The 53444-nt window shown below is 51.0% G+C and overlaps 4 protein-coding genes across 4 annotated transcripts in view; 2 read left to right on the top strand and 2 right to left on the bottom strand.

Moving 5' to 3' along the window:
• Positions 1 to 12885, bottom strand: part of AIFM3 (apoptosis inducing factor mitochondria associated 3) — a 38302-nt gene extending 25417 nt beyond the window's left edge. Inside the window, exons 1-4 of the mRNA XM_063315635.1 lie at positions 12656 to 12885; positions 5972 to 6139; positions 2884 to 3097; positions 1694 to 1803 (exon numbers count right to left, since the gene is read on the bottom strand). Coding sequence (XP_063171705.1) covers positions 1694 to 1803; positions 2884 to 3097; positions 5972 to 6139; positions 12656 to 12686 — 523 coding nt within the window. The 5' untranslated portion in view covers positions 12687 to 12885. The remainder of the gene's footprint in view (positions 1 to 1693; positions 1804 to 2883; positions 3098 to 5971; positions 6140 to 12655) is intronic.
• A 10652-nt stretch (positions 12886 to 23537) lies between these two features.
• SIRT4 (sirtuin 4) lies at positions 23538 to 30093 on the top strand. The gene is made up of 5 exons (XM_063315546.1): positions 23538 to 23572; positions 24594 to 25102; positions 27427 to 27721; positions 28607 to 28795; positions 29542 to 30093. The coding sequence occupies exons 2-4, from the start codon at positions 24594 to 24596 to the stop codon at positions 28754 to 28756; spliced, it is 954 nt and encodes a 317-aa protein (XP_063171616.1). The 5' UTR covers positions 23538 to 23572; the 3' UTR covers positions 28757 to 28795; positions 29542 to 30093.
• A 3312-nt stretch (positions 30094 to 33405) lies between these two features.
• LOC134505753 (hydroxysteroid 11-beta-dehydrogenase 1-like protein A) lies at positions 33406 to 41500 on the top strand. The gene is made up of 6 exons (XM_063315626.1): positions 33406 to 33571; positions 35942 to 36072; positions 37186 to 37297; positions 38227 to 38412; positions 40795 to 40938; positions 41023 to 41500. Exons 1-6 carry the CDS (start codon positions 33490 to 33492, stop codon positions 41235 to 41237), a joined length of 870 nt encoding a protein of 289 aa, XP_063171696.1. The 5' UTR covers positions 33406 to 33489; the 3' UTR covers positions 41238 to 41500.
• Positions 41501 to 44045: 2545 nt separating this feature from the next.
• Positions 44046 to 52145, bottom strand: LOC134505755 (uncharacterized). The gene is made up of 6 exons (XM_063315628.1): positions 51885 to 52145; positions 50787 to 50910; positions 49111 to 49253; positions 46903 to 46967; positions 46036 to 46134; positions 44046 to 44263 (listed from the first exon to the last, which is right to left on the bottom strand). The coding sequence occupies exons 1-6, from the start codon at positions 52104 to 52106 to the stop codon at positions 44101 to 44103; spliced, it is 816 nt and encodes a 271-aa protein (XP_063171698.1). The 5' UTR covers positions 52107 to 52145; the 3' UTR covers positions 44046 to 44100.
• Between the last annotated feature and the right edge of the window lie 1299 nt (positions 52146 to 53444).

Raw genomic sequence — 53444 nt, 5'->3', positions numbered from 1 at the left:
AAATGAATTGCTGCCTCATTGGCACATGGCCACCTGCCAAAGGCCTGCCACAAAGTTTATGAGGGTGGAATGTCTTTCTGGTGGGAGCAACTAGCACTGAGTTCACATAAACACTAAACAACAGGGGAGCTTGAATACAACCCTGTTTCATGCCTCAACAGACTGGGATGTTCTATCGCATTGGACACTGGCATTTTTATTGTGCTATTCTGCTCTAGAAAATAAAAAAATTAATTAACAGCAATCTATACCCTGTGCCAATAATTTAACATAATGTCTGCAGGATTTTGTCAAAAAAGACAAAATGTTAGCCGTGACAGGGTGATTGAAGCTCTTATTTTTTATGTGCATCTTGAAAAACACACAGAGCTGCCATCTGGACTTTTTTGACCACCCTGCAGACACCCCTCATAATATCTAAGTTTGCCTTGCTTTTTTTAGGGCTCTGTCGTGCATATAGTTTATGGAGCATCTCTTTGCAACTCTTTAAAGCAGCTGCTTCCCTTTCCCATTGTTGAGGGGCCCTCTACAGCTGACCTCTCCTGGAAAAAGGCCTGCTTGATTTAAGGAGTTGCCAAGAGGTGCCACGTGATTCCCCCCGCCTTTCTAATTCTTTATGGCCTTTGAATCCAGAAGCACTGCAATGCCTTCCTGTTTACTGGAAAATTACAGTGGGTAATTTCCAGGCTGGTCTCTCTCTATATCCAGATCAGAGCAAACATACACGCCACCCAATTCAGCTTGCAAAAATAGAGTTTGATGGTGGTTTATTAAAAATCAGCAAACATCAAAAAAAGTTAACTGGCAAAAACAAGACAAAAGGAAAACAAAGGGAGACATAAACGACAGGCAAGAATCTACATTACTGTACCCGTATTGATCTATCAAAAGGCACAGAACTTTCCAGAACCACTAGAAGCCATACTGTGGATAATCACCATGGGCAATCCCAAAGGGAGTGTCCTTTAGATATTCCATCTTGAACCTTTCTACTATATAAATGCAGCAGAATAGAAACAGAAAGTAGGACACCAGGTGATCCCTGCTCTATTCTGCACCATGAAAGACACAATTTGGGGAATGGCAATGAGGATGCCATCTATAAATTGCACGCATTCAGTTCACTTTTTACTTGTTCTGAATTATTTTTTAAGTTTGTCCCCATCTCTACCTCACCATGTCTGCACATTGAGCATAATATACCCCTCAATCAATATGCTGGGTTAGTAACATGCTGGCTATAAAATGTACAACCCTCACATGGGGGAGAGAATTTCTCAAGGCCCTTCTAGACATTTCACCAGAAATCCACCAATGACAAAGTCTTGACTGGTCCCATGAACACACCCATCTGGAAGGGGGAGAGAGTGGAATAAAACTTACTACACACCATGGCTCTGAGGTGGATTAATGAGGAAAAACTGGTCATTTTGCATTATACAAAGGAAAGATTTAAAACCTAGGGTGAGTGAGGAGACAAAACTAACATGGGATCAAAGGAACCCTTAGGGTAGCCAAGACATTCTGTCAGTGTAAACAGCCATTAAGAACTGGGCTATTTTCAAGCACAGCTTCATAGCCATGCAGGCTATAAATCTGCTTCTTCTTTGGGCAATTCTCAGATTTCAGGCCGGCCCTGCAGAGAGATCCTCTAAGTGACCCAGACTCATACTTTAGAGGGGACAAAACACACCTTTCACCAGCGGGGCGCCATAGTGAGGACACTTATGACCCATAGCATAAAAATCTCCGTTTTCTTTCACCAGCAGAGCCTTCCCACAGCCCAGATCGACTTCTCGCATCCTAGGGAGAACAAGAATGAGCGTTACCCAGCTTTTAAATGACTTTTCCGCGCTGACCTGAGTTTGCAAGAAGCCTAGCGGAACAAGAACGGAGCATAATGGGGCACACGTGGAAGGGAGTGGGCTGAAGCGAGAGGCCAGAGCTGGCCAGCCAATCTCAGCCAACTTCCCACAGTCCTGCTGTGCAGGATGGGCAACAGGGATGTCCCACAGACCAAGGAAACTGGATCCCCTGCTCTGGGATGGGTATGGCTTGTGGGCAACCCGGAGGACCAGATGCCACAGCTCTTTCGACCAACAAGGTTTCCAAATCGGAGGCAACAGCTCATGCCCAGAATGACATTATGCAAGTTTGCTGGTCAGAAATAGCAAGTGGGCCTTCTGGCAATCTTGCAAGAAACGGAGGAATCATGGCCTGTATGCAGCCCCCTCCTCCTGGAGGGGGGGTGTTTTTTGTTCATGTGCCCCACAGGGTCCCCAAAGGGTCATATTTTGCCAGCACTCCGCCCCCACCCCAAAAAAGGCTCTTGCAATTTTCAACATATTCCAGGAACTTTGTCAAGCCTCTGATTAACTTGGCCTAACTATTAAAAGTACTAAAAAGTTAAATGTGTTAAAAAGGCGCAAATGCGGGACACTGCCCCTTGGGGATGTGACACCACAGCCCCACTGCTGTGTTGTAGTGACAGCGGGGGGGGGGGCAGGAGGAAGAGGGTCTCGGCTTGATTCCTGACATAGCTTTGGAGTTCACCTTCTGGGGTTCACGCTGTCTCAAGCTAAACCTACCTCACAGGGCTGTTGTGGGGATAAAATGAGGGGGGAGTGTCCTGTCTGTGTTCCCAAAAGAAAAATGGAGTTATGACAGTGCGCAGCTATCCCGTCCCTGGGGGGTGGGGCTACGAGGTTTGGACTCCTCTCTCCCCTTTGGACATTGATTGGACATCACTCCTGGAGTTCAAAGCAACCTTTTGGGGGGAGACATGCAGCGTCTCCTGGCCAAAGGGGTCTCTCATCTATTTTATGCCCCCCCCCATTTTGGTTAGGATCTTAAGATCTCAAGAAAAAGCTGTGGGCCACTGACTGTCCGTTGTCCAGGTCCTTCACGTGGCAAACAGAGGCCTCCACCATGTCCTTCATGTGCCGGTAGGGGTTGAGGGGGACCGGGTGCTCCTCCAGCTGGTAGTGCCGCGAGGTGCCATTCGCCTTGTAAACGATGGGGCTGGCCTTCCCGTTGGGCGACGTCTCCTCTTTGACCCGCTCTTTCTCTGGCAGCACCACCTCAATCTTCACTTCCACTGCAGGAGCAAACAGACCCCTGAACGGTAAGGAACAGGTGAGCATCCTCGGGGCCCTCAGTTCGGGGGCCCCCCTGGAACAGGTCCAGCTGCCTTCGGCGGAATATTTGGAAACCATGCAAAATGGGCAAAAAACCAGCAGCGATTCCCACACACACAAACACACACACTATCGCGTTCAGATGGTCCTCGCTTAACGAACACAATTGGGATTGGAATTTCAGTTGCTAAATGAAGTGGTCATAAGTGAATCTGACCCAATTTTATGACTTTTCACAGCAGTCATTAAGTGAAACCATGGGTGTTAAGCAAACCACATGGTTGTTAGGCAAATCACACAGTTCTTCATTGATTTCGCTTGCCCGAAGCCAGCTGGGAAGGTTGAAAATGGCAATCATGTGACCACGTGATGCTGCAATGGTTGTAAATGTGAACTGGTCGCCAAGTGCACAAATTGTGATCACATGACCATGGGGACACAGCATCAGTCGTAAGTGTGAGGACCGGTCATAAGTCAAGTTTTTCAGCACTGTTGTAAGTCCAAGCTGTCACTAAATGAATGGTTGTTAAGCAAGGACTACCTGTACATCTATCGCACTGTTTCTCAACCTCAGCAACTTAAGCTGTGTGGACTTCAGTTCCCAGAATTCCCCAGCCAGCATGTTTTGTCACACTTGCCATAAGATCAGAGATATATTTGGGCTGCTGTCAGGGCAGCATCTCAGGGACATTGCCTAATGTCAAAAGGCTGGTTAGTTAGAAGGTGGGAGACTGCCAGGAATTCCCAGGGTGACAGCTAGGCTGAAAAACTGAAGAATTTAAAAAAAAACCTCAGAAAAAAGCAACACAGCAAAAGTCAGCTCTAGCTTTATGCAGAACACTGAGAATTTTTGAAGTTTTTTTAAGTTACTAGCCTTAAGATTGCATAGGAAAACCTGAGCAGCAGTGAGCTGGTGAGAGGTCTGGCAGTCAGAGGTGAGCTCATCTCTGTGGCATCGCCCTAATTAACTTCCATTTATTCTCTGTAGCCTCTTGGAATTGCTCCCCGTTCCCTTCCAAGCCTACTTGATGGTCTTCCATCCAGATGCTTGTTTCTACGGCCTCCTGTTATGAACCCTTTAGCCTCACGCTGCCATAAATCTCTTGACAGATCCAACAGATACGGCGTTCTCCTTCTTCAGGAAGTCCAAGGAACGCTCTGAGACAAGCCAGCTGGGAACCGAACCTGGGTCAAACCGGGCAACGCTGATGAACCACCTGCTGCTGCAGACCTTCTCGAGCATCTGTACACCTCAGAAAAGATGGAGGTAGCTGGGCTGGGCCTTTTCCAAAGTGGGGGGCAGCAGGGGCTCTTCTTCCTAGCAAGCCATGGGGAAATCACACCCTTTGAGCCAGCTTGCCTGCCTAGAAGGCCACTTCTCACTGGCTAGGTTCACACAACACTGCAGATCAAGCTAGTTGCGGGGGGTGGGGGGGGGATTTCTGGTCCAAAAGCTGTGGGAAACCCAACAATTGCCTTGGCATGTTGTGGGAAAGCTGTATCATGCTTTCTTTCTTTGGGCTCAGCAGCTGAATACAGCGTGTTAACCCACATTTAAGGCAGTGTTTCTCAACCTCAGCAACAAAAAAGATGAGTGGACTCCAACTCCCAGAACTCCCCAGCCAGCACGCTGGCGGCATGGTGGTGTCCAACATCTTGACCTTTTTGACCCCTTTCCTGTGTCCCCCCTGAATGGGGGCATTTATGGTGTAGAAAACACGGGAGGGGAAATCTTGCTGCCTTTGTTTTCCTGCATCTTGTCCTGTTGGTGAAACAGTAATGGGTGCCCCGGTGCATCTGCTGCAGAGCCGCCTTCTCTTCTGAGCTCTGATGCAGTTTGTCTTCTCCACAGCCACTGATGCCTGGTGGCTGCTCCAAATTACAAGGACGGTGTTTATTCATTTGAAGCAATTTGCATCCTGCCTGGGGAGACACCCAAGTTGACTTCCCATCAGCTGCACATCAATAAATCAGTAAGGAAACAACAATAAAGCCTTCAGAAGCTGGCAGCGTGATGCTCCACACCTGCCAGGAGCACCGATCACACCTGTCAAAAGCGGTTGTCAAATGCCAGGAAAGGAATCAGCTTAATTTTGCCCGAAAGAGCCCCAAGCAGGGAACCGGCCCAGCGTTCCTCAGGCAGCCTGGAAGTCTGGGAGAGGCAGAATCGTTTCATCTTTCCTTATTACTCTTGACAGAGCTTTCGGGGGGGGGGAGGGGAGGTGTCAGCAGGGGGTCAAAAAAAGCAGGATGGCATGAGTGTTGGTGATGTACATTTTACGTAATGTGCCTAAAAAAGGGCAGGGTCTTGACTGCATAATTGGTAGCACCATCTTGACTTTTTTGACCCCTCCCTGCAGACACCCCTACAGTTTTCTCAGAGAAATGTGTTTGCAAATCAAGAGGGCTTGCCAAACCCCAAACAGAGAGACTTTCCCCATTAAAGTGTCTTGATTTGTATTATCAGTGTTAATTGGTAAATTAGTCAGTGTACTGATTAAAGAATGAAGCCAGTTTTAATGAATAAGGGAATGATATTGGATGATAAATATGGAATGATGGTCTTTCCTTCAAACAATGACTTATTTTATAAATTTGCATGGTTTGGATGAAGCCCCACTGTTGGAGGCATTTATGCTACTGAGATTATCACAATACACAAAATTTGGACTTTAATCAAGCAATTGATTATTAATTAATGTTATAAATTAATGTAAATTTTTAAAAAATCAACGGGCAGCCCTAATTATCAGCCTCAGATCCTATCATTCTCTAGTGATTGACTCTTCATTCCGTCCATTCGTTGTTTCCAACCGGGATGGACTTATATTTACCGAGCTCATTCCGTCTACTTTTTTTAAACACTGGCAAAGTGGCTTCAGCTGTTTTCCACTCCTCAGGAACATCCTCAGTACTCCAAGAGTTATTAAAAATCAGTCTCAGGGGCGCAGACAGCTCCTCAGCCAAGTCTTTTAAAACGCTTACGGGCAAGTTATTCGGTCCTGCAGATTTAAAAATGATCAACTTTAGTAGATGCTGTTTAACCTCTCTATGCCGGGAATATCACACACATGGATGCGAGTTGCCCAGCCTTTTTCTCCAACTCAGAATATTTTCGTTCTTCAGTGCATCGTGAAGGAAATAAGCAGAGCCCTGCTGCATCAGATCGAAGGGCAGGATCTTCACACTCACTTTAGAGCACACACAGTAGAACACGCACACACACACAGGCACACGGTGTCACGACAATAGGTGTACAAACTAGCTAATGGAATGGATCATGATCAAAGGGCCAGATTTCTCTACCCTCCAGGAATAAAGTCTATTCGTTAATTGCCTTCATCATGAAAATGAGGGCCACGTTGTGTATTATCCATCTATCTGCTCTTCATTTACATGAGAAGACTATGTGCACACCTGCAGACGTGACTTTATGGGCGGGAAGCAACCTCCATGTTCCCCTGTGGGCTTCCTCTCTTATGAAATGACCACCAGGGTGGGTGTGGAGGAAGGAAAGAGACGTGTCCACACCTTGCCCAACCCACCTGCTTCTTTGTTACATAGTTACAAAAACTATTGTAATTAAAATTCTTAATAAAAATTATATCCCCCCCCAAAAAGGCCAAGATGGAAATCCCAACAGTGCGATCAAAGCTTCTACCCTTTTAAGTTTGGCACGTGCATGTGCAACAGACATAAAAATGCACCATCATAGCCACCATCTCGACAGATGCCCCGCGGTGGGTGGAAATGCCACCCTCCCGTTGCGTTAGGGGGTCCACCGATGAGTGCACTGTTGGAAGACTTGAAAAAACAGGCCAGGGATAGACTTTCATGGAGGAAATCTGTCTATGAGGTCGCCAGGAGTCGAAAGCGACTTGATGGCGCATCATCGAATCAATAATCCTTATGTTAGCTGGAATCACTTGGCTCCTGCAAACACAGCTGTGGGAGTCTGCACCGTACTTTGTTTTTCTCACAGAAATTCAAATGTTCCAGAAGTACAGAATAAACATCCTTAATAAAGGTGGTCCAATCTTGTGGAGCGGAGGGAATCGCAAGTGAAGTTCCATTATGAATGGAGGCACTGAGAGCTGTCAGTCTTAGGATTTAGAAGAGAATAAAAGACGTGCAACGAACATATTGCTGGTATCTGCAGCAAGGCAGAAAGGCTACGGCACAAAAAGAACTTGGGCTCGCAAGAGAAGCCAAATGCAGCCAAAAAGGCTTTTGAAATTACGTCAGTCAGTCGTAAGAGGACGGAAAGGGAGGGGTTGGGCCATGCCTAGAAGGAGACGGTAGGATGGGGAGAGGGCAGAGCGCCTCCACTCCTAGTCCACTTGGCTCTTCTCCCCAGAAGGGAAGTGGGCTCAAATGGACCAAAGCAGAACAACGGAAAGAAGGAAGGAGTGTCAGCCCCAGGAAAGTGGAGGTGATCAGGGAGCCCCTGGCTGCCACCAGTTAGTTTAATGGGCGCTGAACGAATGCAGACTGAGTACAGGAGTGAGGGACCGGTGCCAGAGGCATGCACTGAGGTGGCCTGGTCATACAGAGAGAATGCACGACCATCACACTGCAAACTCAGCAAGTGAGCAAAGAGTGGACGGCTCAGCAGGAGGGGGAGAACCAGGAAGCCAAGGCTTGCGGGGAGTTGGTGGGATGCTCAAAACGAAGTGGAGTTTAAAGAACAAAAGGTGGTGTCTGAATTGGTAGGTGGGCGTGGTGGAAGCAAGGTTGCATGGATCAAAAGTTATGGAGAAATATAGGGAATGACGTTTCCCTTTCTCTTTCTTATCTCGTGTCCTTAATTTCTTTGCTTTCCTGTTTCTTACTCCTCCTCTGCAGGTGGCAGAAGCCCAAAGGGGTGTGTGTGGGTATGCGTGGCCAGCATATTCACTGATGCTGGATCGTGCTGTGGAACAAGGACTATCGTCCTTTCAAATAAGTCGCACAGAAAGTATTCCGTAATTTCTGCATCTATCGAAGGTGAACAGGGAAGGCAGAAAAAGATACTGGTTCAAAACTATTCCGAAACTCCAGAGTAATGATTTGTCTTTTTAAGCGTGGCCCTCAGGGTGTGAAACACTTGCACACCTGCTCAGAGCCACACAGGTATTTAGAGGAAAGAACGAGGAGATGGCTATGGACGGCGTGATGGCCATTCTGCACCAATGCCAGCCCCTGACCACGGCCCTCCCCAACCAGAGGGGCCAAGCTAGAACTGCTGACGCAGGAGGCCCAGGACCCGCAGAAGGGCGGGTGGGCGGGCATCGTTCTGCATCACAGCGGAACATCCTAGTACGAAGAAGACCCTGTCTGAAGAAGGCCCAGTTCGATAAGTAAATTGGCCTGGACCGACCTTGAGTTTAATATTAATGAAGGGGCAGAGTAACTCTGCACTGCATAAAATGCAGTCCTGCCATCAGCAGAGGGGAGGCCCCTGTCCAGAGGAGCAGGCGATAATCACCCATTGATCGTTCATTGATTCATTTATCATTACATCCATACTCTTCCATTCTGCTCCTATAAACCCTCAAGGCAGCTTATAATACTGTTGCTGATTTAGACCAGGCATTAAGCTATCATCAGGGGTGTCCACAGGGTGTGGTCAAAAAAGTCAAGTTGGCAGCCATGGCGGTACAATTGAGGCTCTGCCTGTTCCTTATGTGTGTTGTGTGATGCACATAAAAAACAGGAGGAGCTTTGATCACACCATTGTGACTGCCATCTTGACTTTTTTGACCACAGCCTGTGACCTCTCCTGACTATATATTTTTTATTTGGTTTTGGGCTCAAATCACAGCTTGGCATCCTGTGTAGGCTCTGCTGATCATGGTTTAGTTCAAACACAAAACCTTAATTGGCATTAAAAGAACAGGAGATGCAAAACACATTGACGCAGGAAAGCCATACTCATTGAGAGATTTGTTGACATTTTCTTTTAAGTACTTCATCCAGGAATCTAGCAACGATTCTAGTAGTTTCAGGCACATCTCTCAGTACACATCGGCAGAATAATACAAAGTTTGGTGGACGTTTACTCTGCAAAGGTTTTAAAAATAATTCATAGCAAAGGGATTCAAATAAGTGGCAGTCAAAAATTACGTGGTGAATTGTATCAAGACTGCCACAAGAACAAAGCCTCCCATGAGTAGGGATATGTTTTTGGTTCTTCCAAAAAGTACCTCTGAAGGGAAAGAGTTTACTCTAGCCAAAGAGAAGGCCCTACGCTGAGATGGAGCCTCAGGATCATACAAATAATGCACCGTCTTACCCCATAGATTTTCTACACCCAACACAGCAGGCAAACAAACATGGGGATTAGCAGGTCTAAATTTATGATATTCTGAATCCAAAAATCGCTGTTTAATAGTTTAACAAGTTGACTAGCTAGGACTCAGATGATGCGTGGACCCAGATGACAAGACGGTAGTGCATCAGCCTTTGCGCCATCAGCCTGGCAGGGTGTCTGCCAGAACTGAAAGTGCTCAGCTGGTGGAGCTGGAGTTTGCTCTGAAGGGTTAGCATTTTCAGCAGGACAAAAAAAGTGAATGTACTCCCCCTTTGATCAGACTTGGATACCTTCTTGGCAGGTTTTCCTTCTGACCCCCAAAGACCCCTGGCCCCACCCAGGCCGGTTAAGATCAGAAGATTGCAAGAGCTGCGTTGGCAGAATTAAAAGCTGGGAACAGAGAGAGATTTCACACTTTCCTAAAGACTCACTGACTCTGCAGTTTTTAGTCCACGAGGCAATTTGTAAGAGTCATAAACATAAGGGTTTTTACATTGTTTTTAAACAAAACTGCACGGGCGCTTGGAATGAATGATTACTGCATCGCAAGTTTGTAATGATTAGCATTTAAATGACACTTTGAAGTAATAAAAGCTAATGGAACTTTTCCATTAATCCTGTGAAGTAAGCAATTTTATTACGTCTCATGTTACTCCTCTTTTTATTCTCTTCGGAGTTTGGCAACAGCGTAAGTGAGGTTCTCATAAGATAGACGGGCCCGATTGCTCAAGAAAGCAGATTCAGCCAGACTCCAACGAGGACCTGATGGAGGCGAAACTGGGAGGGCATTTGCCTCTGAAAGGCGCGTCTAGCTCAAGCGTCAGTCTGGTGCGCTGGGAACCACTACCAGAAAGTCTGCAGATCAAATTCAGGTTGTCTTCCTGACAACAACAAAGCAGGGATTCGGCAGAATCCTCGGTGTCTCCCCTCCTGGCCCACCCAGTCTCCTCCTCTGGAGATGAGACTTCTGCTCTGTTCAGACTCATCTCCCCCACTGAGTTCCCCCAGTCTTAAGGATTCAGCCATAAACCTGAGAAAATTGAGGAGGGTGGGAATGGCGGAGGAGAGTCAACCAGATTCCCCAGGACATGTGGAGCATTTGCTCAACCCCCTTAACCTGGTCACTGAAGAAACCCATTTTCAGGGTTGGGGTGATACACGGAACCTTAAATCCATACAGTTTACACACTTTCATGATATACATAAACCAGAAGCCATTTGCTTAGCGCTTGTCAAGCAAAGCGTCTCGAGAGAGGATCTGGGGTTCCTGGGGAGTTGGTGGACTCTGGTGAAGACGACAGGGCTCCTCACAGTGTGAAGGCACGTGTGGGGTGGGACCTGCCCCATCTGGCTCCTTCAGGCAGCCAGAGTAAGGGTGAAGGGTTTGGGAGACTGAGGAAGGGGGGGTGCTCCCCCACTTGAAGAGGCTGTCTCTCAATCCAGCCAGACTAAACAACTTCCGCCTGGTCTCCAGCGGTAGTGGGTTCCAGCTGATTTTAAGGAGAATTTAAGCCTTGGCACTCTCCCAAGTCACAGCCCTTTCTAGAACAGGAAGCTTTAGCAACAGCCACTCATGCTCTTCACAGTTGGACTACCGCAACGTACTCTTTGGGGGACTGCCTTTGAAGACTCTTTGGAAACTGAAGTTGGTGCAAAGCACAGCTGTATTGGTTACTGATTTATTTCCAGGTAGAGTTTAAGGTGCTGGTTATTACCTGTAAAACCCTACATGGCTTAGCTCCAAGCTACTGACAAGATCTCCTCCCAAGGTGATCTACCTTTTCTGTTGTCAGCCCTCCCAGGCAGACCAGACAGGAAGCACGACCAGACGAGCTACTTCTACTTTGTTGCAAGGCTGCATTGACAGAATCCTGCAAGTCTGCAAGCCCAGATCTCCTGCCCTCCCTATTTACCGCCTAACCAGTTAGGGCGGGTCCTTCCTAAGCTTCTTTCTCTGGCCATTACCCCGTCTTCCAAGGTCACCCCCACATTCTCTCACACCTGTTCATGAAGGGATTCTCTTGGCTCCCCTCCAAGAGATGAGGGATGGACCCTTTTCCCCTTTGAAATTCATATGCCCCGCCCCCACAATCATTTGGGCATCATGAATATGGCCTTTTTAAAATGCTTATAGATACTCTGCTATTTCTTGTTTGATATTATCATGCACAGGTATTTTTATATCATGATGATTATTTTCACTTAATGTGTTTTTATTTGGATGCTAACCACCAGGAGTTTTTGGAGCTGGGTAAGATATAAGTGTTAGCAAATAAATAGATGGGTAAAAAATAATTAACTAAACAAGCTGGATTTATGCAATAAGCCAAGACATGCAAAAACATCTAATCCAGGTTAAAACTAAATAAGCTTAGCAGAATCTGGAACAGGTTCAGAGAAGGGCAAAAAGGGTGATTGGGGTCTAAAAGTCAGTCCTACAAGGAGCTGCGACTGTGGAGCCCCGAGAAGACTGAAGGGGGGTCAGAGGGCCCTCTTCAAATGCCTGGCAGGAGGCCACCCAGAAGTCCTCTCTCCCACTCCAGAGCACAGGACAAGGAAGGTTGAAGCTACAGGAAGACAGGTTCCAGCTGAATGGCAGAAAAATGTCCTAACCAAGTAGTTGGTCAGCAGGACCAATATTGGGGAGAGTGGGGGGCTCTCCTTCTCTGGATGGGCTTGAGTGGAGGCTGGAGAGCCACCAGTCAGGGACTGGCTTCCGTAGCCTACGTGGACTCCTAAACCGCTCAGATCCCGTGATTCAGTCTACATGCAACAGATTCGCAGAGAAATTCCTTTGCCTAATCTTGCTATAAACGCTTGGAAAATGCCTCCTGCTTTGGTCCACCACCAAGGTTTCCCTGCGCTGACATTCAGTTCCAGTTGAGGCCCCGATGCCAACCTCTAAAACAGGCTTTATTTCCCCCCATCTTTGCCCCCCCTTTCCCAAGAGATCTGATCTCCCGACTGCTTCTCCAGGAAGAGTCCACTGCTTTTAAGGTTACTCCCCAGGGTCTTCCAGGAAGGGTTCTTAATCTTGTACTAAAGAATTATGCTTGCATGAAATGAAGTTTCCAGGGGATTAGCCGTTCGCTTTAGTAATCCTGCCACGTTAAAATTCCCCGCTGACTCTCTTGGTAGAAAAGCCTCCTGCGTGCCTGACCTACTTTAATCACGGCTCTGCACAAAAGAGGCAGCAGAGCCAGAAAGCTTTGGAGGAACAGCCCACCTGGTTTGGGTTTGGAGAAACACCCTCCCATGGCGAGTCCTGCAGCGGGAGCTGTCCAGCGAGGGACGGGGCGAGGGAGGACGCGGCACCTTCAGCCCGGCCTCTCGATGGCAGGGACCTCCAGGCCAGCCCGCGAGTGACGGGAGCTGGGAAAAGTCACCGTGGTGGCTGCTGCAGAACGGCTTTCTGCAAAACCGGGCCCCTCATCGCTGCTTTGCTCATGACACGGCTTCCTTGGTGGCCTGCATGGGATGAAAAACACCACGAGTGATAACACCGGAAGGCTCACCTCTTTTTCTAACAGCCTGGATTTTCTGCCTGCAGAATCGTCACACCGTGAAATGGTTTCCAATGTCCTGCAGAAATTAGTGCCTCTGGTCTCCTAAAGGCGGCCTCCATAACCCGCCAGCTTCCCCAAATGCCTCCCCAGCCACCGGCCAGGCTCCCAGGACAAGGAGCGAGGGCAACGCGGCTGGCCCTGCAGTCGAGGGCAGCACCCAGGCAACTTTCTCCAGCCCCAAGATAGGGGCTGCCCTCCTTAGGACTTGGAAGGGAGACCCCAGGGATGGAGGCCAAACTGGGAAGTCAAACCAACATCCCAGACATGGCCAATGATGGGGCCCTTCCATGGTGCTGCCAAGACATCACAATTTGGAGAAGAGAGGCTTTCCTTGGACTTCGTGGCACACCCAGGGCCGCAACTGGGGTCTGTGTCACCCGGGGCAAACGTGGATTCTGCACCCATTTTGGCGCCCCCCCCCCCAGCGCTCGTTTTGGCTCCCCACCAGTGCGGCGCCTGGGGCACATGCCCCAGTTGCCCCCCCCCTAGTTGCGGCCCTGGGCACACCTAGAAAGAACCAGGTGGAGAAAGTTATTAAGCTGCTTGCTGCTTTCCAAAGGTGTTTGTGGAGGGGGGGACACCGAAGGCAAAAAGCAAACGAGGGCTGGCGCTCCAGCCATGCAGTCATGGATGCCCTCTTGACGTTTAAACCCGCAGGTGTCCCTGGGAGAAATCAGGAAGACATGTTTGAGACGATCCAGAAATGAATGGCCTTCTCCATTTCTTCTGAAGTTGTGGCCTTATTTATTGTTTTCTGTGAAACATTCATGTGAAAATAGCTGTCCTGCAGGAGGGAAGAGTGACAGACTTGTCCAAGTGTGGGGAATCCCCATCTCTTCTCGGGGAAGGAATCCAACTAAGACAGCCACCCAGATTCAGAGCTTGGTCCTCAGAGAGCTTTTCTCCCCACAGAAATAACATCTGTGGGAAAATGCCATCCAGAAAGAGACCCCAGCCAGGGCAAAGGACAAGCTCTTGTCCCCATTACCATCACGGTGACACTTCACCTCCTCTGTTGCTGCCCCGCATCACAGAAAAAAATCAGTCGTCACTTGTCAGCAGCATCATTATTGTTAGACCTAATCTGCTCCCCCTCCAGGGTTGAATGTTACCAGGGTGTCCACAGGGTATGGTCCAAAAACTCAAGGTGGTGGCCACAATGGTGCAATTGGAGCTCCTTCCATTTGAAGTGTGTTGTGATGCACATAAAAATGGTCAGAGCTTCAATTGCATCACCAAGGCTGCCATTTTGACATTTTTTAACATAGCCTGAGGTCACCCCCAAATGTAACAGTGCAAAGCATCTTCCCTGCTAACTTAACGTAATCCAGTGGTGTACAAACCATGTTGGTTTCACTGCATGATAGCTGCTCCTGTCCCTCTGAACTGCCTTTCGTGCTGGCCTGGAAGTCAAGTCCCTGTTTGTTCCTGCCTCTGCCCTTGTAACCAGAATCAAGTATATTTTAAGAGGCAGACATGGAGAGAGGAACCCCCTTCCAAGAATCATCTAGGTATCTAAAGAGCCCAAAGATAATGTAGCAACGCCGAAGCACCACTGGGTCACCCCGTTCCACCCTGTGCCCGTCAGAAGCCTTTGGGTTGGATCACGCATGCCTGGCTAAGCCCTTGTTCCGTTCCACCCTCAGCAATCTTCCGATGGACCTCATTTCGTTCCTTATCTTTACAAGAAACAGATGGAAAGGTAATAAAACCTCGAGCAGGAAAGAGTTTCCCATGTCACTGATCCAGCGTTTGGAGGGTAAAAGCCACCACCGTTTGGACAAGTCAGGTTAGACCCCTCCATTTCCAACTGAGTTGGAAGAAAGGAATGATTCTTGAAAATTCCTCTGAGTTCCCTGAGGAGAAGGTGGGTAGACATGCCTGTCCCTAAAGAAACTTTTTTCAAGCTACTGTTTTTAGTCCTCTACTTTTTCTTCAAGGTGTCCATTTCGCTGCTGATGTCACTAGAGCAGTTTCTCAACCTCAGCAACTTTAAGATGTGTGGACTTCAACTCCCAGAACTCCCCAGCCAGCCATGCTGAGGTTGAGCAACACTGCTCTAGAGTGTGGTAACCCAGCAAAGACTGGGGAACTGAAACTGATTAGGGAACCGAATTCCTTTTGGTGCCCAGTTCTCTGTCTCAAAAGCCTTGGCAGCTCTCTTCCAGTTCTCCCAGAACCCTCCCAGTTCTCTCTCTCGAACCCTTGGAGAGAAGGGGTTCCTTCCCTCCTCCACAGACTTGAGACGAGTTTCCAGAAGGGGCGCAGAACAACAGCTGCCCTCCAGCCCGGTCTCGCCTCCTGCTGCGGCTGTGGCTGCTGCTTCAGCAAATTGGTCTCCAGATTAGATCTGCTGAACAGAAAGGCCAGCAGGGTAACTCCTGAATGCACTCTTTCCGAAGATAAGACTGACAGCCTTCCCAGATTAATCATTAAGCAAGAGGTGCAATGAAGATTTCAAAGGTGCACTGATAAAATGCCGATGAATTTCTCAGGGGCTGAAGAAATTTCTAAGAAATGGAGGAAAGGAAAGGAAAGGAAAGGAAAGGAAAGGAAAGGAAAGGAAAGGAAAGGAAAGGAAAGGAAAGGAAAGGAAGAGGGAGGGAGGGAGGGAGGGAGGGAGGGAGGGAGGGAGGGAGGGAGGGAGGGAGGGAGGGAGGGAATAAAGAAAGAAAAGTATGATGGAGACTTATAAAAAGCAAACAGGGGAATGAGAAGGAGAAGGTTTTTCTCTCAATATACCAACATCCGGACCTCTGTCAAAGGCACTAATTACAGTCAATGCAAACTAAACCCTCCTCTGCCAAGCTGGAACCCTCCAGATATAATGTTGGGCCACAAAATCCCATCACCCCCAGCCAGAGTGACAGCCATATGGGCTGGGAATGAGACAAGGCAGCAGGGAGAGCGAAATGGATCCAAAGGAAGACTTTTTAGAAGGGGTGCCCTTGATGGCCGTGGGTTCAGGTGACATCTTAATATGAAAATGAGGACAGCAATAGGGAGAGAGAGGTGTGACCCGTGCAAGAACATGGGGGAGCGGGGGGGGGCAACCAAGGGCCCCTCTTGCCCAAGTGCCCGGGCCTGCAGCAAACAGCCAGAGGCCCTGTGGATGCTCACAAACTGCCATGGCTGCTGCTCAGCTGGTTTCGGGCAGGGGGATCCTGAAGACCATTTAGCAGCCCTGAGAATATTCTCTCCCCAGAACAGCAGCAAAACAGACTCCCCCGCCTGAGCCAGTCTCCAGCCCAGTCCATCCAGATCTTTCCTCTGCTCAGCTGCCCACCGCCACCACCACCACCACCAGTGACCACTCCTCAAGTTGCCTTCTTGTTGGGGAGTGCCTCCTGTCCAGGATTATCCACAGGGTATGGTCAAAAAAGTCAAGATGGCAGGGGTGAGGGTGCAACTGAAGCTTCCCCCTTGCTCCAATGCCCCAGAGACACCTCCGCTCTGATCTTACAGAAAGCAGAGCCTTTGCAGTTGTGGCCCCCCTGAGTGGGAAACTCTCCTCCTGGGCCGCCTCTCCAGGCTGCCTTGTGGTTTGCGAGACGCTTTCCAAAGGGCCCTGCGCCACCTGTCCCGGTTCACTTTAATCTCTCGTGTTGTTGCGCTTGGTGCTGCATGGACTGTTGGGGGAGTTTTGCCATCCAGCCTCCGTCTGCTTTCCCAGCGAAGCTCCCAGTGTCCAGGGAAGAGCTGCTGTGCCAAAAGCAGTTCAATAATTCAGCACCCTCCTGCGTGCTTCAAAGGGCAGGCCGCCCCAGGGGGGACGGGGGGCAAGCGGGAAGAGGGAGGCCTCCTCCCTGGCAGACTCCCTCCTTCCCATCGCAGGCCCAGGGGATGAGGCCCGCCTGGGGGCCCTGCCTCATCCACAGTCCAGAGCAGGGTTTCTCAGCCTTGGCAACTTTAAGATGCCGGCTGGGGAATTCTGGGAGTTGAAGTCCACCCATCTTAAAGTGGCCAAGGTTGAGGAACGCTGGTCCAGAGACTGTTCTCCTCAGTCACCCAACAGAAGGGGGGGGGGTCCAAACCAGACTTTATGAGGACTTCCAGAGGTGCTTCCCTCTGGATGATGGAAACAGCATCCCAGCGGCATCTCCACCCCTTTGAGATTGCCTGTGCTGTTGCCCACAGAAAAGAAGGGGGAACACCTAATGCTCCTCTTATCAGCCTGATCCCCTTTGCCACCCTGGTGGACATTCTGCTTCTGCTTCAGAGACATGTCCAGGTTGTTTTCTGGACAACAACGCAGAAGGATTTGCCTTGTTTTCTTCGGCATGTCTTTCTGCACTTCCCTAACTGTTCCTGGTGGTCTCCCATTCAATATTAAGCAGGCTCCACCCCGCTTAGTTTCTGAGCCCAGACAAGGCCAGTGAGATCCTGCTACTTGCTGAGATAAGTATTCTCACAAGGTGGGCTGCTTTTAAGAGGATACTCCTCTACTCAAATGTGTCCTCTGGAGAGAGATCAGGAGCCGTAAAAAGGGGGATCAGCCAGCTTGCCCACTGCTTGCCTGCAAATGAACAGCAAGCAGCCGAGATTCCCTGGGCCAGGCACAATCAGCCCTGGCAGGGCACATATCTGCCACATCATTTCAAAGCACTGAAATGTGCATGATTCAGACCTCTTATATATCAGATCACAGCCCCATCAATTTAAATGTACAGCTTCATCTGCTTACTAAGATGTCTGGAAGCTGGTATGCTAATGTCTCTCTACTGAATGAAAATGAATTTAGAAAGCAAATGAATGCTGAGACATTGCAAGATTTCAAACTGAATGCAGGAATAGCTAGTTCCCTACCTTTGGAGGGGAGATTGATTGGGCTACTGTGTGTGACTGTATTCCAGCAACGTGAAACTATGCATGAGGCTTGTTTGAATATAAATTGAGAACTCCTATGAACCCCTGTGGCCAGCCGTCCCACTACCATACAACAGATTAAAAATGTGTTCAACCTTTGCTGAAGTTAAGCAAGGTTGGACTTGTTTAGGACTTGGATGGGGGACCCTCTGGACGTTTTTTGACCATGCCCTGATGACACCTCTGCACAACACACTGAACCTGAACTCCAGAACAGCAAAAGAAAACTTCTAAGTTCACAGCATTTGTGAACTTGCTCCAACAAATAAGCTCTACAGCGTTTGGAAGGGATTGCCCAGTTCACCCCACGTGCCAAGATCCTCACAATGTGCTGAACCACAAATAACCACAAAGTCCCATTTTAGCTTGCCCAGTGAACCATCCCTAGGTTGTCCTGGGAAGAAGGTACGACATAAGCTGTGAAACCAGTTGCAGGCTGTGGTTGGGGTAACAGTTCCCTTGTCTAGCAACTTTCCCAGGGTCCTGTTCTTCTGGCTTCCGTCCCGTTCCCCCCTTTCTGAGGGTTTCTCCTGCTGGTTTGCTCTGACCCTCCCTTTCCACAGTCCTGCTGCCCGCTTCCTTCATCCTGCTTACCTGCTGGCAAGGGGTGTGGATCAAGGAACTTGGGCTACAGATCACAGACCCTCTCTTTGGCTGGCTGGCCAGCCCTGGGGTTTTCAGCCTGCACCCCAGGGGCCCAGGTGATGCTCAGGATGGGCTTTACAGTTAGACGTAAAAAGGAAAAAGAAGAAAAGAAGCCCCCCCCTCCCCAGTGCAAACTTGTGCAATCCCTTAGGGGCTCAGAGTTTCACTCAATGGCAGCCCAAAATGCCTGGGGGTGGGGGGAATCCAGGACCGAAGAAATAGGGAGGGGCTTATTTGCACGAGAAGGAGAGGATATATGCATTTATGACTTTGATTTGATTTACTGTACTACATTTAATTCCAATTAAAATAAGCACAATTAAAAGTATCATCACTGTTTGTCATTTTCCCTTCTGGTGTCTTAAAAATCACATTTCCAAAATGTAGGCATTGTTTTAGTCCATGGTAGCCAAAAATCAGAAGGATTTAATGGATTTAATTTTTAAAAATTTAAATAAAATTTGTAAGTGTGAAAAGGTGCTACCAGACTCCTCCTAATTTTTGACATCCAAAATGGAAACCCTGGGGAAGGATCTGGCAGCTGCCTCTAGGATTTGGGGTTGGGGGGCCGGTGCTGCAGGTGGCTCCCCTTGGACCCGCAAATTAGGAACATCTCAGGGATGCGAATGGTACAGAAGCTAGAAAAAAAAATTGGAAACTCCCATTGCTCTTTTGAAGAGTCCTACCCCCCAGCCCCCAGAACACAGCAAGGCTTCCAAACTTAAAATTGTTTTGGAAAACAGGTTATTTCTCTATCTCTCCAGGAAAGCACTTGGTTCACCAGTCCCTGACAGGTTCCCCAGCGACAAATCTCTAGCCAGGCTGCGAATATACATTTCTATTCTGGTACCTCGGGAGCAGGAGAGCTTCACTGAGCGAGTGGTGGCGGTGGAGGAAGAATCTGGACTCAGGGCGCAAACTGCCTTTTCCCCAGTTCTCCTGCTAGTTCCCAAGGGTTCCCCCCTTTCTCCAACGCGGCAAGAGTCGGGGAAAGAATTGCCCCGACCTCAATTAGCCAGAAATTCCTGCTTTGTCCTGCGACGGCGTGAACCCCTTTGAGGCAAGGATTTCCCAGCTGCCAGTCGCGTCCGCGGAGCTTGGATGCCCAGGAGGAGCACAGCTGGCCCTTCCCAGAACTAGCGCCTGGATCTGGGGCTGCCCGCAGGACCCAGGATGTGGTGGTAATCATCAGGGGGGCAAGGAAGGGAGAGCCTTGGGAAACCACTTTTTCCTCCCCCCGCACGCAACTTTGCCACCTCCTGGAGCCACTTCCTCGTGGGAGCATTCGCCCACCTGGGCCAAGCCGCGCCGAAAGAGCAGCGTCGATGGAAGGGGGCGGGGGGGGAGAACGAAAGGGGCTTCCCTGGTACCGCAGCTCTTCGGCAGAGCAGCTGGCAGGCTTGAGCCCGGGGGGGGGGGGGCACTGCAGCCCTGGGGAGCATCTGCAGCACTCGCCCAACCTCACGCCTTCCCCTCCCTTCAACTGGAGGGTGACGGATCTCTCCGCAGATCCCAGCATCAGCTCTGCCCCAAAGGGCTGCAACTGAACGGCGCGGGGGGGGGGGGGAGCGCGAGAGAGGAAATGTCAAGGACCAGCGGACAGGGGATCCAGCCCCCCCACCCTCCTCTTACCGGGCCAGGCGAAGAGCCGCAGCTGCCGGACGAGCGGCCCGGGCCTCCTTCCGGTGCCCCCACCCGTCCCCGCTCCAGGCTGGCCGGCAGCCCCAAACTCAGGGCTCGACGGCGCCGTGGCTTCTGCCGGCCGGCGACTTCCCGGCGCACCTGCCCGCCGCCTGGCGCCGCCCCCGCCCCCGCCCCCGCGCTCCGTCCTCGGGCAGCCGCGCAGCGGTGGGTCGGGGGTCGGAGACCTTTCTCCCGCTTAAGGCGGCGCACCTGGGCGGGTTTCTGCGGCTCCCCCGGCCTGTTCACACGACACGCGAACTCCAGTGGCGCGCACTGTGTCTTCGCGGGACAGGACGGCTCCCCAGCCGGCTGAAGAGCGGCTGGGTCTCCCCGCACCCCGAACTCTGCGTTGCGCGAAGGCAGCTCCCCTTCCCCGGCCAAGAGACGGGGGGGTCTCATCTAAGCAACCGAGCTGCGCTGGGAACGATCAGACGAGCAGCGCTTCTCGTCCAGGGGAAACTGTTAAATGAGTTCGGATCATTCTCAATTAATTCAGTGTTTGGCTTCTCGACATGAGGCTGCTTTAGGAGTCCTTTAGCTTCGAGTTACAAGCCAAAAGGTAGGGATGCTCTCATGTTCCCACCGCCCAGCATGTTCATAAAGCGTTGCAAGCAGTTGCTTTCAGCCAAGATCCGTTCCTTCCCTTCCAATTTGTTTTTTTTTTAATCCGTTCAATCGCATCCGATTCTCGAAGACTGTCTGGAAGACCCTAACCATAACCCTGCAGTTTTCTTGGCAAGGTTTTTCAGAAGTGGCTTGCCATTGCCTCCTTCCTGGGGCTGAGACAGAGTGACTGACCCAAGGTCACCCAGCAGGCTTTCATGCCTAAGGCAGGACTAGAACTCACAGCCTCCTGGTTTCTAGCCTGGTGCCTTAACCACTAGGCCAAACTGGCTCTCTCCCTTTCAATACCCACCCAAAACGTGTGTCTAACCCCGGAGGCTTTCTTGGGCTGATAGAAAGTAAAACCCAGGAACTGCACTCGCTGCCGATGCAGACAAGGCTGTGGGGGGTATTTGCCTACCAAGCATTGGGAACAGGGATTGAAGAGCTGAGCTCACCCCGGTCACCCCCCCCCCCACACACACACCAGCTTCCAGGCCTCTTCCACTTGGCAGACTTTTTGGAGGGGGGGCACCACCCGCCTTCGTTTTGCAGGCAGGAGCTTCCAGGTTTCTCTCTAGCCAGCTCCTACGTCCTGGATAAGGCTAAGAGAGATGCCACCTGGGCAGTGCACACACAAGGCACACAGATATTGTACAAGTACAACTGATAGTCTCAATTCTTAATTTAGACTATCGGATTTCTCAACTTTTCTATAATACTGAAATGTGAATTTGATAGCTGTATTTGGATTCTTTAAAAATGTCCTGAGTCGCAGCTTGCTTTGCTTGTTTTAACTTTGAGCAAGATATAAAATCAGCTATTTGAATTTTGTTTGTTTATTTATTATTCAAATTTTGTTACCGCCCATCTCCCACAAAAGAGGGACTCTGGGCAGATTTATAAGGGGGGTGGGAGTGTTATGCCAGGGAGGATTAAATTGCAGCCTCCAAGCTCTTGGAGCCCACACAGATCAACGTTGTTAAAAACTGGCAGCAATTTTCCTGCCATTCTCAGATGGGAAACACATGAAACGTGTAAGCTCTAAAACAGATACTTAAAAACAACAAAACAAAATCAACCTCCCAAACTCTCTCTCTCTCTCACACACACACACACACACACACACACTTACATACATACAGCGCTCTGCTCACAGGTACAAAGTGATGTGAAGTACTTTGTGGCCCTCAAACCTCCACCACCCCCCCCCAAATCTGATGCTGGCCTTGACTACCAATATCTTGTCCATTCCTGCATGGGCTGAGTCTTTTGTTCATCGTGGTTTATTTAACAAACCATGATTTAATGTGAGCTGTAATAGTTCTACTACATTCTGCACTGTTCAGACCTCACCGTGAGTCTGGTTTGAGGTGGTGGGCCATGCACTCAGAGAAATTCAGAACAGGGTCTGAGAGGGGCAGCGAAGCTCAGGGAGGGGATACTGAGCCCCATCCAAAGGGAGGCTGAGGGGGCTGCCACTGCGAGAGGATGCAAAAAACCTAAAAGAATGCCTTTTACCTAGACCTGTTCTGTCTTATCCCAGAAAATGGGGAATGGATTTAAATTGCAGAAGAAAAATTTCAGGTCAGTGTCAGGAAAAGTAATCCAATTTGCCAGTAGAACCACTGACCCGGAGAAGTGATGGGCCCCCTTCCCCAGATGCTTTCAGGCACGATGTAGACAGCCATCTGTCAGTGATGCTTGAATTTGGATTCCTGCACTGAGCAGTGGGTTGAGCTAGATGGCCTCATGGGTCCCTTCCAGCTCTATGATTGCTCCATTTCCTAGGCCAGCATGGCCAGTGCTGGCTGAGGATGATGGGACTTACAAGATGACTTATCAGGAGGTCAGATGCTGGTTTCCACGCAAGCAGAGATCTCAGGCTAGGGAAGTGACGCGGGAGGGGGGCGGGGGGCGCTGACATGCCCTGTTCCACATCCCACACTCAACCACTCTGGCTGCAGCAGGTCTGCAAGCTCTGGGCACTGCGGCCATCATTTTACGGGGCTTTCCCACAGCAAGATCCGGCACGAGAATAAATTGTGGTCAGAAACACATCCTCAGAGACGTGACAGTGGGCTAGTAGGCCCTGAAAAGGGGGACAGAAGAATTGTGCTGTTCAGAAATACAGCTGGCGGGAAACCCTGAGCTCTTGGAGTCCTTTCTGAGCAAAATGTGCCGTTGCGCTTGTAGCTGACTAATCCCACCTCGGTACAGGACGGGGCAGACTGGCCGTGTGAAACCCCCGGAACTGTCCTTGGCCAGAGCTGAGGCGGGCTCCCTTCACCCGCTGACCGCCCCGCACCTGGGGCCGAGAGCTCCGCGGCTCCAGCCTTCCTGTCGCGGTCCCGAATCCCCCGGCCAGGCAGAGTTGCAGGTGCCCCCCGGCCAGAGCGGGGAGGCCTCCTTGCCCCGCTCTCTCTGCTGCCCGGCCGGCCCTGGTCCGGCTCTCGAGCTCCCCTCGCCCGCCGCCGCCTGGCGGAGCCAAGACCCGAAGCCCTTTCCACCCTCAGGCCCCGCGTCCGCCCGGCTCTCGCCCTGCTCCCGTTGCCTCCTCTCCGGAGGCCGCCGCCGCCAGCTGGAGGGAGCCAGCGCCGCGGGCCGCCTCGCCCGCTCTGAGCTCACAGAGCCGCCGCAGCGCCCGGCGGTGCCAAAGGCTGGCGCGGCCGGGCCGGGCTGCAGCTGTTCTGCGGGTGGATTGTGGGAGTTGTAGTTTTTCCGGGCGAAAGTTCATCGCCCGGCGGCCTGCCTTTTTCCGTCTCGGCGGGGGAGGAGAGGTGAGCGTGGCCGGGCCGCGGGTGGGTCCTCCGAGGGGCCGAGCCAGCGGCTCGAGAGCTCCCCGCCGCTTTGTTGCGCGCCGGGCTGCGCAGCCCCTTCCGGGAGGCTGCCCGCTGCGCCGTGCTCAGCCTTGCAGGCGCGCGGCGGGCGCACCGCCTCGGGGCCAGCTAACCGGGGCGGGGGGAGGCGGGGGGGGGCGCGCGGGGATTGGCGCTCACGCCCGAGGAGCAAGGGCGACAGCCTTCCCCAAGATGGCGCCCTCCAGGCGGTTGACTTCGCTTTCCGAAATTCCCAGCAGAAACCAGAAGCGGAGCTGCCCATCTCCTGCCGGGCTCGGCTCTCCGGAGGAGGGTGAAGTCCCCGGAGGGAAAGTGCCTCCTCGCCCGCCATGGCCTTTGCCACACACGGCGGAGGTCGGGCGTCCAGCCCCGCTCCTGCGCTTCTGGCTGCCTGCGGAGACCGGCTGCGCTGGAAGGAAACCGGGCGCCAGCCGGGGCTGCGCGAGGCGCGAGTCCGAGGTTACTCTCCGGTCCCCAGGCGGAAGCTGAGGCTGACTTCGGACGGAGCAGCGCCCCCACCCAGCCTCCCCCCAGACTGGTCCTCCAGGTGTATGGAGGCAACTGCTCCCTAAGTTCCCTGGGAATTTGATAAACCCTGGTTAAAATAGCAGTGGTTTAGGTTCAGAACACACAGGTTCTGAACTTTATAAGACAACAACCGGCTTCCCACGTTGATGTGTGTTTGCCTCAGTGCGGCTCTGTACGCGGTTCGAAGATCACCCTTATGCTTCACAAACCCCATGCATATCCTGGAGCTGTCTGGGCAGCCAACCCTAGTTTGGCTAACCACGGCTTAGCGCTGTGTGTGAACCTATTCAAATTCAGCATTCCTTTCACTACTAGACAGCAAGAAAAGTGAAGTTTTCCTGCCCACAGGAACTGTCTGGGGCAGAGTGGGGCAAAAATGTCCCCTTGAATAGTTTGGAAACCATTGCTCTTATGCCATTCTGTCTTTTCCCAGATGAAGTGTCCTTCTGTCCTCAAGGGCTTGGGAGGATGGCCTGTTCTCGGACTCCGCCATCGGGTCTCCCGCGCCTCCAGGCCCCAGACCCCCCCCTCATGGGCTTTTGTTCCAGCCAGCGCCCCCCCGGACACCACAGCAATCGAGAAGCTCCAGGCATTCGTGGTCCACTGCCGTCGGCTCTTGGTCTTGACTGGAGCGGGGATCTCCACGGAGTCCGGCATCCCAGACTACCGTTCTGAGGGCGTGGGCCTTTACGCCCGGTCCGACCGACGGCCCGTCCAGCATGCTGAGTTTCTCCGCAGTGCTGCAGCCCGGCAGAAGTTCTGGGCCAGGAACTTTGTGGGTTGGCCCCAGTTTTCCTCCCACCAGCCCAACGTGGCACACTGGGCTCTGAGCCACTGGGAACAGCTGGGGAAGCTGCACTGGCTGGTGACCCAGAACGTGGATGCCCTCCATACCAAGGCTGGGAGTCGGCGCGTGACGGAGTTGCATGGCTGCACACACAGGTGGGGAGCGGGAAGGGGTCGCCAAACCTGGCTGGAAAGGGGCATGGCTTTGCAGCTACCAGGCGCATCTCACCCACCCTGCTGCCCTCATTTCAGACGCCAGCACTCACCTGGCCCTGTGGCTGCTCCGTCTGAGTGCAGTTGGAAGCTGGTGGGGCACGGCTTCCATTGGGCAGAAAGTCACACCAGCCTCTGAACAACTGCGCTCAAAACAGGGCAGGCATTTAGGATGGGCAATCGGGCTTCTGCTGTGCTTGGTGGACCCTTGGTCAGTCCTGAGTGACCAGTGCATCTCCCCAGTATTTCCGCAGGAGCATAAGACAGAAGTGGCAGTTGTCTCAAGCAGCCCATGCTGGGCAGCAGCTGGCCCCTCCTGGAGCTCCTGCTGTTTCTTCCTGCTGGAGGCCCCCCTGATCTTCCTGCATCCCCGAAACTCTCCTGCTGCCTTGAGCAGTGGAGGACACAATCCTGCTGCACCATTAGCTGCAGCTGCAAGCAATTTATTTTAATATCTGCGGTGTGTGCACGTCTGCGAGGAACAAGCATTGTCTTGCCAGCCTGAGCATGGGCAGATGTTCTTTGCTCACCCCACAGATTCCTGTGCCAAAGAGAAGAGGGGGCAGCTTGACTGTGATGCAGGAGCCATGACGTAACACAAAACTAATCAAATGAAAAAAGAATTTAATTCTGCTTGTAGGTGACAGAGTTTTAAACTGTACTGGGAAGATTCCCACTGTTAGAAAAAGAGAAAGCAGGGAAGAACGTGTTGTGCTGCTTTCTAACGTAGGAAAACATTAGCCTAACGGTTTTGTGACCATAATATGCCAAGACCATATGAGTAGAACCCGTTAATTTCTATCTCGGACATGTCCCTTCTGTCTGGGCATTCTTCCTCTTGAGTTCAGCAAGGTGGATTTTGATGGGGACTCTCGTAATGGAGAAGTCACTAAAATCAAGAAGCAGCGAAAGCCAGGAAGAAAATCGCCTTCTGGGTTTGCTGGAGAGGGTGCTGGGCTGGCAGCGCTCAAGGGGTGACTCTGCAGCCGTGTTGGGGGGCAATGGTGCTTAGGCCCCTGCCTGCCGCCTTCCAGATTTAGCACAGCAGGACTCCCCTTGTGGCCAGCCATGGATGACGTCTGAGGCCTTCCTCAAGGAGGAGTCCTTCACAGCCCGCATCTAAGGATAAGGCTAGATGTATTTTGAGCAGCAAGGACTTAGGACAGTCCAGCTATAAAAAGCAGAGTGATGCCCTTCTCGCTTGAGGGGGCACCTCTGAGATGGCATCTGTTGCGATGCCCGTGCCTCATCCGAGAAAGGGATCTAGTTTACATACTGCACTAAGTATGAAATTGACTTGGCTCAAATTCAGCTTAGCACGTGTGAACTCAACCAACTGTGGCCTGTAAACCAAGATTTACGGGTTAGCAGGAAGGCTGAACCCAACTAACTGTGGTCTGTGAAGCATGGTTAATGGCTTAGGGTGTGCCAACTTCTCTTTGCAGTCTTCAAAGGGGCTTGGGCCAAAGGCTTGCCTGCTTTGTGGTTGCGTATTCAGGGTTTTCCCTACATTTCTGGACCCCTCCCCCTGGCTTTGGAAGCATGGACCTCAGGATCCCACCAAAGGCTTCTTTGAGCTAATGGAAGTTACACACCCCAGGCTTAAGGTATTGTGCGAACCCAGGCAGTTTCATGAACCATGGCTTTATTTTGTGGTTATGTGTGGAATTTCTCTTGTTCTTTCATATTCACGCAAAGTCTCAGCAGATAACAGCATCTGGCTGACCTTCTCTGCGCTTGAAAGCTAAACAGAGCCAGGCCTGATTACTGCTTGGATGGGGGACTACCAGGGAATCTCAGAAAATCCAGCTAGGCTGCGAGGTTGAAAAATATCCTGGAGAAAGGCAGTAGCAAACCCTTTCTCTGCTGTTGCGAAGATGGCACAGCAGCGTCCTGGAAGCCGGCAGCAGCCGTGCTCGACTCAAAGGCGTCTTCCGTGCAGTTGCGAGAAAGTTGGTCGTGTCTGATCATGTCTGTCAGTGGCGGAGCCCCTAACCTTTTGCTGCCTGTGGGGAGTGAGGCGGTGCCCTTCTCCACACCTGTGGCTCCCGGGCATTTCAGTTCCCAGGAGGGACTCTCACAGCCAGAAAAAAGACACTTTTCTCTGCCCCAAATCACTCACCTGAAGCGTCAGCTGCAACTTCCTTTCTATTTAGCAATTGCGGGGAGGGATAATGCTGTTAGAAGCCAGGAGAAGATCTGTTCCTCGTTCCTGGGGCTTTGAAATCCACCTCTCTGGAGAGCGTTAAAATCCTCTTGCTCCGCAGGGTTGTGTGCCTCAGCTGTGGGGCCTGGGTCTCCCGGGCACAGCTCCAGGAACATTTTGAGGCCCTGAACCCCACATGGACAGCTGAGGCCCATGGCGTGGCCCCCGATGGAGACGTCTTCCTGACAGAAGAGCAGGTGCGCCATTTCCAGGTCCCGTCGTGCAGCAAGTGTGGTGGGCTACTGAAGCCAGACGTGATTTTCTTTGGGGACAATGTGTGCAAGGAGAAAGTGGACTTTGTGTACCAGCGCCTTGAGGAATCAGATGCGGTCCTTGTGGCAGGGTCTTCCTTGCAGGTACACATGCATATCTGGCTCCTGGATGCAAGAGGGCATCACCGTGACATGCTGCCTCTGCCTTCTGCTGGGGTTTGGATTATCTGTGGGGCCCCAAGGCCCCTGAAGCTGCCAAGGGCCTGCAAAACAGATTGGGCTCCCCAAAATCTAGGTTGTGTAGCCCTCTAATTAGATGACGGGGCGTGTGCAAACGTTTATTTAGAACTCTGTCTTGGAAACCTGCAGTTTTGAGGGTGCTCAGGCAATGTCACGAATGCAGCCCTGGTTCTGAGCACTATAATGGGTCTTTTCTACTTTCCAAATCATGCCAATCTTAGTCATCCTAACCCTGGCAAGTCGGTGACGGTTTCTGTCAGCCAGCCCTGCTTCTTCCTGCTATAACAGCCTTAAGCCCCCTCCCTGGACCCTGCTCACATGTTTGACGCTTAGTGGTTACCAAGCAAGATGAGTCCTCGTGAAGAGAAGGGAGGCTGAAGCTCGGTGGCCCCCTTTATGCCAGTGCTTCTCACTGGAACAAGGCAGAAGCCCCTGGAGCTGAGAGAAACTGGGTTCAGGCTAATCCATAATTATCTGTTATTCAGCAAAACACAGATCTGCCCATCTCCAGATTACTCTACAAAGAAAATGCCAAGCTAGGTTTTGTACTTGAAACACCCATGTTCTGGGTCTTTAGTCAAGATTTCCCCGCTCCCCCACGCGCACACATCCCAAGTCCTCCTGCTTATTAGTCTTCAGCTCCCTAATCCTTAGCCAGAGTTGGCCCAAGGTTGTGCTGGCTGAGACTTGGTGTTGTATATCAGCACATCCAAAGGGCACCCAGTTAGGGAGAACATCTCAGCCATATGCTTCACTTCAGCTGACAAGCATTTGTTTTGTATCTGGCAGGTCTTCTCAGCTTACAAATTTGCGCTTGCGGCCCGGGACAGGAAGCTGCCGATCGCCATCGTTAACATCGGCCCCACGCGGGCAGATTCCTTAGCCTCTTTAAAGCTGAATTCCCGCTGTGGGGCATTGCTGCCTTCGATTCTCCTTTGAGTGACCTGGTGGGGCATCCAGACAAGTCAAGATTCAAGGGTAGTTGTGGGGATGCTGTTGACTTGGGCTGGTTTGAGGCCCAGGGCACCGAGTCAAATTCCAAAAAGGTAGCCAGAAGGACTGAGGCAGGTGTAAAACAGCTCTGTGGTCTACAAGATGAGAAGCAAGTCATGTGCTCCAAAACTCCAGATATGTCCATCCCTCAATCCCCAAAGGTTGTTACTCCTTGGTTTACAACATACTGGCTCTCTTTGCAGAACACATTTAATCTGGTTATTGAGTTAACTCGTGTTCTGGGTTTGCATAATCCATTGTATTATAAACCATATGGGATGAGTTTGCAGAATACTGTATGTTGTTGAGGGGGAAAACTAGTCAAGGTTAGAACAAAGCTTAGCATGGTGGCTGAACTCATCACAGGGTCTTTCACTGACCTGGGTACAGACATTGTGTAAACACAAGGTGCTCCTGCTGGTAGCCTGCTGTCTAGGGCACCGGGACACAGAACAGGTTGAGGGTCACTCTTGGGAGTCTCCACCCACTTATCCTGGCCCTGCCTGATCTTGGCCAGGGTCTGCTGCATCAACCTTCTGGAGTCATGGGGAAGGGAAGTTTCACTTGCAATTGCCCCGGTACAGTTTTGAGCTCAAGCTGCTTCTCTCTTGCCCCAACCCGGACTGGGTTAGGAGGTTCATACCACATACTGCCCCCACCATTGACCTCATAAGGTGTGTGAATCCAGCTGTTGGCTTTCGACATGTACCTGTCTTTTCTGTTACCACCAGGTTCCCAGTGATGTGTTGTCTGTTCAGGAAGCCATTTCACTGGCCAAAATGCCAAAAGGTATCATCTTCTAGAACAGATTCTCCATGGAAATCTTCCTGCTACCCTCTTACTTCAAAACCCTTTTTCCTTCTTTCTCATATAAACACCTTGGGTTCCAGCTGTTGTCTTGACTCATTCAACTTCACAGGTGGCTTTATCGTGGCTTAAAGACAGTGGAGTTAGAAGAATCTCACTTAGAGGGCTTGTAGCTCTCCCAGCCAACCAGCAACTCTTGAAATCAAGGTTGTGGAAATCCAAGTAGGACTGAGTCATCCAGGAGCCAAGATCAAAGAGGAAAAACCTGGAACAGCGTGGCCTTCATCGAATGAAACAGCTATTAAGCCTGGGATGGATAACCAACAGGCTACATGCACTCTCAGCTCACAGTTCAGTGGCAAATCACAGATTCAATTGGACAGTATTTTGCCTTTTTACTGTAAATACTGTATACTGAAGTGGGCAGTTGATGCTTTTTAACAGGGAGTTGAATAAAGGCATCAATTTCAGAGAAATCTTTGTTGTCATTCCTCAGAAGCACAGAAAGTCACAGGACTCAGCTGCATGTGAATACGATATGATAAAATCTAAGCTTTATTTTTTTTTAATCTGTTCGATCATGTCCAATTCTCAGAAACTGCTTGTTTAAGTCCCTGCAGTTTTCTTGGCAGGGTCTTTCAGAAGTGGTTTGCCATTGCCTCCTTCCCAGGGCTGAGAGAGAGGGGCTGGCCGGGAGTCATGCAGCCCATTTCATGCCTAAGGCGGGACTGGAATTCAGGGCCTCCCAGTTTCTAGGCTGGTGCCTTAACCATGACACCAAACTGGCTCTAAGCTGTATTATTACAATTCAGAAATGTGTTGATCTAATTCCTTTTTTAAAAGCAATTGAACACTCAAGGTGACTTTCCTCTTTTAAGTAATTCCAATATACAGTGGCACAAGATGATGAAATCTCTGCTGGAGGGTTTCGGCACCTTTGGCCTAATCCTTCCTCCCTTCCTCAGACATACACAAGCAGGCTACACAAACAGTAATGACTGCACAGTAAGAAGACTGCACAGTTACAGCAACCTGACATCTCAGAACCAGAGTATGGCAGAATTCGGTTTAGTTTTTCTTGCTTATTTGGAACCAAAAGGCACAAATACAGCTATGCCTTTTAGCCATTTGAAAAAGCTTGGTGGAAGAAGCAGATTGCAAAAGAAGGGAGGGAGCTGAGAGAGCCCTTGAAAGGGCTGCTGGTGTGATGCACCTCGGTGGCCACGCAGGTGTTGTCATGCAAAAGACTTCACCATCAGTGATCGCCAAATCACTACAAAACAATATTCCCTATTTCAATGTTTCATAGTTTTGCGTTATCTGATTTTCCTGTGCCTACCCAGTTTGTGGCTTTTGCGCAGGTGATGAAATGTTTTGCGTCCATGGCAAAACCCTGCTTGCTCTTCCCAGAGTGGCTTGTCCACTGCATCTGGCGGTCTCCCGAGCTTGCTGGGGACCGAAAGGGGAGTAGTGCCTCCCTGATAGTTACAACCGGTGGCATTGCCCTTCCCTGGGGGTTTAATGATTGCTCCCTTTCTCCCCTCGCCTGCCGCCCACTCGGTTTGCCAACCGCCCTCCAGCAGTTCTTGCACCAGACCATTCCCACCAAGGTTCAGCAGTCAGTTGGGATCTGAGCTACACCGGTGGCTTGTTCTTTTATGCCTTGGCAATTTCTCCAGCTTTGCATCCAGTCCGCAAGGAACGTGGATGTGGCCAAGTATCAGCTTTGGGCTGCTTCAGTGTTCCGTTGAAGGAGTCCGCCTAAGGTGCAGCTCTCCCCCCTCCTCTGTGAAATGTCTTTAGCCTCAGAGAGGTGGGAGGCATCCCTTCTGTGGGCGTGTTCACATACAAGTTGCACAGGGATTACCTCAGGTGCTTTAATTGGAATACCTGCCCTGAACGGGGTTGGGCTTGATGGCCTCAAGGGCCTCTTCCACCTTGATAAAAAGCCCCACGTTTGGGCCATTTGCAATCGTGGGGTACGGTCAAAACAGTTAAGATGACAGCCACAGTGCAGTCCAAGCTCGGAGCTTTGGGCCCCCTGGCGGCAATTTTCCAGGCGCTGTGGCATTTCTTCCAGTGAACCTCTTCCAAAATTATACATTTCTGGAGGGGAGGAAGATAAACCTCAAATGGAGCCAGTTACACAGTCATTCAGTCATTTGCCTCTCACGGTTCTCCATGCAACATCCGTTGCCAACCACCCTACCAGGCAGTTATGCAGGAGCCTCGGCAGGGGGGTCAAAAAAGTCAACCTGGCCTCTTTTTTTACACGTGTTGCAATGAAAATGTGGTGGGGCTTTGGTGGGCATGGCAGGCACCTTGACTTTTTTGTACTCTCTCCCCCCACCCCCGCAGACACTCCAAGAGCTCAGGCTGCCCTCATCCAATGCCATCTTAAATGGTATTTGGCCAGGTTGACTTTCTCAACCCCCCCTGCTGAAGCCGCTGCACCCCCGCTGTTCCCAACACGCAAATGGCTTAGCAGATGCTCCTGCAGAAACATGACGGCAGATCTTCTTGCCAATTAGTTAATGAGAAATTGAGCATAGCAGGGACTGGACAGCAGTGCACAGCCGGGTCCCCTGGATCTGTGTTGGAAGTGGCCCTATCTAATTGGTCCATACAATTAGGGGGAAGCCACGAGATGTCACAGGAGAAGGTGGGCTGGAGAGACTCTCCCAGTGATATTTCAAGCAAGAGCCCAATGTCGCCTTTGCCCCAGAGCATCCCAGGGGCAGTGACTCAGCAGCAGGAAGGCGTGAGGTGGCACAGTGACAGTGCCATCCAGGCGGAGCGCTAGCCAGGAAAGGAGCTCCACGTTGGGACATGCTTGGAGCATCTGGCCTGCTCAGACTGACTTCTCCAGCGGTGGGGGTGGTGGGCTTGGACTGGGGAGATCCAGGTTCCAACTTGGCCCCAATCTGATTATCTGACTCTGGGCCAATCATTCCCGCCCAGCCCAACCTACTTCCCAGGAGTGCAAGATAACACAGCAAGAGGTGCTGCCCCAGGATAAAGAGTGCTCTCAGATAAAGGGTGGGATATAAATGCAAGAATAAATGAAAAGGAACAAAGCAATTTAAAAATCATACATCTTCCACCCAAGACAGCAGAAAAAACTGATCCGTGGTCTGCTGCCATCAGAACCTATTTATTTATTTATTTATTTATCACATTTCTTCACCGCCCATCTCAGCAAGTGACTCTGGGTGGTGTTATTCAATTGCTATGAGACAATTGCTATGAGACAGGCTTTTCCACTTCCAGGTTTCAGTTGATCCACCCATCCCAGCATGAAACATGTAGCCTCAGTTCTTGCATTTTCCTTTTCCCTCCCCAGCTATACTTTCTTTTATGTTGGAAGCCTGAGTGCAGGGATTGTATTGCATTTATTGTTGGTTTTATTCTTCTACAAAAGTTTCCGGGAGTCATATCAAGTCAAATCAAACAGATAAACCTGAGCCAAGTCCAGAAGCCATCCTCTTTCTCAAAAGGACCAGTCAGTGGGCATGGGAAGCGCAAGTGCCTGGATTTCTGTGGTTTTCATGCTTTATATCAAAGTGGTGCACACAAACAGGAATTTAAATTCATGGCCAAAAGGTTTTGGGTTAAAGGCCCTTCAGGCAGCTCTGGAAACCACTGTAATATTTATTTTGGACAGTTTGCAATCTGTGCTCGAGACCTAGGGAGAAGCTGAGTCAGCAGAGGAAGCACCACACCTCCCATCCCAGCTGGGGCCATGCCCTGATTGGGTGCCGAAGAGTCCTCCTGTCTTTCATCAGGGCTGGAAAAACTGCGTTTCTGAACCTTGAGATGCATTTGTGAAGATAAAGGTCATGCCGCTTAATGACTGATCTCAGAAGCTGGCCATGGCTGTCACCAAGATCATCCTTCCTCTCCTGGTTGGGCTCAGCGCTTACTATTACTACTCGCAGGAAACTTTCTCTGCAGGTAAGCCAGTCAAGGGTAGATTCGTCATGGGGATCCTGGACCACTGCTCTGCTTCTGCCTTTTTTAAAAAAATCATTCTCTTTCCATTTAATGGAAAAGCCGGTGCTTCTGAAGAGAAGAAAATGCCAGTGAAACTCTTGTGAATAAGATGTGAAGAACGCAAACTGGTTTTAGTGTCACAGGGGCCATGCTCACCCAGGAGGTTGGCCCATTTTCAGCATCCTCACAATGTGCTGGACCCAACACAAATGAAATGTGTTGAGGTTGCGCAACACACTTCGAAGAACCCAGCTCAGGTTTAAGCGAATCCAGCTTTGCACAGGCAAGCGCAGCAGCTCTGCCATCCACCCAGTTCAGTCCACTGTCTGAGCAGCACTGGCGGGCGCGCATGAGCGGCTCCTCTTCCCCTGCGCAATTGTCTTTTCTGGCATCCGGTGGTTTACCCCAAGGGGAGACAGCACATAGGAGGAATTCCTCCTGTGGGGCTGCTTTCAGACTGGAAGGGTCAGAGGGTGCCAAGGGAGGCTTCAGAGAGGTAGAAAGGTGAGAACGGAGGCCAGGAAGGCCAGCAGCAGCTGCGAAAGAATCAGCCTGGAGCAGAGTCTGCTTTGCGTTCCGGCCGTATCACGGCCCCTCTGCAAAAAGTGCGCCAATTCACGGGATTGTCTGGTCACACGGACTGGCTGTGGGAGCAGGATTCCGCTTGGCAGCATTGCTGCTGTCCTCCGCCTGTGGCACCCTCTGCCCAGGGCTGGGGAGCCTTGCCTTCATCCCGCGGCTATTCCAGAAGACACCGAGGAAGAGACGGGAGCCGTGTCTGTTGCTCGAGGCTGAGTGGAAGCTGAGCAGAAGCTGTCTGCCTGCCCCAGGACAACTGCATGAGTCCCCCACGTGTATAGCATTTGCAGCTGCCCAGGGCAATTGCAGGGGACCTGTCCAGCCCTGGAATGCCCCCCTGGAATCCCCATTCCCATTTCTGGAAGCAGAGCTCTCCCGGGGGTAAAGTGCAGCTGGTGGCCCACAATATTCTAGCCGGGTGTTCAGAAGGGTGCAGAAAGACCCAGGTCAGGGTGGGTAATGCACAGCCCAGAGGATGCATGCGATCCCCCACGGAGGGAGTGAAAATGGCAGAAATTGGTGCTGGGGAATTCTGGGAGTTGAAGTCCATACAGCTTAAAGCTACCAGGGTGGGAAACTCAGCCAGCTCAGAATCTGGGGAGGGAAAGGGGATCAGTAGGGGAGCAGGGCTTGAACTCAGGAGCTGAGAAAGGATGTGATTAGCCTTAGAAGGAAAGAAGTGGTAGCCAACTGGGGAGAACCAGACAACCAGCTTCCTCCATGGAGACCTGGAAAGCGATCAGCCCCAGGAGGAACAGTGAGCACAGTCCACGCGGCTCGTCCTCCCCATTCCCACCCACTGCAAAGGCAGACTCATCCATCGTCTTGCTCCGCATTGAAGGGAGTTTCCCCTTCTGCCAACAAGCTTCGTTCAGGGACGAGGTTGGGGCGGGGGCTGCCCTGCTCCTATTGGCACTTGAGGCGACTGTGGATCTCCCCTCCACTGAGCGGAGGGCTGTTTGTTTGCCTTCTGGCCCTGTGGGGTTTTCCCCATGCCAAAATGCCCCCTCTCCCACTTCTCTGGCCATCCCCCAGATGGCAGGGAAATTGGGGAGAGGAGGTGAATGCCCTGCGGGACTGCTGGACGTGTCACTTTGGAGTGGGTTGGCGGCATAGCGGCAGACTGTGGGCAGGTCAAGAACGGCCTCTCTCACCGATGAAGGGGACAAGCGAGATCCAAAATCCGCATGCTCCCGGAAGCAAATGCTTCTGTTGGAACTTGCCTGAAAGGGGGGCAGAGAACCAACGTGGCTCTAGGCAGGAAATGTTGCAGCAAGATATCGGTGGTGGGGGATAATGCTGCCGGCCCTTGATTGCTTATTTGCTCATTTATTTACCTTTTGGCCCAAGGAAAGGTTACCTTTCTAACCCCAGCAACTATTGGTGCCAGAACATCTACTGTGTGTAAAAACACTGTAGACTCCTTGGCACTGTATGCCATACACTAAATAAAAAAATAAAATCTGCCCAAGGAGGGGCTCTAAGAACAGCAGACAATAAAACATGAAATGTAAATTGGTCCCAATATGAGTTTGAAGCAATGAAGGCTGGAGGAATAGAGAAAATTCACAGGCGGGGCATAGGCTCAATGATTCCACGCGTGCGGCCGAACCATCTCTCCTGGCTAAAGATCAGCCCAAGAGTTTCACAAGGACCCCCTTTCCAGTCAGAGATCCTGGCCTCACAACAGCACTGGGCAATGCCTGGCTGGCAAGGGAACTAAATTTGGACCATCTCGTCCTCTGTCTACAGAGATGGTGCGAGGGATGCGTGTGCTGGTGACCGGGTCAAGCTCAGGCATTGGGGAACAAATAGCCTACGAATTTGCACGAATGGGGGCTCATCTCATGCTGACCGCCAGGAGGGAGGACCGACTGCAGAAGGTAAGTGGCAACCACAGATCATCTGAGCAGAGACCACCATGCACGGGCTCTTGGCCTCCTCTTCTTCACCTCTCAGAATGGGCCCCTTGTCTTTGCTTGCTTTCTTCAGCAAAGAATTTGGAGGATTTCTTTCTCCTGGGAAAAAGTGGGGAGGTCCATTTTTGAAACTGGCGAGAGACTTCCGCCTGGAGTGTCAGTTTCAAAGGGTGAATCAATGTCCTCTCTTTTTCATGGCTGGCCAGCTCCCTCGCTCCCTGCTTGATGGGTGGGGCATTCTGGAGGGACACACTGAGCAAAACCCTAACCCTAGGCTAAGAGTTTCAGGCAATGGGCGGGGGGCTTAAAACAAGAGGGAAGACCAATCCCGCTGACAGCAACCAACCTGAACGCAGTTGGTCTTGTGCAGGGGTGCCCAGAGGGTATGGTCAAAAAAGTCAAAATGGTAGCCATGGCAGTGCGATCCATTTTTTTGATGATTGGCAGAGATACTTTTTTTATTTTTATTAGAATTTTTCAATACAATAAAAGTATACAAAATTAAAAGGTAAGAAAATATAGAAAGGAAGAAAAAGAAGAAATGAAATGAAATGAAATAGGAAAGAAAACAGAATTATGACTTCCACCCTTCTTTCTATTGAGTAATTGCCATCTTATTCTGTTGCCTTCCTCTTTGATCCTTTTTAATCCCCAAATCCGTAACAATTCATTCTTTTCTTCTTTCAGTAAACAGTCCTTATAAGGTTTCCAGTCTTTAAAAAAAAACAAAAACTATCGTTTTTCCCCTGACCAAACTGGTCGGCTTCATCATTTCTTCAAACTCTGTCCATTTCACAATCCAATCTCCTAGGGTGGGTGTTTCATTATTCTTCCATCTTTGTGCGTAATCTTGTTGCAGTTACCATACACAATATTAATTTCCCATATTTCTTTTCTAATTCATCATCCATAACACCTAATAAAAATAATTCCGGTTTCATCGCAATATTAAGATTGGCAGAGATGCAATTCCACTGTCATGGCCACCATCTTGACTTTCTTGACCATACCTTGCAGACACCCCTGTTCTTGTGGGTCATTCTTAATCCTCCACCCTCTTTCTCCTGTTCTCTTCAGGTGATGCAGAAGTGCCAAAAGCTGGGAGCCAGTTCTGCCCACTACGTGGTTGCAGACATGAGCAATCTGACTTCTGCCCAGAAGGTTGTTGAAGAAACTAAGACCACGATGGGTAAAGATGACCCTTTGACCTTCACCCAGCATCAACCCTTGAGCCTCGAGGAAGTTGAAGATCTGGATGCTCGGGGGGTGGGGAGGATGGAAGGCTGGATTCAGCTTCCCTTACCTGTCCCAGCCACTGTGAGGTCAGGGACCGCCCCCCCCCCCCGCTTCTCAACATCATCCAGTCCTCTCTGTAGAAGGCCCTGGGACTTTGCTCTCCCCTCCCTTCCCTTCCTGCATGGAGAAGAGGGCTCAGAGAGGTCATATTTCCAGGACTCATCCAGAATGGGAGAATTCATGCAACAAAGCATGGGGAAGCACATCTTTGAAAGGCAACAAGCAATTCAAGTGTTGGTGGTGCACCTGGTGGGAACACTTTCTCTGGGCTCCAGGGCTGTGTGTAGAGACACGTTTGGCCTCTGGTGTTTGTCGGAAGTGCTTCATGCGCCCTGCATCACATTTGTCCCTTAGAATCCAGAGCTGCCTGGCAGTACTGGGCAACATGAGCAGGAAAACCAAGGATGGCCAGCAAGGAAGGTTACAGTTAGCTTTGGGGGGAGGATTAAGCTTTGCAGGGAGAGGACCCTCATTCCTGGCCCAGAGGATCAACGATTTTGGCTCCAGGTCCTACAGAGGCTTTAAGACCCAAGACCCAAGATGTCTTCCTGCCCTGTCCTGTGCTTGCCTGGCTAACTGATCTTCAGCCTGCGTTGGGCTCCTCCTGACCCTGTAAACCTGTGATGTTCCAGGGTCCAGACATGTTTCCAGCCCTCTGCATGCTCAGCTGCCCTGCTTGGGGCTCAGTGCTGGGAGACACCCTCAGAGGGCCATCAGCATTGGCAGCAAGCAAGGCCCACAAAAGGAAGAGGACCCACCTGCCTTTCCGGATCCAGTTGTGTATGGAGCCACTGAATGCCTCTCTGTCCTTCTCTCCTTCAGGAGGTCTCGACCAGCTAGTTCTGAACCACGCTGGAGGAACATCGTTCGGTCCATTCCAAGGAACGATAGAGCCTGTGATCCGATCTATGAATGTGAACTTCTTCAGCTACGTCCAGCTAACCATTTCTGCCATGGACATGTTGCAAGAATCTAAGGGGAACATCGTAGTCATCTCTTCCATGAGTGGTATGCAATAGCGGTCCTCGCAGGCTGACCTACAGCTGTATCCAGCAGTGGGGCATCGACTCCTGCTGACAGAGATAGTCTCCTGCGTGTTACCCTACCAGTTCTCATTCAGATGACAGAGAACCTGCTTTCAGTTTTCACACCAGCACCATCCACTGTATTTCTGCACACCTTTCTATCCTTGCAAACCATCCTCACATCGATCCCCCCTTTCATACGTTGCCTTTTATTCTCCGAAGTTCTCGTCTTTCTTCTTGAAGCCGTCATCACTTTCAGCCAACCATCGCTGCTCAGTCAAGACGTTTCTCTCAGCCCATTCACTCTTCCTCTGCATATTTACTTTGCAATTTGATCCTCGTTCGCCCTCTCCCGAAGACCACGGGTCTTTGATACTGGCCCTTTCCCTTGGTATTCAGCAGCCATTCAACCGGCTTTTGTTTCTCCTGATGGACCCAATGCCAGCCAGGCAAGTGGGCACAAGCCGGCTTTTATACACAGCCATTCCTCACACCTCACCACACCCATTAACTTTCTATCGGCATTGCACATCTTAAATTTTCTGTCATCCATTTTCCCAACGTTAGTAAAAATTGTACCAAGGTACATACATTAATCTACTTACTCTAGTTTTTCACCACTTACACATTTTCTTGTAAAACACAGCTACTTTAGTCTTTGAAGTGGTGAGGGATTAAAATGATGAGCCAGCCTCTCTGCTTGCTGGAGAGACCAGGTTTTGTTGCCTACGTGGCCATTCATATTCCCACAATGCCGTGGAGCAACTTGATGTCAAGGGGCACTATGGGAAAATTAACCAGGCAACACTTGAAGTATGCTAGATTAGTTTGTCAGATGAAAGGGGGGACTTGATGTCCCATTAGTGCCAGTTTTTCATTCCTGGCACCAGCTGCCAGACCTTCCCTGGGCCCAATTCAACGCGCTGGTCTCAACCTTTCAAATTCTGAGCAGGCGCCTCCAGGAATGCTGTATGCAGTGACTGTCCTGAGTTGAAGAAGCCGGCTCCCCTGAGGTCCCCACGCAAGATCTCCCCCCCCCCCCGCTCCTTCCTTGCAGTGGCTCTCGTGCTGCACCCCCACCCCCCTTCTGGAGAGCAGCTCCTGCCAACCAGCCTCCCCGCTTCTGTCTTCCCTTCCCGGGGCTGAGTCACTGGGAGGCTCTCTCTCTGCTGCGTCATCCTGCGCGCTCACTCCGTTGGGCCAAACCGCACCTGGGGTTCCTTTGCCTCCCTTGGGAGGTGCAGGGGGTGAAGCCCAGCCAGGATTTGTTCTTTTACCTCCTGCTTACTCTTAAGATGTCATTCTCATTTTAGAGTTTTGTCTCATTCCCCTTTTCTGCTTAGGTGGCTCCTTGCTATGCTGACCTGTTTCTTTTCTTCTTTTTCCCAGCCTAATTAAACCACCCACTCCTCCTGCCCTCCTTCCCTCTCAGAGCATTTCCTTGCACCTAAATCCACAATAACTTTCCTTACTCCTGAGTTTAATCTTCCACCTCTCTACGGCATGGCGTAGCTCGCCTCCCTGGCCAGAGACCCCGATTCTCTTTTCCTTCACCATCCTCAGTCTGTCTAGCCCAGCGTTTCTCAACCGTGGCCGGTTTAAGATGTGTGGACTTCAGCTCCCAGAATTCCATGCTGGCTGGGAGATTCTAGAAGCTGAAGTCCCCACATCTTAAACCGCGCGGCTGAGAAACGCTGGGCTAGCCTTTTCATCCGCAGCAGCAGCTTATCGACTCTTAATCTCCGACCCCCTTGGATTATTCCGCCCTGCCTCTGCCTCCACTTACAGACCTTTGCAGTCAGATTTTACTCTCTCACGTACCTTCTTAGCAAACTCCCACAGGTTTCCCCCACGTTCACTCCAATGCAACCCTCCCAGTTACACGCATGGTTTGCCCAGATCCATCGGCAGGCAGCCCCTCAAAAGATGCCGTTTCTTGCCCTTAATCCCCAGAGAGGCTCATCTGATGAGGACACGATGGCCCTTTCAGGGCCACAAAGACCTTTGATTTTTCAGTGCATTTTAGGAAGCTGTTTTTGATCTACTGAGTCTTGTTTCACTGTTGATTTTTTCTGCTATTCTCCTTATAATTGTTGCAACTGGATTTTTTCTCCAGGATGCTACAGTAGGTGCGAGCTTTAAGAGATTGCACCCTGGCCTTGGGGCTGGCTTTCTTCTCAATTAACTCAAGAACAAGCTGTAGCTACGCTTCTCCGTCCGCAGATCACTGGCAAGCCAGGATTATTCAACTGGGCGTGGAGGCATCTGCGATTGTGGGAGAGGCTGAGAGAAAGAGGAGATGGAATAGGCCGTGGGAAAGCAGACGGTTGCCCCGTCCACACCAAAGTTTCCCCCTTTCTCCTAGGACGTCTTCCAAGCCCCTTCAGCATCTCCTACTCCACAGCCAAGTTCGCAGTGGAAGGATTCTACACCTCGCTGCGTGCCGAGATGCACCTGCGGAAAATGGACCTGCCTATCACTGTGGCTGTGCTGGGGTACATCAACACAGGCGAGTGACACGGCAGAAGCTCGTGCTCCCACACCCCCGTGCCCACCTCTCAGGCCAACCATAAATTTTTGTTCTTTTCTGCAGATATGGCCCTGAAGTCAGTGGGCGATAAAATCACCCAGAAGGCGAGTCCCAAAGAAGACTGCGCCCGGCAGGTGGTGAAGGGCGGAGTGCTGCGCCACCGCGAGGTCTTCTATCCTTACTGGGCTGTGAAACCCATCCTGCTTTGCCGAGAGCTGATGCCAGACCTCGTGGATCAAGTCATAGGCTACAACTACAAACTGGAGAACATCCTGTAAGAACTTGTGGCTCGAAGTGGCTACTCAGCACCATCTGCGTCTCACAAAGATCAGGACTGCTTGCTAGTTCCACCCACAGCATTTGCCGCAAGGGAAAACTAAAACATTTCACACCCAACCCTGGAGCAAAGATAACAGTGGACAAGGCGTCTCCATTTCTCCCTTTTTTCCTGAGCTCCCTCTTACCCTGGCATAGGATTTCTAGTCCTTGCCTGTTATGCAAATGCAGCTGTTGCAGTGTGTAAAATGCAGCAGCAAATCAAGCACTTCTGGGGTGCCCAATTTTTCCAGCATCTTTAGGGGAACCTGGAACCAAACAGTTACATGGCTGGCTGGGGAATTCTGGGAGGTGAAGTCCAGACATCTTAAAGTTGCCAAGGATGATAAACACAGTTTTAGCCACTACAACAGATCTACCACAGGTATCATTATTTATATAAAGCGACATGCAGTATTTCCTGGGTCCTTATCCAATGCAAATAGATCAATCCAATGCACTGCTCCCGTGTAATGCAAAAGCTGGACTCACACCACACACCAGACTGCAACATAGCCAACCCTTGCTGAACGCAGCCTTGCTGAACGCAGCCACCCAGCTCATGTGTGCTCAGTTATGGGACAAGGTGCCCCACAAGCCCAGAACATTGCACTGTTCATGTAATGTTCCAGAAGTCAAAAGATCCCGATGGGATGTGCTATCCTGAGCTGCGCCAATTTTGTTTGTTTTATTACAAAACCAACAGGAACAACTTACGCTGTTGCCCTCTTATTGCCATAATCATAAGCCACCAGATTTGCAGCCCTAGGGTGGCTGCGTGAGGCTCTGACTCGCTCACCAACGGTCGTGGGAACCTACGAAGCTTCCATACCAACAGCATCTATGCTAGCAGTCAAAGGACCGAAGTCTTTCCCCATTTAACAAATTTTGTAAAATTTTTGTAAAATTGTAAAATTTCAGGAATGCTTTTGGGGAATCTGGCAATTAAAACCTAGCCTGGAAGCCCCTCCCAGAATGGAATCTAATTTCACACAAACCTTTTACTTGACCTGACAGTACCACGGGACACCCAGATAACCTCGTCATCCATTATCATTAGCTCAGGCCACCCTTCCATTTTTTTCCCCTCAGAAAGCAGACGGATAATCAGTTTCAGCAAAAAGCAGAACCCAGAAGCACCAATCCACAAGTGCACACATGTTCCCTGGCCCCTCTCTTCCCTAAGTCTTCAGGAAGGACAGTCAGATTATCAGACGGATCCTCAGTCCCAGTTCCAGGCACATCCATGGGGGTCAAAAAAGTCAAGGTGGCAGCTGCAACTCTGTGATGGAAGAAGTACACACTGGGGTAGAGCTCCACTGCACAGCTGTGGCCGCCCTCTTGACTTCTTTGACACCCCCACGGATGCTCCTGCCCCCTCCAGCTCCCCTCCCCAAACTCTGGAATGTTGTTCCAGACCAGAATCCATAGGATGGAGGTTCCCCCCAACCCAGCAAACGGGGAGGGACAAGACTACCATTGGTTTGCCAGAGGACCTCCCCCCTGCCCCGATAGGCCGCTCAGCTCCACAGCTGTTCCCCACAATCCCTTCCGTCACCCCTCATCAAGGGCCACCCCGGCTGCGATTGCTGGTACTGGTGTTCGCAGGATCATATATCACACCACTTCATTTCTTCTCCATTATATCATTCCATTTGTTATGGCATTGATCTTTTCACCAAAGAAGGCAGAACAGGGGGAGAAAACAATACGAAAATCAGTTTTTAAAAAGTACAATAAAACCATGCCAAAAGATGACTTGAAAATGCCTTCTAGAATGTTTAGGAACAAGCCACAACTTCCAAAAAGTTTGTTTGTTTATCAAATTTGTCACCGCCCATCTCCTCCCTCCAGAGGGACTCTGGGTGGTTTACAACAAAAGTAATCAATTAGAACAATAAATATAAAATGCAAATGCAATATATAAAAACATAAATACCATTAATAAATAACTATAAAGATAGGAGTAAAAATAAAGTCCAAGCGGCCAGATCCAACGCAGTCCACGTATGTGAGGAGCAGTCTAGGGTGCCAGCCATCCCCAAGCACAGCTACTCCCTTCTCCGCCCCAAGCAAGGCGGCAGAGCCAAGCCTTCAGGTTCCTCCGGAAGGCCAGGAGCGATGGGGCCAGCCTCACCTCCGGGGCAGCGTGTTCCACAGGGCGGGGGCCACTGCAGAGAAGGCCCACCTCCTGGACCCCGCCAAATGGAGTTCTCTTACAGATGGGGTCCACAGCCTGCCCTCCCTGCGTGATCCGGTGGGACGGGCTGATGTAATGGGGAAGAGGCGGTCCCTCAGTATATCCTGAGGTTTCGCCGTGGGACTCCTGCAAGCAGAGGGAGGGCCCTTCAGAAAGGCCTCTCCTGCTGGATCAAACATAGAGACGGGATCCCTCTGGGATTCGAGACCCTAAACTGCCCCCCCACTGCAGAACTGCCATTGGGGGGCCTCAGGATTGTTACTGGACACCAATTAGCTCAGCAGCAGCTTTTATCATTCGTAAGGCTATCATTCTATTGGGGTCAAACTTATAAGTAGGTAGCTCAGCTTACAAGGTGGTTTTACTTACTTTGAGGGAGGGAGGGAGGGAGGGAGGGAGGAAATGGGAAAGAAGGGAAAGGGAGGGAAGGAAGGGCACATCAATATGCTTGACCATCTCCCTTGTGCTCAACAAATTAGCCATCCCGTTTACCCTTCTCTCTGCTGCATCAGGGTTGGCTCAGCAGCAGAGTCCACATACAAAACACACACACGCACACAGGTGCCCTGAGGAGCGTGCACCAAACTTTTTATTCGCGTAGCATCTTCCCTTACACGAAAAGACATTTAGGCACCCGCAGGATTTGTATCGGGGCCTGGGCTTCCCTTATCCGTCTCGTCCTCCTTATTGCCTCTGAACTTGGCCAGCACGGGTGTGTTGAAAACTGACGTGGTGGTGGAAGAGCCGGGACTTTGGGAAGATGAGGTGGGTGAGCTGCTGGCAGGAATCCTGGAACAAAACCATGTCTGCAGTCAAGATTGGCTCTCCCAAGCCCCCCCTGGAGAAGAAGGGCCTGCAATACCAAACCGGGTTGTTGAACGCGCAGCCTCCCTTCCCAGGAAGTGCCAAGAATTGAACTTGTTAGATCAGTCTAGCAGACATTAGCAACATCCTTGAGACAACCTAGTGGGAAGGCTCAGGGTCTCAAACCTCCCCTCCCACCAGCCTCCTCTTCTCGATGCTGGTCTGCCTCCTGCTTTACAGTAATCAGGTGGTCGTTCCTGCTGCACCATCTACTGCCCAAGCAGCACACCATCTGGCCTCCTCCCCCTAGCCCCTCCTGGACAGAGGATTCTTACCACCCCTGTTGCCTTTCTGGCAGTTAAAGGTCAAAATGTTTTAAAAAGTGAAAGAATCTCAATGACTCCCCCTCTTGGCCTTTTAGTGGAGAGGCGCATGGTCCTCCCTCCCCCGCACTTGAGAGAAAAATCAATCTCACAAGAGATAAACAAAACTTTTAAAAAGAAAAATGTAACTACTCTCTAGCTTTAGACATTAAAATGCAAAGTTACCTTGCTGAAGGGGAGAAGAAAGGGTAAAATGTAAAAATCTTCTTTAACTATTAAAAAATGCAAGCATTCAGTGTTGACAATTACAGAGCTTCTCAAGTTACAATGAGACCACTGGCAACATAAGAAAAAAGAAAATTTCCAAAAGAAAATCCAGTGCTCCAGGTAAATCAGATCTTTGAACTGCCCCATAACTTAACAAGATAGTTTCAAATTAATATTACTGACTACAAAAATATCCCACAAAGGAACATATATTCTCTGGAACCTTTTTGTCATATGAATAAAAATAATTCCCAGACTCACAAAGAGATAGTAAGAATTAGACTTAGCAGCCTACAGAAAACAAGTCAAAGCTAGTGCAGTCTTCCTGGCTAGACAGTTTTCCTACTTCTATGGAAATAGAAGACTTCCTGAATCAAAATTATCTTCTGCTTCCAGATTCTCAATCTCCCACCTCTTGGGGCTCCAAGCGTTCGTCTGAAATTGTTGGGATGATGGAAGCTGCTATGCCTCACCCAGCCTCTTTCCTCCATTTTCTCCAGAGTCCTGCCTCTTGTTTTAAAATCACCAAAGTTTTCTATCTCCAGCAGAGGAAGAGGCCAGGATAATCACACTCTGTACAGGACCCTGCATGGGGATGCTTACTGTGAATGTCTGAGCCCAGCTGGCTGGCAAGGAGGCTAAAGCATGGTAGTTAAGAATAAACTTGGGGCGTCGTGCAGCCATCAGGCTGGGGCCAGGCTTGTTGATGGGAATTCCCTCTGGTTGAGGTTATCTATTTCTCTGCATAGGAGTGGGGGGCCCAGTACCTTGAAAGAAGTGGGGCCAGAGGAACTGGAGGGGAAAGGGGGGGCAGTTTCTTCCCCACCTGAGGCACCACAAGTCAGGTGCACAGATGAACACCTGTTCTTTCAAATGACTTTCTCTTCCACCTCTGAGTCTTTCCGCGTGATTGGCAGTGTGGGAAAATCCGGAAGCATTGTATCTTGATAACCAGGGCACAGAAGCATTTGTCCAGAATGCAGGAGACCCAGGTTAAGAGCCACGGTTAAGCAGGGAGGTTGTTGGCTGACTCCAGGCCAGTTAATTCCCCTCAGCCTGACCTACCACACAGGGCTGTTGTGGGGATAAAATGATGGGGATGCCTATGCACACCAACTTAAGAGAAAAAACAGCACAAAGAAAATAAATGAATAAACACACACATACCTTGGGAAAGTGTATTGCAGCCTGTTGACAGAGCTGCTAGTGAGAAATGAGGGACGAAAGCCACCAGGATTCAGCATCAGCGGGCGCAGGTCGACCATGCTGTGGAAGGATGGAAACGAGGAAACAGGAGTCACAGAGATCCTGCGGGCACCTCTGCACCGCGGTCTCCCCCTTCCTCCCCCCTCAGCCCCCCGCAAAGTGTTGCCCCTTCGAGGAGGAGCAGGGTCCTTCCCGCCCCCTCCCCATCCCAACAAGCATCCTAGCAGAGAGAGATCGACAGTGGCAGCCCAGGAGACGCAAGAGTCCCACTGATTATCCTAGGACCTGCTCTGCCGCTCAGTCACGCTGCCGTGGGATGCTCAGAGGGAGGGGAATCGTCCTCCATCTCTTCGCTGCCCCCCATCCATCAGGTGTCCCTCCAGCTCAGGGACCTCAGTGGCAGTGGCCACTTGGTCCACCAGCCCAGTTCCTTCCACACCAAGCATCTTGCCTTCACGCTGGCCCACTCAGTGCTAGTTGAATTAGCTCCTCCCTCCTCTCCCCCTCCCACTCCTTGCGGTCAGTTTATAACAAGGACCAGAAAACCACCTGTGAGGAATCAGAGAATGCAGCACTCGGAAAACTCTTCTCCGCCCCAGCTCTGGATACTTTGACCCGCACGGGCAGCACTGGCAGGACTCTGGTTAAATTGCTCAACTGCCTGGATTCACATGACACCCTGAACCATAAGCTGGCCCTGTGGGGCTGGCTTTGCAGAGAAAGCTAGGCTGAAATGTGGCTAGCTCTAGCCCATTGGTGGCTCAGGATGTCCTGTGGATGCAGCACCTCATTTCTATATCGCCTCCCCCTCCCTGCCCGGCTTCTGACCTCTTTTGATTAACAGGCGACATGCCGGCCCAAAGCTGCTTCAAGTCTGTATTGCTTCTCTCAACCTGTAGGGGAAGAAGGCAGCAACTTATATCCAGTACAAGCAGTCATCTTTCCCAGGTAACTATGGAGACGTTGCTAAGCCTGGAGGAAATCATCTCTCCTTAGCGAGTCCAAATAAATGAAAAGCACAATATAGTAACACATCCCACAAAGCCACTGGGTTTGCTGAACAAGCCAGAGCCAGTCCTACAAATAAGGAGGGCTGATTGGACTTTTGGGCTGTACTGGAAATGACTGAGCCTGTGAGTTGGAAGGCTGGGGGTCTCAAACTCCTCTCTCAGAGCTCCCCTGAATCTTCACCCCTTGGCGCTGACTCTTGTCTGGGGTGGCACCTTGGCAGTTCCACTTATCTCCTAGGGAGTGCCTTACCTGGCAACCTGCCACTAACCCTGGTGTGGGAGAGAGATAATGCATTGTCTTTCCAGGTATTAAAAAGGTAAATGTCATGAGTACGGATGGTAAGCAGGAGGGGGCCCCTATCCAGGGGGGAAAACGCACGCGCAGTTTAGGGGCTTTGAACTGTCCTTCAGAGAAACTCAGAGCAGACCCGCCTTGAGTTTTGGGTTTATCTGTGTGGCTTCCTCACGCTCCTTCAGTCTGGCAGGATTTCTATCTACTAGAGCATTCAATAAACACTAGGGACCAACTCACTGTCTCAGCATGGTACTTCGCTCTAAGTTAGGACAGTAAAGCGTACAAAAAGTGAAATAATTTAAATAATGCACCTCCCGGTCTTATAGCATAAAGGCATGTGGCTAGAGGTTTCAGCCCTTCTTCCCTGACCTTCCTTGGAAGATAGATCAATTACACTGGAGAGAAACAAAATCAAACTTAATTTAAAAGAAAAGAAAAAATGTAACGTCTTTAAATATTAAAATACAAACATTCCCTGTTGAAGGAGAGAAATATGGATCTGCTTCAACAAAACAACTGTTTCCAAATGAGCTAAAAAGAAAAAAAGACCACAATAAGATGCAATACTCCTCTCAGATTACTAGATGCCACTAGTTGGCTACAAAATTTTGACAAAGAGACTGGAGGTTCCCAATTAGCATTATTATAATAGGTGCCATCTATAATAGGGACCGAATCCTCCTCCACATTCCTTCCCAAACCATAGGAAATGCCACGTTTCAAATCTTTAGCTATTCCCAGGTGTTTTATGTTTACTTGTGAACACGTGCTCCAAAGGCAGGCATTATACAAAGTCCACCCTATTCTCCCTTAAACAGCTCTCCCTTAGAAGACATCATTTGGATTCAATGAAATTACAGGCAGTAAGACTTACGACCATTCATTTAACAACGGTTCAAAGCTAGGACTGTGCTGAAAAAAGTGACTTGTGACTGGTCCTCAGACTTACAACAGTTGCAGTGCCCCCATGGTCACATGATCAAAATTTGGGTGCTTGGCAACTGGCATGTATTTACAATGGTTGCAGTGTCCTGGGGTCACATGATCACCATTTGCGACCTTCCCAGTGGGCTTCTGACAAGCAAAGTCAATGGGGGAAGCCAGATTTGCTTAACAACCAAATTGGTTCACTTAACGACCAAAGCAAAAAGGTCATAAAATTAGACTTGACTCGCTTAACGACCGCATCACTTAGCAATGGAAGTTCTGGTCTCAGTTGTAGTCATAAGTCGAGGACTACCTAAACCAAACATGCACATCATATGAAAGCTTAATGTGACGTGGCTCCCACCCTTATGACATTTAGGAAACTGTTAAAAACCTGATTGTGACATTCAACTTCCTTGCATAGATATGGGGAAACGTATTTTGTTTGCATGTTGTACTTTTATAACAGATCTTCTCTGGACAATTATAGTTAAAATATAAAAATGTAAAGCAATGTAAAAAAGAAATATAGAGAGGAAGATAAATTAAAAATCAGGAGTAACAACAAGAACAGTAAATACAGCATAAAATCCCAGTAATAAAAAAGCAACGGAATATGAGTATTCTAATATTTCAGATACATAAATATAAACCTCTTCTCCTGACTCTAAAAAGGCCGTAAGAGAGGCTGCTGGAACCTCTGGGTCTGCCCCACCAGGAGAGTCCTTTTCCTTGTAACTATGCCCCCCCACCCACCACATTAGGGGCGACACCTTGGACAAATAAGAGGTGAGAAGCACAAACCCGCTTTGGGAAAGAACCGAAGATCCTGGGCATGGCCGGAAGCCCCGAATCCCAGAGCTTGGCCTCAGCCTGGCTGAACCCTCCCATCAGAACAGGCCTCCCGATCCTTCTCTCGGCCAGCCTCCAGGACGAACGCTTGGCAGCTGAAAAGGAGCACAAATTCAGTCCGATGGCTTTCACCTCCCACGCGTGCCCCCATTTTTAATGAGGGTTTGTTGACTAAGCCACTAGGTCAGACTCACGTACCATGTTAGAACCTCATTTTCCAAGGCAGCATTTATATCACTTGCCTGAACCTTTCCTTGGTTCCCACCAGGCTGCCAGCCTCGCCTTCAGGGGGTCAAGGAAGTCACGATGGCACCGCAACCATGTGATCAAAGCCTGCCCTTGCACGTAAAAAAACTTGACTTTCTTGACCCCCTCTCTGCAGACACCCCTACTCACCTGGTCTTATTTTACTTTATTTTTTATGCATCTAATTTCATTCGGTTGTTCTTTGTTTTTACTTTAATGAGAAGCCAGCAGGCTGCAAAGCAAAGAACCAGCCTGTAGCACAATTTTTAGTTCCAACATATATATCTGCAATGCATTCTTTGAAACTAAACCTGGCAGGTGCACTTGGCAAGGAAAAAGACCACAGGGAAGAGATGTCTGGGCAAAGCGAACACCTTGCGCTCTTCATTTGTGTGGAGTAAACGGGTTGCCAAGCCCTCGTTTCAAAGGGTTGCATTCACCCGCAGTCCTGCGTGCCTAAGCAGGTCAAGTGGATGCAATTTTGGTCTCAGCTGCTCCGGTTTTCCATCTGTGAAGCCTGGGGCTACAGAAGGATCCTCGAGGCGTCTGCATGGCACCTGGGGTGAGCAACACAACTGGGCAGCAGAGCAGGGAAGACAATGAAATCTCCTGCGAAAAGATTCATGATTCCAAGGATGGGTTCACGCAACACTTAACCTGAAGCTTGAAAAAAGCGCCACTGCTACATTCTGAGAACACAGCTGCTCCAAGAAACCACATCGTTGTGGCTCAATGCAACGGTCAGTTCCCACAATGTGCTGAGACAACTGGCTTCTCACATCGCTTGGGCTACCAGCTCCTGGCTACCAAAATCCAGCCCTGAGAGAGCAGCCCAGAGGCAGAGTTTTCTGCATTGTTTGGCTGCCTCCCTCCAAAGGGTCAGACATGACTCAGTGCTTGCTCAGAGGACCTTTCACCTTTTTTTTTTGGCTGCCTTCTAGTGGGCATGTGGATTTTAGCTCCGATCCAGGTGCCCTACAACGGGTGGTGGTTCAAACTGGCTTCTGCAAGAACTTGAGGGGTTCCAGAAGAGATCGACTCAAACGCAACCAATTTTCTGTCCTTGGTCAGGGTTCCCAGAATTCTGTTTTTTTAACTAAGAAGTTCTACAGCCTGAAAAAGTTTGAAACCCGCTGCCCTACGCAACTTGCTGGGCTACTAAGTACCTGGCCCCGTTTGAATGCAGCCTAGTTTCCAGTGGGAATACAGCTAAAGAGTGTTTCTCGAAGGGCAATGCAGAAAGCGGTCCCTCCTGGTCGGCATCATGGCCCCAGGGCTTCCTTGCATCCCCAGGGCTCTTTGAAACGTCATGGGGAGGAAGCAGGAAACAACAAAGCGGGGGGGGGGCTTCTGGGTGGAAGTGCCAGGAAAGGCAGAGTTACCGCGGGCATAACTGTTGGCCTTCTCCATCTCACGCTTCAGTTGCTCTACTTGTTCCTCCATTTCCATGTCCCCCAGCGAGTTGCCGTAATTCACATCGCCCTGGAGCAGGGCAAAGAACTTGGCCTGGAAGAGAGCACAGGGGGAGAGAAGGGATTGCTCTGGCCAGCGGCTCGAAGCACACACGCAGGGCATGGGATTCCAGGGGGAAAGAGGGGAAATGGCTGCTGAGTGTTTTTTTCCTAAAAATACGTAACTCCCAGCAAGGAGAAAAGTTCAGTAGTGTGGGAAAAGTAGGTTCCACCTCGTCTCCTCCCTGCTGGGCTAGATTTCTACCAGAAGGGATTATAAACTTTAGGGCAGAGTGCCACGGCCACCCATCTACAGGGACAAGCTCTCTCTGGTGAAACGGATCAGACGGTTTTTGTTACTTGGGTCCGAATTTCCAAGGAACAGGCTGTTAAATGACCAAAGTGGGATGAAACGGAAGCTGCAGGGCCACACTTTTGGACCACATTCCAGGTTCCCCTTGCAGAAGACAATTAACCACCTCATTGGGCACGAGGGAGGCAGAGCCTGAATCCGGGGACGGGCGTGAACTCAAGGTGGCTCTTCTTCGGCCAGAGTGCCCAGGATGCAAACCAGGGTCCACGCCCAGCCCCGTCTTTCAGGGAGCAAGAGCTGAGCCTAGCGAGGATTTGTGCCTTCATGCCAGGCACTTGCCCCAGCCGGGGGAGTGGGGGGAGAGCAAAGGGTTGGGGCTTTCTGCGGGCAACGCACAGGGCCAAACCTTTCAGCTGTGGAAAGGTGCCTCATCCGCAAACAGCTTCTTGGCTGCAATTAAAGCAGGGATGATTGCGGGGTAGGGTCAAAAAAGTCAAGATGGCAGCCACGACGGTATGATAACCGCTCTGCCTGTTTTGAATGTGTGTTGGTCACACCCTCACGACCACTGTCTTGAGTTTCTCGACCCTGCCCTGCAGATGCCCCGGATCAAAGCCTCTGCTGCACCCAGGCCAGGCGGGCACAGCCCCCGGGGTCCTTCTGGCGACTGGGCCGCCTCCTGTCTCCACCACCCGCTCTGCCCACGGCAGCCTCACCTTGAGGTACTGCCCCAAGCTGCCCCGCTCGTTCTTTGCCTGCTTCCTCTTGCGCACCACCCGCTCGCAGATGCCAGGGTTCTGCTCCATCTGGGTGAAAAGGTCCTGCAGGGACTTCTGGGTGTAGCTCAGGGCCTGGCCCTCGTAATCCCGGGAGGAGATCCGCTCGCAGAAGGAGAAGATGAGCGGGTACTCGCTGTCGAATTCATCCAGGGTCTCCATCCTGCACGCCCTCAGCCAGAAGCAGCAGGGAAGAAAGTCAGGCACAGGAGTCAGAATTCTGCCCCCCAATCCATGGGAAGGGAGGAAAGGTTACCTCTGAGCAGGTTTAGAGTGCAGCGCCCTCAAAATGCAAAAACCAGGATGCGGGGCTGGGGGTGGGGGTAGAGCATTACAACGAGTGCCTTTGCTGGGGTTTTGAGACCCGAAAATGGGCGGAAGTCCTACAGGCGGGGGGGGGCAACATTTGTCTCTCCAGATGTAAAACTACAACGCCCAGCATGCTCCCTAGGGATATTGGGAGTTATAGTTCAGCCCCCCGGGGAAAGCTCCGCAGCCGGCCCTTGGGAGGCCCTAAACGGCCTCCTGCCGCAGGCCGCAGCTGGGCTGAACCGGGGCTCGCCATCGGCTGCCGAACTGCCGCCCGCAGCATTCCTCCCCGCGGGCCCGCCGGCCGGGACCGAGGGCCGGGGCGCCGTCTCCCGCCCCGGCGCGCTAGGGGGCCGTCCTGCACGCGCTCCGACGCGGCGCCGTGCGGCCTGGCCGGGGAGGGGCGTTGCCGCGGGCGAGGGGCGTGGCTTGCCTTTCCCCAAGAGAACTGGCTCAGCTGGTGCCCGGTGGGTGCGCGGCGCTGCTTGTCTTCGGTCTGCGCCGCCGCCGCCGCCCGCCGCGGCATCCCGTCGGGCTGCTGCATTGTGACACATCGGGGGCTGGGGGGGGGGAGGGAGGGGCGCTCTGCTCTGCTCTGCTCTCCCTGCGGTCCTCAGGACGGAGGGGAAGGGGAGAGCGGCGTCTGCTGCCCCCTGCGCGCATCCCGTCGCCGGGTTTGGAAGAACCGGGCTACTGCCCAGGGTTTTGCCCCCTCGAGGCCGGAGCGGCCCGGTGGATCTGGAGGGAAGCGGGCGGCACGCCCGGGCCTCCGCACGGTGAAGAGGAGGCCGGACGTCCGCAGCGGGTCGCACAGCCAAGACAAGGGCCGAGCGGAGGCAAAGGAAGCCGCGCCTCTTTTTTCGTGCGCCTTGCTTCGACCGGTTGCCATCTTGACTTTTTTGACCGCCACCTCCCTCCCCCCGCCGCCCCTCCGCTGGCCCATCAACTAACCAAGCAGGCTAGGAGCATAGGACCGGTGAAGCCACAGGAAGCCTAAGTTTTACCTGCTGTTTCAACGCACAAACGCTGCCAGCGGGATCCAGGTGAACCCCTTTTAGTTAGCAGGCTCCCTGCCCGGTGGGCATGCTGTTTCTGCACCAGATGCACTTGGAAGGACTTGGGCATTTCAGCCCTCGCTTAAGGAATAGTCCTCATGTCCCCTGCAGGCAATACGAGCGCTGGCTGTCGATG

The sequence above is a fragment of the Candoia aspera genome, chromosome 15 (genome assembly GCF_035149785.1).
Source record: "Candoia aspera isolate rCanAsp1 chromosome 15, rCanAsp1.hap2, whole genome shotgun sequence".
Classification (NCBI taxonomy): Eukaryota; Metazoa; Chordata; class Lepidosauria; order Squamata; family Boidae; genus Candoia; species Candoia aspera.
This window is presented reverse-complemented; position numbering and strand designations above follow the sequence as displayed.

Excerpts from the sequence above, each read along its gene's own strand:
- LOC134505755 (XM_063315628.1), bottom strand. The coding sequence starts at position 52,106 with ATGGAGACCCTGGATGAATTCGACAGCGAGTACCCGCTCATCTTCTCC. Across the intron at positions 49,254-50,786 it reads GGCCAACAGTTATGCCCGCG|CTGCCAAGCGTTCGTCCTGG; the intron begins GTAACTCTGCCT and ends GCTCCTTTTCAG. Across the intron at positions 46,968-49,110 it reads TCGGTTCTTTCCCAAAGCGG|GTTGAGAGAAGCAATACAGA; the intron begins GTTTGTGCTTCT and ends CTTCCCCTACAG.
- SIRT4 (XM_063315546.1), top strand. The coding sequence starts at position 24,594 with ATGAAGTGTCCTTCTGTCCTCAAGGGCTTGGGAGGATGGCCTGTTCTC. Across the intron at positions 25,103-27,426 it reads TTGCATGGCTGCACACACAG|GGTTGTGTGCCTCAGCTGTG; the intron begins GTGGGGAGCGGG and ends CTTGCTCCGCAG. Across the intron at positions 27,722-28,606 it reads TGGCAGGGTCTTCCTTGCAG|GTCTTCTCAGCTTACAAATT; the intron begins GTACACATGCAT and ends TGTATCTGGCAG.
- LOC134505753 (XM_063315626.1), top strand. The coding sequence starts at position 33,490 with ATGGCTGTCACCAAGATCATCCTTCCTCTCCTGGTTGGGCTCAGCGCT. Across the intron at positions 33,572-35,941 it reads GCAGGAAACTTTCTCTGCAG|AGATGGTGCGAGGGATGCGT; the intron begins GTAAGCCAGTCA and ends CTCTGTCTACAG. Across the intron at positions 38,413-40,794 it reads AGTCATCTCTTCCATGAGTG|GACGTCTTCCAAGCCCCTTC; the intron begins GTATGCAATAGC and ends CCTTTCTCCTAG.